This window comes from Cucumis melo, chromosome 7, assembly GCF_025177605.1.
Source record: "Cucumis melo cultivar AY chromosome 7, USDA_Cmelo_AY_1.0, whole genome shotgun sequence".
Lineage (NCBI taxonomy): Eukaryota > Viridiplantae > Streptophyta > Magnoliopsida > Cucurbitales > Cucurbitaceae > Cucumis > Cucumis melo.
Genome location: NC_066863.1, coordinates 10,070,909 through 10,142,997, shown reverse-complemented (window position 1 = coordinate 10,142,997; position 72,089 = coordinate 10,070,909). Strand labels below are relative to the sequence as shown.

Sequence of the window (72,089 nt, the reverse complement as noted above, 5' to 3'; positions counted from 1 at the left end):
CATCTCATGTAAAAGGTTTATATAAGACTGAACCACGAAATAGTCACTTTTACGTAATAACACCGTTTACTATTTAAAACTGACTATCTCGTTTATTAATGACCTAGGTAACTTAATCTTAATCCTGAGCTAACTGAGAACTCCTATTCACACGAGGTTATCCTTAGATCTGCATAGGTGAAGGAAACTCTTTAGCGTTGGCCCAATAAGCCTCCCATTTCAGGGATAAGATCGGGTGAATAGTTGGGAACATAGGGTGCAAGACGGAATTCATTCCTACCCTTATTAGATAGGTTGTTCCCTTAAGAACTGAATCCAAGTCTTGAACATAGGGACCCCAACCTCTCATTGGCCTGAGAGGGATTCGGTTTATAAGTTGGACCTTAAACCAAATGTTCAATCACTAGAAGAAATCTAGTCTTTAATGTCGGGTGGAAAAAATGAAAAATGGGCTTTAATGTCGTTTTTCAAAAGGCGGATGTTTAATGTCGGTTTTAAACCGACATTAAAGATAGAGCTTTAATGTCGGTTTAAAACCGACATTAAACACCCTACTTTTTTAGAACTGACATTAAAGCTCATTTTTATTTTATTTTTATTTTTTAATTTTGTAAAAATTCAATTTTCTCTCTCTTACTTTACTCTTTTCTCAAACCCTCCAACACACTATTTTTCATCTTTCTCAAATTTTTTTCATCAAGCAGCAGTTCTTCGCCTTGCAACTTGTCTTCGATCATTTCTCCAGTCAAAACAAGGGAAGACACCTTCATCCCTAGGAGTTTAGTGAGCATCTTTCAGCTTTCCGAACTCATACTCAACTTCAAGCCTCAACCACCGCTACCGGAACTGAAACTCCTCCGCGCGGTCTCACAGCTATTGTTTCCTCTCTGGGCCGATTCAAAGGCGGAAACTGAGATGTCAACAGGGATCACCTTGCTTCTCATACGAAGGCTTAGTCTCTTTTGCTCTGCTTACTTTGTCCCACTCCTCTTCTCTCTCCTTAAGAATCGAGTTCCTTCGCACCTGGGCTGGTTGGTTAACCTATTCTCAACGGTCTCGACTTCTAACCTCTGAGCGACTAGGTTCAACGGTAGCAAATTTACTGGATTCTTTTCATTTATGCCGATTTTTTTTCTAAAATTTTGCTTCTATTTCTCAAATTACCTTGGTTTTTGCTGCGCAGGAGGATATTTTCCCCTCTGAAATCCGGAGCTTGATATGGCCGGAAGAGAAGAGTACCGAATATTTGTCGGTGGTTTGTCGTGGGACATCACGGAGCGTCAGCTTGAGAACGCCTTCAATCGTTTCGACAAATGGTAAAATTTCAGCAGGATTAACTTTTACCATCTGAAGCCATGATTTTTTTTTATCAGTATTGTTTTATGGTACTTTATTTTTTTTTTCTCAGTATTGTTAAAATTAAAATGAAGTACTCAAATCACAGGTTGAGTTTTTAATTAAAGCCATTAATGGATAAGGTGAGCTTGGTGATGATTTCAAGCTTCAATATTCTGATCAAACCTTGAAGATACTCATACATAAGCAACTTATTAAAGAATGCAATAAAGCTGCCCTTGTTGTTTTACCATCACAAGAGACTCAAAGCTAAATTATAAGTATCATTATTAGCTAACCTTATATTCACGATCATCACCATCACAACATCTTCATATGTTCTTTTAAGTATATATATTAAACATTGTTGATGTGCCTTATTTCTCTCATTCTAGAAATGTTATTTCATTTCTTAATACTCTAACTAAACAAGTGGATAGTTTCTTGTGAACATAGAACTTTGAGTATGCTTTTTATGACTTTGGGACACGTTTGACTAGGGTCATTTTCTTTTGTATTTTGTTTTTGAAAATTGAATATGTTTGTTTGCATCGATGATCTGATTCGGAATTTTGTTTATTGTTGCTAGTGGAATTTAGATTTCACCTTGCGCTATGTGAAAAGATGAGGAAGATGCATTCTTGAGTTATTAGTTTATGCTCATAAGATGTTTGATGAAATGTCTCGTAAAAGTCTCTTTTTCTTATGCATTGAGTGAGCATTTTGTTTGGTTTTTTAGTATTATTTTTGTGAATGTAGGTTGTTCAAAAGATGCAAACTCCTAAGGAATGTTGGTTTTAACATAGGAAACATATTGTATCATTGTATTATTTATTTCTTTTGTCATTAAACTAAAAGGTTTTGGTTAATATTTATATTCTTCATCTAAGACTTGCTACTATTCTGGTATATAGGTGATTAAGGGGGTTTCCCATGTACAAAGTAGAAGAATGGGCAGTAAACTGAAGTTTGAACTTGAGAGATTTCTCAGTTTTGATTTGTGTTCTTCTCCCTATACTCAAACAAATAAACACAAAGAAGGACGCTGAGCTAGAAACAGAGGCCATGGTAAAAGATAATATTAGATTCATCAACTTTTGGTGTTATATTATTAATTCTGATTTAAATATGAATTTGTTATTTGTTTGCAATTGGTATATGTTGCTAAAAAAATCAACATCTTTTAGTCCTTTTTGCTTACTTCTCTTACGCTGTTTGGTACTATCCTGCTTGGACAATATCACAGGGATACTTGCTGTAGCTTACTATAGAATGAGTCATTTTATATGTAGCAGTTGAACATAAAGTTCCTTTACAGTGAACATTGCTTACTCCTCTTGGACTTATATGTGCATTGTTTCCTGCTGCAAGAAGTTGAATCTGTTTCGTTATTTTGTGTGTTTTTTTTTTGTTGGTTTGTTCTATCTTTCTTGTTTTCGATGCTTAGAGAAGTAGGTTTTAGCTCATCTGGTTAGAGGAGAGGTTAGTTTAATATGTTAGGGGAAGTTGTCACTGCAAAAGTTGTATTTCAAAGATGGCTTTTTGTGTGTGTGTGTGTGTGTGTATTTGCTATATGAGGGGAAGTTCATTCTGAAGTGCTTAGTTCACTAGGTTGGCTGCAAATGCACCAGCATTTGTGGTGTTACATTATGTAATAGGACCTGAATGTAAAAATATATGAATACCCTTAGCATGCACACAACTAAGTATATCTTTTTGATTGCTATTTTCATGAGACACCTCTGATGAAATTTGTTTCTTGTTAAAAATAGATAGCTTTTTTTCCTTCATTTTACTCTGTGGCAATGATAAGTTTTCTAGTTTCTAAGTTTCTGACCAAATTTTTTTACACCCAAGAAGATATTTGGTATTTCTTAGGCTAGGTTTGGTTTAGGCTTGGGATGGTTTTGACATCTTATCATCACTTATGGAGAAATATTCCACTAGTTGCTTCTTTCTGACAAGGTTACTATAGTCGATATTTCTTCATGTTTATATCAACTTTCCTTATAATTCAGATTTACAAAATAGTTTTTCTCTTTCTTGCTTAAGCTTTGTATTGTTCATCTAAGGCCTTTCAAAGTTCTATTGACTATATTTGATGTGTTTCTTGTGCAAATACTTTAAGAGTGAGGAATTTGTAGAGGCATCCTGATAAGGAGTAGCCAGTAGGTCATTTGCTATCCACTTCTTGAACTAATACTTATTACAAATATGACATTTTGTGAGCGTCAAGCTTGCTTCCCTTGATGGTAGGAGAGGCTTTAGTGTGCTCTAAAAGATAGTTTATGTTATCAAATATGAGGGAAGAATAATTTTACTTTTTAGTATAGGTGTTGCCAGGAGGTGGGTGAGTTGAAAGTTTCTATCTATGTGCAAATATAGAGTTGCTTACAACACACGGGACATGTCTAAAGTTATAGTGTTTGTTTCCTATGATTAATTTCTAAAAAAATATACTTAGTAGGCTGGTTAATGTTGTTAAACAGAAACCAAATAGCAGTGAACCTAGGAGAACTTAATGACTTGCTTTAGCTGTAGGAAGATGCTAAAATTTTGTTCTTTTCATTCAAGGTTCTTGTTGATTATGGGTTAAAGAGTTAGTTATATTATGGGTTAATTTGTATGAGGCAGTTTCTTGTGAAAAGTATGAGGCAGTTGAAGAAGTTAAATGACTTGTGGTGGTAGTATTCAGTGTCAAACTCGTGTGGTTTTTAACTTGAAAAGAAAGAGGAAAAATATGAGACTTAGTCCGATGCAGATTAGTGTTTTGAGTCTTTTAACTAATTGTTAGTGGGATAAATGCAGTTACTTTATCAAAAACAAAGAAGAAAGGAAGGGACCACAAGAAATCAATGGTGGAATCGATCAGGCAGGCTGTGGAAAATTACAACTCAGTTTTTGTTTTCACTGTTGAGAACATGAGAAACCTCAAATTCAAGGAACTCAAGGAGCAGCTGAAGTCAACTAGCAGGCGAGTTGTACTCCCTGACTTCTTTATTATTAATTTGCTTCATCATTTCAAATATTGATTAGTGATATGAATGTACTTTCTCTATGTTGTTTGGTTAGCTTCTCGATTGCACAAGAAAAGATATAAATAATAAATAGCACATTTTAAAACTCAAAAGAAAAAATCATAATGTATGCATGCCTTAGGAGAAAGGACGAGAACACGTTGTTGCCATAACAACTGAAAAAAACAATTTTAGCAGGTTATGGTAACAACAATTGTTTCCATGCTTACACAGCAACCTTTCTCTCCTTGCTTTAAAAAGCTTCACTTAAAAAGGGGTTTACAACCTTTGGCTGCTGCATGTGTACCTATGTCTTAACATATCCTCTGTTCTTTTTCTTCTTGAAGGCATCAATGATTTGGAAATTATATTACTTGACTTTGAAACATATTTTAGCTATACATTATGTATCATGCTTCTGATACTCGTTCACATTTTTAAAGTGTATAAATGTTTAATGAGGCTAACTGGTTGAAAATCAGGATATTCTGTTTGTGAACTCATTTATTGCAATTTTTGAACTGCTGCTGGCTGAGTGGCATTTTGAGATGTCATGCATGGCCTCTCTCACTTCAAGTGTTCTTTCTCTGTAGTCTTTAGGAAGTAACATTCACTCTTCTATTTTCAGCTTTTGCATGGAAATACTGGACTTTGCTTCACAAACTTACCAAAAGAAGAGGTTGAGAGGTAAATAAGCATGCACTGTTTAAAAATCGACAAGCTCTGCCATAAAGTAGTAATTTTGACAAGTTGCTATTTCATTTTAAATTTATATACCTTGGTATTTAGATTTCATGAATTATGCATTCTGTTTTTGTTTAGCAGTTGAAGGATCAGATAAATTGTGCTCAATAAATTTCCATATCTATGAATACAGAAGTGTGAAATTTTCATTTGAGAAAGACACCTTAAAAATGAGATTTTGGCCCAAAAAAAAATCCCAACTTTGTATCACATGGTTAGCATTTCAATTTTGTGGGAAGGGACTTCTAGAATAAATTGCTTAGAGGAAAATGCTCGTGTATTTGTTATGTTTTACGATAATGCTTGATTTAATTTTTAATGTTTGAGGTCTGGAATGGTTTTATTTGTAACCTTTTATTGATCATTAAATCGTTTCTGGTGTGGCCTTAGTTGTGTGCTTTTTTTGCTTCATAGGTTACTGATGGAGAGAGATTGCCTTTAGCTGTTAAGGAGATGGGAACTTGTGATCTTTATCCTCAAGTAAGTTATTTTACATCTGCGTTTGAATTCTCTGTATATTTTGTCATGAATTGGCTGGAGCTATTCCTTTATCTTATAAAAAACCTTTGATTTTAGCCTCCAGTGATATTTTAATATTTTCAATATATATAATGTTTATAGATGTGTATGTCAATATTTTTAATATACACGAGCACTTTCCATGAACACCGCTTTTGCCCGTGTTTGCTGAGTTTTAGTTCAGAACCTCTCAAGAACTTTTCTTAGGTTCTTGGCCCCATTTTTCTGCTACTGTTATGTTTTATTCTAAGTCAATGAAGTTGTTGAGTCTGAGTTCAATTCCCAATTATAGTTTCTTGTAGAGTTGTAGTTACTTGATAGTTACATTAATTCATATACCACGGGTAGAATATGTTTGGCTACCAATTCAAGTTACATATCAAAGAAGGGGCAAAAAGGTCAATGGAGGTGAAACCGGTGCTGCTGGGGAGGGAAGTGTTGAGTGAGATGAGAGAGTATTTGTGGGGACCATTTGGGAGAGGGAGTTGGGGGCTGTTTTCCAGTTAGTGTGTACATAAATAATTGTTTGTTAGAGTGAGAGGCTAACTTGTTTTTGAAGTAAATTCTCCGTGGAGGAGAGGATTGTGTATTTGCCTTTGGGCACTTTTGGTTATCTAAGTATCAATATCATCGAGAGGAGACATCTTAGAGAATATTTATTTTAAGTTTGCATGGTCGTGGTGGGACCTTTTGATTGCAGTCTTTGCAGAAATTTATAACTTATAACTATTGTTGCACCTTGCATGGCTGACCAACCTTTTTCATTTAAATAGTATAGCTAGAGTCTCATTTCTTTTGTTTGGCAATGAAAAGACTATTATGGTGGTGACTATTTCTCAAAATTTGACTTGGTTTTTCAAAAACATGAATAGAAAGTTGATAACAATTTGTTCATGGGAAGTTAACAAAATCTTGCCTTTGTTTGGAACTATCATATCATCCTCATTTTGATATTTTAATATTTCTACTAACAACTAGGTCTTAACATTGTTAGTTATCAATTCAACCATCTTGATGTCTTTTACAGGGAGTTATCACTAAACAAATGACTGCAATAGAAGAAATGGTTGCAAGTGAGTACAATTAGCCAGACCCTCATCTTTGTGACAAGATCTTGAAGTTAGTCATTTGTGAAGCGTTCTAGTTTGCTATTAGTTGCAGTTTTAGTTATTGCTCTCTCAATATATTCTTTTTCTTTCTTTTTTTTTTTTCAAAGGATGATCAGTGTAATAATTAAGCTTCATAATTTCTGTGTTTGGATCCAAGTTGTATATAAATGTACACATTATTAAGATTTCATTTTGTATATGTACAAGTAAAAGATTTCATTTTTAACTATTTGGTGTCATACAAAATGGACAATAATGCAAGGATTTAATAAAAATAAATTTGAAAAAACGACATTAAAGACATCGTTAATGTCGGTTTCAAAACGACATTAAAGACAGCTTTAATGTCGGTTAAAAAAAATTAAAGACATCTTTAATGTCGGTGGAAAAACAACATTAAAGATGTATCATAAGCGACATTAAAGATATATTTAATGTCGGTTATCCACCGACATTAAAGATGAACCGACATTAAAGGCCTTTAATAACACCTTCAAAGATGTCGGTTTATAACCGACATTGAAAGCCTTTAATGTCGGTTTATAACCGACATTAAAGCCCAACCGACATTAAAGCCCTTTAATAACGCTCGCAAAGATGTCGGTCGCCAAGTGACATTAAAGGCCTTTAATGTCGGTTTTAAACCGACATTAAAGGCCAGATTTCTTGTAGTGAATAGTGGATCAGTGGGACTTAAGGAACAAGATGTAGTCTCATGGGTAAAAACGGTATTTTGACCCAGCGAGGTTACGAACAACTTGTGAAAGATTAACTTACTGATATGGTTATATCAGATGGACAGAAATATATCTATAGTGAGGGAAGTGCAGCTACGAAACTTTAATGGAATGACTCATTAGTTAACGAAAGTTGATTAGCTTAGCCTAAAATGGTTTAGCCAGTTAATCTCAGATCGTTGGAGCCCATGATCTATAGGTCCCTTAGGTTCCTTTGCTAGCTCATATGGAATCAACTTAGAACAACATGTTGGAATGATTCGAATTTTTTGAATTAGGTGAAGAGAGAAAAACTGACGAATATATATGTGATATAATCGCCGGTTATAAGACTTTATATTCAAATGCGATTTGAAAATCAAGAAAATGAATGCGGATTCATACTCGAGAGGTCGAAAGTAGTCAAAATAGACAAAATGGTAAAAAGTCAAAATGTTGATTTTTTGACTTAAAAAGTCAGTTTGACTTTGACTAAAATGGTCAAATGACCATTTTGCCCTTGACTAAAATTATTTGCAATATACAAAAATCCCACTAAATGGAATGGTGAGTAATTCCACTAAATGTTAGTGGAATACAAAGTGTTGAAAAATTAGCTAACTAATTACATGCAATTATTCATGTAATTAGGTTATAAATAGTTCATTTTCTTCAAGCGGTAAAAGGATGGTTTTTTTTGGCTAATTTTATAAAAAAAACTTCATTCCATATCTCTCTCAAAAATCCTTCATTCGATGGATACCACAACTCAGTTCTTAGTCCTGAGTATAGCAAGTGAATTTTAGTGGTGGTTTTAGGTGTGTGGTCGTGAAAAGATTTGAAGCATAAGGGAGCTTCAAAGGTAAAGAATTTCTTTTAATCTTAATCTTTGTAATTAGGGTTGTCTTAAGCATGTTAATTACTAAAATGTGTAGTTGCATATAGAGTAATTTTTTATCCTGTTTCCACTGCATTTCTATGTTATCCTTCAAATGGCAAGGTGTACCATAATGTTGAAAAAGACAAGTGGAAATATTATTTCCAACTTAAAAAGTATGATTATGATATCTGCTTGCAATCTGTTCAAATCACTTGCTCTTATCGTTCTGGTGCACATGTCACAAACAAAACTACATAGTTTAGTAATAGCAGTATACACGTTTTTGGTAAGAATGCTCGTATACAAATAGGCAGCAGTCGATATAATAAAACATGACAATCGTGTGTTTTGAGACATATAATAAAGCAGTCGATATTTTCTCCTCTCTTTCATTCACACATCGTGAAATATTATAAACAAATCCTTCAAGAAACTTAACTAATTTCAGGAACTTGCAAAACTCAACTCATTTGCTGCTAGTCAACGTGTAGCTCACATATGGCTTGACCAATGGATTACCAACTTCTATAAGGTGTAAATCCTTTCTTATCTTCAAATCTTATAGGTTCAACCAAGCATTCGTGGTATCCTTGGTTTTTCCTTCGATATTCAATAAGGTACCAACCAAATTATCAAAAACATTCTTCTTAATATGCATTACAGAAGGATGTTTACTCATAACTGGAAACTTCAACTGATCTAGTTGTTTCAATATTTCATGCTCATTCATCACCATTAGATGAGCCCTACGCTATACCTTTCCATCGTGTAGCCTACTTCTATGCCACACGTGGTTCTTTGGAAAGTAACATCGATATCCCATGAAGGATATTCTACCTCGTATTCCAAACGACGATCTATGACCCATGCATATGGAACATGCCTGATACTCCTTCGTACTCTATCCTAATAGGTCACCATACACCGAAAAGTCATTAATCGCCCACAACAAGGCTGCATGTAGCTGAAAGAACTGATCGATAAGAGAATCATACGTACGTTCTCTGAAAGTTTATAACTCTTTCAGTTCCTCAATCAATAGTTGGAGATACACATCAATTTTCCTATTAGGAGATCTAGGATTGGGTATAAGTAATGACATGAAGAAATTTGTCTTCTTCATGCATTTCCAAGGTGGCAAATTGTAAGGAATTAACATAATAGACCACATACTATACGAGGTACTTATATGACCAAATGGATTAAACCTATCTGAAGCTAACCCCAAATGCACATTACATGGATCAGAAGCAAAATCAGGAAATTCACAATCAAAGTGCTTCCATCCCTCCGCATCACTTGGATGTCTCAATACATCATCTGTTTCAACACGTTTATCCATATATCATCTCATGTTAGAGGACCCTTCTTGCGAGACAAACAAGCGCTGTAATCTCAATACCAACAGAAAGTGACACAATACCTTATACGAATTTTTTCCTCTGTTATAATTAACCTTGTACCAAGCCTCGCCATATGTATGACAATGTTACAAATCAACAAACTCTTTCCAGTACAATACAGAGTCGTACTTGTACACGTGAATAGTCTCGTATGCCAAGCCCAAGTCATGAAGTTTTCATTTAGCTTCATAAAATGAACTAGAGATAATACTACTACACATTGGAAACGTTGCTTTTAAGAGTCCTAACAATATGTCGAAGGACTTGTTACTCCAATCGTTGAAAATCTTGATGTGCATCAACATAACAAAAAATTTAAGGAGGAAAATTCAGAACAACTGGGGTACAGCTCATTACGTGCTTCATTCAATAAGTCCTGAAATATGTTTGTTGTATCTTATTCTATATCTACCCCAATATTCTTTGTCATTTCATCCTTCAAACGACCTTTCTTTATTTCCTCTTCCTATTTAATCGGAGCTTGTAAATCATTTAGCATACCAAACATATCATCTTCTTCATGAAAATGGCTAAACATCGTTCACATCCTCAACCACACGCCTCTAAAACATCGTTCCTTTGTTTGATCATCTCTTCTCTTCAGCCATCTTCAAGTTCGTCATCTCAATTTTCTCCAAGTTCGTCTTCTCAGTTCTCTTCAAGTTCACCTCTTCGAAATCTCTTCTCAGTTCTCTTCAAGTCCTAAAAGGTTAGCACTCGAAATCTTTGAAATAAAGATTGTTACTGAAATTCTTGATTGAAATATAGTTGGATTTTGATTCTTCGAATAGCATATTAGAGGCTGACATTATTCATTGGCGTCCTTTTGTGTTTCAATTTGCAATATTTGGTTTTGGCACAAGAATTGTAAAAAATGGTTTGAAGCTTCGATTTTTGGGTCTCAATTCCAAGCTTTGATATTCCACCAACCAAGATTGGAAAACTTTTGTTGATAGTCGATTGCAAAGGGGGATTTATGAGTTGTGCATATTGATTCCTTTTAGTTTTTTACCAAATAATTTTGTATCTTGATGGCTTAGAGAGGGTGGACTATAATTTAGTTTATTCCTAGTCATGAAGTCTACTGGATAAAAAAGAAAGCAAAAAAAAAAAAAATATCTCGACAATACAATCCAACCCAATTCATATTTTACGGGTTGGGTTGGGTTGGAAACTAAATTTGGATTATTCAGGTTGCCAACCTAACCAACTCGAAAATATGGGTTGGGTTGAGAATGTCTCCCAACCCAATCCGATTACACCTCTACTCTATATACTCAATAAAAAACTTATTCCCAAGTTTCATCCAACCTTTGTCTATCATTAAATAGGTTTCATTAAAAGTATATTCCTCTTCTCACATCCTAAACTTACTCCCCTGAATAAACAATCTTTCAAACTTTTCACTAAAGGTAACTTTAAACTGCAGAGGCTATAATCGTCAAATAGGTTTCTGTAACGACCCAACTCCTTACTAAGCCGAAGTCATTACTAATTTAAAAGATAAGTAAAATTTCTTAAATTTAAAAATAGAAAATAAAAAAAAAACTTAAATATTCATTAAAAATCACAAACAAATGTATATGAAGGAAAAATTGAATAAAATCCTAGCTCGGGCCCTATCTAGTTTTAAGAAAAAAATAAATGAAATAAAATAAAATAAAGTAAAAAAAATGCATATAATCAATGTCATAAAGCGGAAGCAAAAAGAGATCCCTATGGCTCGCCACGGTCACTTCTTGTCACTTGCCGACTTCTCTCTGCCCTTACCTCTATCTCTGCTTAAAAAATTAACCAAGAAAGAGTGAGTATAAAAATATACTCAATAAGGGACCCACTACTAGTCCCGCTAGGTGTCTGTTAACTTCTTATTAGAGTTCTGTAAAGTGGTACCCTTAAACTGGCATGTTCCCGAACATGTGCAATCTATGATCCCTTAGGAACATATCTGGTCTTCGATGAACCCAAAGGAACATCGAGGACAACTGGTCTTTAGTGTACCCAAAGGGAACACTAAGACAATCGGGTTGTGAGTGACCCCGTCGAATCACTCATAATCATGTCTAAGTCTATGTAATACTAGATTGGTGATCCCGAAGTACACCTATGTGGCACAACTCTAATAGCTAAAGCTAACAGCACAACCTAACCATAGCATGTAACATAACATACATTATCAAAAGCATGGCAGAAGTATCTATCATGTCATTTCAATCAAACATTGTCATCAAGGACATAACGTTGTCGTCATCATCAATATACTAACAGTAATAAACATAGTAACAGTTATCATCATCAAACACCCATATAATGGTAGTCATTATCAATAGCATCCAGTTATACATTTCACCTATCACTAATGCATAACCATAAGTACATGCGGTTTCTTACATTTTGTTTGAGGGTCTAGTAGTAGAATCTTTTACCTGTAGATTAGTTAAAACTGAGATTTTCCTAACGATCGTGGTCAAGCTTCTCAAGGAAAAAAAATCCTAAGCAACAAGGGTAAATAACTAAGTTTAAATAATTTAACTCGCAGTTGATTAAGGATCCTAAAATCCAGTTGATTTAACTTACCCAAAATCGAGGCCGAAATCGATTTACACTTAGTTGGACACATTCCCAGCTCAGCTTCCAATTAAAAATCTAACCAATTTAATCCAAAATTAAATTAGTTAGGGTCAAAGAATAAACCTTAGTTGGGTATGCTAAAAACCCAATCAAATTTACCAAGACTTACCAAAATTAGAGGAAAAAGCCAAAAATAAACTAAATGGCTTGAAAAATGGCTTGGCGGCTTAAGGCTAAAGAGAAAGGTGGCTCGGGTAGAAGGTAGAACGGCTGACGGTTGGCTTGAGACTGCGGCCGAAGGAAGCGCAGCTACGAGCGACTCGACGTGAAGACACGCACGTGACTAAAGATAGACAGCTGAGCGCGTTTGTTGATGACGAGGAACCGTGACGGCAAGCGGACGATCGGCGACTCGCGACGGAGACGCTGACGGCTACAAAGGGGCAACGGAGGCGGATGACTAGCGAAACGCGAACGGCGAGGATGATTGGCTGGACTTGGCAACTACGACGGAAACCACGGCGGCGACAGCGGTCAGCTTGCCTTGCGACGGAGGAGTTGCGACAGACGGAGGTAGAGGCAGTGATGGCAGCGGTGAACTTGGAAGGCTATGGTTTTCTGGAGGAAGATGAAGATGAATAGGGTTTTCACACATCCCAAAGCCCTATTTAATAAAAATAACTCTTTTTATTTTTATTTTTCCTTTTTCTCTTCCCCAAAAATCTTCACACTCTCTCTCTTCATTTAAAACCCACAAAATCTTTTCTTTAAACTCAAATTTCACTCTCTCTTCAAACCAATCACCTTTTTCTTCCAAAAATAAATATCCTTACCTAATTATATTATCTACATAATATAATTATTTTCTCAAATGCAAACAATTAGATATTTTCCCAAAATATCTAATATATTCCAATAAAATTCAACAATTAAATAACACCCGAAAATAAAAAATTTAAACTCAAGATAATTAAAAATAAATTACCTTAAATTTTGGGGCGTTATAGTTTCATCAGAAGTATATTTCTCTTCTCACATCCTAAACTTACTCACCTGAATAAACAATCTTCCAAACTTTTCACTAAAACTAACTTTAAACTGCAGAGGCTACCATAACTATAGGATAGCCACCACAACCTAATTAACCACAAACACCTTCAATCTTTGCATACTACCCACCCCTTCCAACAATGCTATTTTACAAGTTTTCCTACCATATCTTCAAACGCTCAGATATACTAACAAATTCAAAACGAAGTTGGCATAAAGAAATGCTACCATAACTACAGGATAGTCGTCCAAAATCAACAACAAATGATTTTACAACTACTATGAAATAAACAACTAAAATCAAACTAAAGACTACCATAACTGTAGGATAGCCAAAACAAATCTCAACCACAAATTAAAAATTTTTTAAAACAATAATAACCCTTGCCCCCTCCCCCCTCAAATTTTCAATCCACATTTAAAATTTCAATTCAATCTAAATTTATTCACCCCCCCAAACCCCTCAAATTTTCTATTCAACCCCCCCCCCCCCCACCCCACCCTACCCCACCCCCTTCAAAAGTTCAATATAATCCATCCTTCAAAATTCCAATTCAACCCCCTCTCCTCCACCCCCTTCAAAAGTTCAATTCAATCCTTCCTTCAAAATTCCAATTTAACCCCCCTCCCCTTCAAAATTTCATCCTCAACCCCCCTCTAATTCTCAACCCATCCCCTTCAAATATTCAATTAAACCCCCCTCCCCCTCAAACTTTCATATGTTCAACCAACACATTCAAATTTTCAATTCCCTAACTAAATTTCTCAAATAACCCCCCTCGTCCATCTTCAAATTTTCAACCCACATTTAAAATTTAACGTTCAAAAGCTAAAATATATTTCTAAACAATATCCTAAAACTTATTGATCACCATTAAAATCTTAAACTAACTTTAAAAAAAAAAAAAAAAACTCTAAGCATACTAACCTAAGTAAAACTAACGTTAAAGGGTTTGAAACTTACTAAATAAGGATGAGCGATGACACGACGACAATGAGGGGCACAACGCGGTTCTCTTATTTTTCTTCTCTTCCCTTTCCTCTCGTTTCCTCTTCGTTTTCAATTATATGAATTACAGAACTGAAACGAGTATATATAAGAAAACTCCAGACTCACCACAAAAATGTCAGGAGTTTCCCTGTGTTCTTGACACCATTAGTGATTCATCGAAAATCACTAATATATAACGTCTTCCGACACCCTATGCACAGTGTCAGAAATGGACACCCATGTTCCTGACGGTACTCATCATGCGTCAAAAATAGTTAAAACAATTCCTAACATACTTGGTCGTCGAAAAATATCTTAAATGTCAAACGTCAGATCAAAATATTCGAACATTAATTATATTAGATCAAGATTCCCGACGAATCACTAATGGCATCGAAAATAGTTAAACGCATTCTCAATGTCATGCATGTGGCATTGGAAATCTTGATCTGACATAATTAATGTTCGAACATTTTTTGACGATCATGCAAGGCGTTAAGAATGGTTTAAACTATTTTCGACGCATGATGGGAACAGAGGTGTCCATTTTTATGCCCATTTTCGACGCCATGCATGAAACGTCGGGAATCTTGATCTGAAATAATTAATGTTCGAATATTTTTCGATGGCCCATGTAAGGCGTCAGAAATGGTTTTAACAATTTTTGACGCATGACGAGTACTATCAGAAACATAGGTGTCCATTACCGACACTGTGCATGGGACGTCAGAAGATGCTATATATTTTATTTAATTGCAAACTATTTTTGACGCCATACACCCAGACGTTAGGAATGGCTTCTTGTTTCCCAACGTCCCATGCATGGTGGAGAAAAGGTAATATTAAAATAATGTGTTCGTCGTTTCTCGACATGTGCAAAACAGCATCGAGGAAAGGTGTTTGTCCCAACGTTCTGTTTTCTTATGTCATTTTGTACGTCGAAAACCTCCTGATTTCTTGTAGTGTATGAACATTTAATCTAACAATATCCATGAAAATATTAAATACTAGCCTAAATCCATAAATAAATCAGCCAACACTTCTAAATAAAAATAGTTTATAACCCTCTCATGACTCTCAAATACATAGCTTCATAGAAATGTGACAACATAAAGTTAAAGGAAAGAACCAGAAAAGAACAGTATCATACACCTCCTTAGATAGAATTCTATTGATATAGCAAACTTTGTCACTTAAGTTGGATAGGAAAATTTAACTGAAACAGTCCACAAGAATTAGTCTTAGTGGTATGTTTGAGGTAGAAACTAGGAAGCACGAATAATTTCTCAAGAAAATAGTTTTTTGTAACAACCCAACTTCGATCCTTGTACTAAACTGAGGTCATTACTTTAAAATAAATAATAATTTTCATTTGAAAAAAAAAAGAAGAAAAACTAAATCTTTCAAAAATAAATTCAAAAACACGTTCTTAAATCATAATTTAGCAAAAACAAGAAAAAAATATGTGTAACAAAATTCTAGTTCGCACTCTATCAAAATTTTAAATAACATAAAAATATTTAACGAGTTCCAATAAATTTCAATAAAATAATTAAAACAAAATACTGTAAATAGCAAAAGTGCAAGCAAATGTAATTTCCCTATGGACAAGTTATGGACCCTTCTTGTCATTCATCAGCTTTCCTCAACCTCTACCTTTGCCTGTATATTAAACATATGAAAGAGTGAGTATAAACAATAAGGGACTCACTACTAGTTCATCTAGTATCCATTGACTTTCCATTAGGATTTCGTTCGGAGGTACCTAAAACTATCGTGTGCCAAAGGAACACGCATAATCTAGTGATCCCGAAGGAATACTCTCATTAGTCGGTGAGCCCGAAGGAACACACATGATATCAGCTCTTAGTGACCCCATCAGCTCACTCATAAACATGGCATGGCAAACTGGTGGTCTCGTTGAACACATAGAGTCATAAATATATGAAAAGTGGTGATCTCGAGGGACATCGTACATGTAGTTACAATTCTAACAGTCTCAGTTAACAGAACATCACAGTCCATAGAATGTAACAACATCATAAACATGGCATGAATTGTAACACCCCATAAGTTTAAGGAATTTATTATGGGTATTACATTAAATGGACTTCGAAGTTAAGGAATGTATTCGACTGTTTTGTGTTGGATTAATTGAATATATATACATGGGTGTGTGTCTTTGATTAAAGATTTTGAAATTTGGTAGAATTTATTTTTAATTAAGACATGAGAGCCAAGTATCCCAAGTTGTTAAAAGATTAGAACTTTCGAGAACGAAAGTTTCATAAAGGAGGGAAGATTGTAATGCCCCAAAAATTAAGATAATTTTGGAGTTAATTATCTTAATTTTGTTTAATTAGGTTTAATTTAATGGGCGTTATTTTGAACTCATTTAATGAGAATTATGTGATTTATGTGGGAATTGAAATTAATTAAATATTTCTTGGATGAATATTTAATTAATTTGAAGTTTTGACATGTGGTGTTTGTTGAGTTTTTGATTAAATGGTAAGTTAAGAGAATTAAGTAAAGTTGTGGATTTTTAGTGTTGTTGAAGTTGAATTTAATTAAATAATTATGGACGTTATTTAATTAAATTGTGGGGTGGAAAGTTTGTTGGAGATTTGATAATTATATGTCTATGTGGAAATATATATATATATATAACTATTATGTGAAAGGGAAAGATAATTATATTTGTTGAAAATATAATTATTTAAGGAAAAGATAATTGTATTTTGGAGAAAGGATATTTAGTAGGGGAGAAAAAGTAAAATAATTATATTTTGGGAAAATATAATTATTTGTAAAAGCATAATTACTTTGGAGAAAGATAAACAATAATTAATTATTGTGGAAGATAATTAATTATTTTGGAGAAAGATAAATAATAATTAAACCCTAAACCCTAAACCCTAAACCCTAAACCCTAAACCCTAAACCCTAAACCCTAAACCCAACTCTTTATACTAAGCTGAGGTCATTATTAAAAAGAAACAATGACAAGAGACACTTTCTTTAAACGAGGGAAGACCAAATTTTCATTAAAAACGGAATATTAAAACACTGAAACATAAACGCGGAAGCAAAACTGAGTTCCCATATGGCATGTCACGAATCCTTCTTTGTCGCTCGCCAGCTTTCCTCTACCTTTACCTTCGCCTGAAATGTTAAACATAGAAGGAGTGAGTATAAACAAATACTCAGTAAGAGACCTACTACTAGTCCCGCTAGGTGTCTGTTAACTTCCCATTAGAGTCCTGAAAAGTGGTACCCAAGAACTGGCACGTTCCCGAACATGTGCAATCTGTGATCCCGTAGGAACATATCTGGTCTTCAGTGAACCCAAAGGAACACCTAGGACAATCTGGTCTTTAGTGTACTCGAATGAAACACTAAGACAATCGGGCTGCGAGTGATCCCGTCGAATCACTCGAATCATGTCTATGTCAATGCCAGACTGGCGGTCTCGTCGGACTACGCAGTCCTAAAAAGGTGGTGATCCCGAAGGACACCCATGCAAGTACGACTCTATTAGACAAAGTTAACAGAACACTATATTCATAGCATGTAGCATAACGTAACATTATAACATGACATGAATATTAATCTTAACGTCCTTAATCATGTGATTAATATATCATGCATCAACATCAACAGTCATCAACAACATACTACCGGTCATTAACATAACATCAGTCGTCATCATCAATCATCAACATCAATCTACTATAAATATATATTTATTTAAACTATTATTCTCTCTTATAAATAAATATATATCTTTTTCGTCCAATCAAACCAACCATCTCTCTTCTCATGGATTATCTTCTTTTCCAAACAAATATAATTATATTCCATAATATAATTATCTACACTTTTCCCAATTATTAATTAAATATATATATATCCATATATATATACTCAATTAAATCCAATTCCACCGAAACCAACTTTTTCCTCCAAAATCTCAAATTAACTTAAATCCTCAATTAATTTAATCAATCAAATCTTTTTCAATAAATTACTTATAACTTCCAACATGAATTATCTTAACCCAACCATAACAACTTCACTTCAGAATCAAGATTATCTTTCTGCAAAATAATTAATTATCTTCCACAATAATTAATTATTATTTATCTTTCTCCAAATAATTAATTATCTTGCACAATAATTTATTATTATTTATCTTTCTCCAAAATAATTAATTATCTTCCACAATAATTAATTATTGTTTATCTTTCTCCAAAGTAATTATCCTTTTACAAATAATTATATTTCCCAAAATATAATTATTTCACTTTTTCTCCCCTACTAAATATCCTTTCTCCAAAATACAATTATATTTTCCTTAAATAATTATATTTTCAACAAATATAATTATCTTTCCCTTTCACATAATAGTTATATATATATTTCCACATATACATATAATTATCAAATCTCCAACAAACTTTCCACCCCACAATTTAATTAAATAACGTCCATAATTATTTAATTAAATTCAACTTCAACAACACTAAAAAACCACAACTTTACTTAATTCTCTTAATTTACCATTTAATCAAAAACTCAACAAACACCACGTGTCAAAACCTCAAATTAATTAAATATTCATCCAAGAAATATTTAATTAATTTCAATTCCCACATAAATCAAATAATTCTCATTAAATGAGTTTAAAATAACGCCCAATAAATTAAATCTAATTAAACAAAATTAAGATAATTAACTCCAAAATTATCTTAATTTTTGGGGCGTTACATGAATATCAATCATAAAGTTCTTAATCATGTCATTAATATATCACATATCATAAATATATTAGTCATTAACTACAATACATTATGCATCTTAGCTACATTAATGCATAACAGAAAATATATGAAAGCTCTTAAGTTCATCTTCATTCAAAGTCTAGTAGTAGAATCTTTTACCTTCAGATTAGCTAAACAATTATTTTCTAGCTGATAGTCAAGAGTTTTCCAATTCACTCAATCCTAAACAATAAGAGAGATTTTAGTAAATTTAATAAATAATATAATGGTCAACCTCTAAATTTTTCCCAAGTCGACTTATCAAAAATTGAGATTGAAACCAATTCAACCATAGGGAAAATTCTACAAAGTAATTGTTCCACAATTTGCCAATTACACCTTTAAATAAGCAAAAATTCGATCTTTAATCCAAAATTAAATTATTCTAAACCAATAACTATTAGTCGATGGGTAAAACTAAAACCCACATCAACAAAAACTCACCCAAGAGTTGGCTTGAATTAGTTGGGAAGATTGACTCGTGCATTGCTTAGATTGGCTTGAGGGAAATTCACACCCAATTGAAAGAGAAGAGGGAGACCTCACTAGTAGAAAAAGAACCTATGATGATAGTTAAATGTTGTCATAAAAAGATTTTGTGACAGTTATTTGCAATCATTAATGCAGTAGTCATAGAAAGTATTTTACGACATTTTCACAAAATTGTCATGAAATGTGTTTTTCATGACAGAGAATAAATGTCACGAATTGTTTATTTTACGACAGATTATAAATGTCATTATTTAGATTTTATGACAGTTAACAACTGTTATTGTTTATACTTTATGACAGAGAATAATTGTCATTGTTTACATTTTATGATAGAGAATAAATGTCATTATTAATCTTGTTTGGCAGATATTAACTGTCATTATTTATCAATTATGACTTTTATTAACTGTCATCATTTCACCTACCATGACTTTAATTAACTATCAAGAAAATGTTTTCAATGACAATTTTTTTTTTTAGATTCAAATGTCATAATTGTATTTTCAGTCCCTATTTGTCTTGCCTTATTTTTAATTAAATCCATGTTTTTCTTACCGTCCTGCCACCAATACAATCACAAAGTACTATACAATACACCCATGTGAAAAGAAATGGTGAATGCTTTAATATATATACTTAAATATCAATTGTTTGTAAAGTGTTCCTACAATGAAGCAATGAACATGCTATTTAAATAAGTACATTTGAACTAAAATTTGGCTACTAAACCTACAAAAAGGCCTATAAATCAAACAATTGCCGCAAATATGGCTTTACTGCTCAAATGGATTCTTGCAAAATCTAGTAAGAAAATAAAATGAAATTTTAGAGTATGACTCTACACATTAAGATAAGAATATGAGAAAGGTTTACATTCAGTTCATTTAATTGCAACACATTTGCATACACAACACATTCACATACACAACACATTTACTTCAACAACACAGCACATTCACTTCAACAACACAACACAAAACACACATAGAACATACACAATACACAACACATCACATTCACATACACACCACCAATCAGGAGGATATATTGCATAATTTTTTTAAAACAAAAGGGAAATCGATGAACTAAATAAATGTAACATAAAATTTTAGTGGTAGTTAACAAGAAAACTACCCACAAAACTATGTACCCCCTCCCTCTCACACAAACTTTTAAATTCAAACTTAAATTTACCCCTCAATATTAATAATCTCTTGGAACGACTCTCTGTATGCAGTGAAACATAACAATGCAAAACTTAAAAAAAATAAAAACGAACTTAACATTGATGTTTAGAGATTTCACACCCAAAGGTCAGGGTTGGCCCAAGGATATTAGTACTAAATATGTCTAAAGTTCAATTTCAAAAGTGAATAGGCCTTACCACAAGGTTGGTGTACCAAATCTTCTCGGAAAGGATTGACATTATTTGCACAAACCTTGTAATGTAGATCACATTATGCATGTAGCTACAAAAAAACAAGACAAACCATTAAGATGTTTTGATTAATTATTGAAATGTCAATAAATTGTTGACAGATGGAAGGCTAACCATATTGGATTCCAACCTCTTTTTAAAGTCAATCCATAATTTTTTCAGTAAAAGAACAAGGAAGAACCACAAACAACAAATGCTTGTTACATAACAGATCACCAATTACTAACTAAAAAAGAAAGGTTGAAATGAGAGAAGGGATGCTTAGTTTTACACCAAAAAAAAAAAAAAAAAGCAGGTGACAGAACAAGATTCATAAAACGATTAAAAGAAGAAAAAAAGTCATTGAAAAGCCATATGTTTCTTTCAATTACTTCATTCATATTATAAACACCACATTTTCCACTGAATGGAAAAACCCCACACAAAACCACTCAATATTATGTAGGCCAAAAATATTACCATGAATTGTTCTGTCACATTGGTGATGGTAAACATATCAACTGATCAAAGCAACAAGTGGAGCAGAAGCATTTACCAGAAAACTTAAAAACCCAATAAGCCTGTTCCTCTTAAAGCAGCAAGCTTGCTTATGTATCACTATCTTGTAATATGTCCAAGAAAGAAAATTGAAAGTTTCAGAGCAATATATCGCTCACCTTAAACTTGGGTCACAGAAAAATTAAATATGCTAAGTTTATACTCAACAATTATTCTTTATGTAATGGAGATAAAAACATGCATGAAACTGACATGTAATGGTTATACATTAAGAAGAAAGAAGACATACCCACAAATTCCACCAGTACTCATATCAAATCCACCATCTAGAAGTTCACCATCATCACCATAGGTTGGCTTTGCCATTTTTTCAAGTTGGTTGTAAGGAATAAAATAAGCTGCAGACATGACAATCAGACCAATCCAATGTTTTCAAGTGAAACTTGAATGAAAAATTAGCATCCGAACCAATATATAGATAACCTAAATAAGCAATTTAAGTTACACAAAGTAAACAACATAAGCCACACTGCACTCATAGGCTTAATGAATCATGGTAAGAGCAAAAATGACGAAGTTTCTGGATATGCTTAGAACGGTGCAAGTTATACGGTTATACCTCAAACAAATATTAAGAAAAAAGCTAGAAAACCTAACCAAGACTTGACAAACAAAAAACAAACTCTGAACTTATTGCATGAAACATGAACAATCCAAATAATTCTCTACCTTCCAATTCTCAAGTCATCTCATACTGCTCTGAAGAAATCACAAAAAATCTCCCTCGATCTTACATTCCTACATTCTAGTCCACATTTGTTGATTCGAAGAACATGCATTTAGGGATTTTACAATTGGTATCTAACCTTCATTAAAAACAGAGCTATAAAGTATTTAATATAAATCAGTCATCTTTGGATATTAATAACCATGCAAGTGCTGTGCATTTTTATCTTACTGTCTTATCAAATATATATCACCGTTGATAAAATGTGATCCATCTAAATACTTAATTTAGAACCAATATCTCAAAAGGTTTCGATGAGATCCTTTTAGATATGGAGTGTAAGATACCATGACAATAACTCTCAACAAGTATATATACTGCTTTTCTCCAAGCTTTTAGACTATACCTTTCACTACTAACATTCCACTTCTCACTAAGCAGAGGATAAACTTAAGACACTAGACAAGTAGTAGAGTACCTCAAAGGATAAGCCCATAAACTCAGCTAAATTAATTACAGAACTTCACACAAAGTCTAAAACCAACAGCCAATAACAAAATTCAAAGCTAAAACACCTACAAGCATATCAATGGCTAAAAGCAAAAAAATTGATCAAACAATGCAGTAGCACAAAGTACAAAATGAGAGAAAAACAACCTTTTGAATGAAAATGGATTCTGAAGTACTAGGATTTGAAGTAGAAGGCTGAGAAGAAGAACTTTTAGTGCTTGGCAAGTAAAATAGAGTGTCTCATCTCAGCAAATACATAGAGGCAGAAAACCAAAAGAAAAAAATGGGAATAAAGAAAATCTAAGAGTCACATAGTAAGGACGGACGGAAGGGGTACTAAAAGTATGATGTTAAAGCAAGAAATAGAAAAGTAAAAAAGGAATTATAAAAGGATGATGTTGGCAAAAGTGAAAGGGGTCGTTTGTTCAATCTTTTAATCTGCTCTAACTAATGTATATATTTTATGAGATTTAAAAAACCAAGAATGTTGTGTAGTTGTGTTGAACTCCGACAAAAAATGTTGTCATTTCATGAGGTGGTTACAAAAAAGCCATCTTATTAATCAATACTAAGATGAATGGTGCAAAACAAAAGAAAAACATCGGCAAAATAAAGTTGGTTACAAAAAAGCAATCTTATTAATCATAAGGTGGTTACAAATAAAGTTTTAACCTTTGTTAAAGACATATCCTCGGGGACAATATATGGAGATGGGTAATCAATCACCTAAGGCAAGAAGCATAGCCTTGAGAATAGGTAAAGAGATGAAGAGAAAATGAGGCATTTAGCTTTACTCACAGGAAAACCGATATGTTTATTGCTCCGCAAAATACTAACAACATCAGCAACCTTAACAACATGGGGGAAAGAGACAACCCTACACATATACTTTATAGACTTTTCCTTTTCTTGATATAGTTTTTTTTTTTCTTTTTCGCATGGGCTCCAATGGAACATAAGCCTTGATAATACTCTGTAATCAAAATATTACAAAAGAAGTTTAAGGAATAAGCAAGATCACCATTTTTCCACATGCCTCCTTTGCTATAATTTTCTATATCTAGTACTTTGGTCTTCATTCCAGTAATGGAATACTCTTCAATTGGGCTTGTTCTTCATACAGGCCTTCATTAAAGGCATCACCAACAGCCCGAAGTGATTACATACATAACCCACTCTCATGTGGAAATAAACTTGCTGAACGGTTAAAAATTCAAATTTCAATTTGTTAACTTACCTTGGACATACGAAGTACGAGCATGGTGAGAGGTAAAGATTTTAAATTGTTTGAAATTTCAACCATGATGAAGCCTATACCTATTTGAAAGTTTTGCAAACAAACAAATCATTAATCATCCCAAACAATAAAAAACTAAAATTAAGTCTCAGACCCATTTCGTATCATCAAGCAAATTCAATTTGAAAGTACATGTCAATCAACTACATTTCGCTTAATCCATCCAGAAAGAGAATCAAAATCTATAATTGTCAAGACCACATTTCAGATAATCAAACACGTCAAATTTGAAAGTAAATATCAACAACTACATTTTACTCAATCTTGAAAGTTCAACAGTAAAATCCTCGAAAACGAGCAAACATACATAACTCACTAGCTTGCAGTAATTTCAACATCATGAACAGAAATCCTATAGTTTCTTTGTATCTTCAATTCTTCAACATTAGAATCTCAGCTACATAATAAAAATTCATGAAAACTAGAACATTTTCAACACATACACCAACACAAGACGTCCTCCATGTTTCTAGTTAAAAGTTTCTCCAAGATAACGAATATTGATCATAAAATAACATTTTAAAAAGATAAATTCATGCAAACTCAAGTTCACAATGGGCAATATCATATATGTACGAAGAGCCTCATTGGTGATTTCCTTGAATTTCTGAATCTAGAGGCGAAAGGGGAAAAGAAATTCCATCTAACCTTGAATTTTATTGGTGATTTCCTTTGCCAAACAAGAGTTAAAAGGATAAAGAGTGTCATCTAGATCTGAAAGTAAATAAATAATTCTTCGTTATAAAAACTTTCCAATCCAACTTTGAACTTGAAAATAGGTAAGAAGTCCAAAATGTTATACCAAAGAGAAGACATTCACCTGAAGAAGAGAAACCAATGAAAATACACAAAAAGTTGTTGAAAAATGAAAAAGAAATGGGAAGATGCAATGCTATATCGTGGGCTTATAAGATATAGACACAATCTCAGTTCTTTCATGCCTTTTCATGAACAGTCATCAAGGAAATGAGTGAAATTGAAGTCTTTTTAATTACGTTAAAAAAGTCGAAAATTTTCCTTTTTTGGTTGATTGAATTTTCAAATTGAAGGTCATCCTTGAGAGTGTCTTTGGCAACAGTCTTCTAAAAATTTTCATGTATTAAAAAAACATGTAAGCACCTTAAAGTGCTATGTAAGAAACCATAGCAGAATATAGAACTAAATTTCTAAATAATTTTCCATCCATTCCAAAATTCATTACTTGAAAAACAATCCTAAATACATCCTAAGACTAAATATTCTTTTCAATAAGAGAGGAGATTGAAATTCCTGCACTACTATAAATAAAACCTAACACTAAACATGTATGACCATAACAACTAAACTCTAGAAAATACTTAAAGGCTCTACACATCATCAATGTTTAAAATCTAACCATTCATTTTCATTCTCTTTTTCTCAAAGCTTCCTCTCATAGCCAAGAAATCTCCCTTGGCCTTGATTTCTTAATTCAAACAAACAAAAATCAATTAAAAATCTACCAAAAGCTTCATTGAGACATTTCATCAAACATATTATAAGCTACCAAAATTCTTCATCACATAGCCAACAATATATTTCACAAAACCATCAATATACCTTTAAAGAATCACAAAATAGTTAAAATGCATTTTTTAGTTACGGTACCTTTGGAAATGGACAAAGGCGTTGTTGAGTTAGGGAGAGAAAGGGATAGACAAAGAAGATAAGAAATCAGTGCTCTTTATATGTCTTTAAGAATCCTACTTCCTCTTGAATTTATCAAGGTAATTTGTAGGACTATGCACAAGGAAAGAGATAAACGGAGGGAGAGGAAACGAAAAAAGAAAGATCAAGGACTCACCGATGACGACATGGGTCTGCTCGCCATGGGTCTTCATTGCTATGGGTCTCCTTGTTGTAGGTCTCTGTCGTCGAGAAGAAAGGACTTGGAGATGAGAAGAATGGGGTTAAGTTTCGTGAGGGGAGGAATTTTGTGAGGGGAGGAATTTTGAAGAAGGAAAGTGAAGGATTTTTGCCTTTTCTTTATTTTTTATTTTAATAAAAAATATTTAATTAATTTTTTTAATGCCCTTACATATTATGACAGCAAATAACTGTCATGTATTTGGGCATTCCAAAATCACCGTCTTTTCCCACCAAAAACTCACTTTTTGACATTTGATGACAATTATTTGTTTCATCCTTTCAATTTGGGATGGAACCAACAATCTTAATAGGAGTTTTTCTTGTAGTGCCTCGGCTCAATTTCTGGTGTTGGTGACGACTTGGGACATAAAAGGAACGACTGGGTGAAGGAGAGCTTGAATAAGACACTCAACTTGAAGGGAACTAGTTTGGAGCTCGGCTAACAATGCTCTACGTGTGAAGGGCTGGACATAATCGAAGAAGAAGACCGAAAGCCACAACTTGACCCTTCTTTTTGTGTGACTCGACGAATAGAGACCAATTAGACATTTAGTTGGGCTTGGGGTTCCTCTTGTCTAACAGCTCGAAATCATGGAGAGAAGTGACTGACGTCGTTCGCTTGGTCTGACGGACAACATGATTGTTAGAGAAATAGTGGCAGTGACAAGCGAATAGTTAGGGTTTAGTGAGGAAAAAGAAAAGTGAAGAAGATGAATAGCGTTGCATGCTACTCAATAGTCTATAATAATAATAATAATAATAATAATAATAATAATAATAATAATAATAATAATAATAATAATAATAATAATAATAATAATAATAATAATAATAATAATAATAATAATAATAATAATAATAAATTATTATTATTACTATTATTATTATTATTATTATTATTATTATTATTATTATTATTTATTTTACCTTTTTCAAATAGCCAAATCTCTTCTATTTGATCCATTAATTAATTCTCACCATATCTTACTAAATATACATATTTAATTAACTTTTCTCTCTTCATTTACTCTCTTCCATCACATCATTTTTCTCTTCCCAAAATACATTTATCTTTTCCTTTTCCATAATATATATATCCACATATACATATAATTATCAAATCTCTTATAAAATTTCCACTCTTCAAATTTAATTAAATAAACACCCAAAATTGTTTAATTAAATTCAATTTAAACAACACCAAAAATCCAATTCTACTATTTAATAAAATATCCATCCAACAAATATTTAATTAATCCTAATTTCCACAAAGTCAAAAAATTCTCATTCAATTAATTAAAATTTTTCACTAATAATTACAACATAACTAAATAAAATTAAGATAATTAAATTCAAAATTACCTTAATTTTTAGGACATTACAATCTTCCCTATATTGAGAAACTTTTGTCCTCGAAAGTTCTAATCCTCGAAAAGTTTGGGATACTAGGCTCTCATGTCATTCTCTCGTTTTCATGTGGCCTCTTCAACTTTGTGGTTTTCCCAAAGGACTTTAACCAGTGCAATTCCTATATTAAGGGGTAGCTTGACCTCTCTTGCAAAAATCTCAACAGGTTGCTCCTTATAGCTCAAATTCTCATTAATTTGCAATGATTCAGACAACTATATGTGTTAGATCTGCTACATATTTCCCCAGCACAGAGACATGGAATACATCATGAATTGTGGAAAATGACGGAGGCAATGCCAAACAGTAAGTTACAAGACTAATCAGCTCAAGTATCTTAAATAGCTCTACAAAACTAGGACCCATCTTTTCTCTCTTCTCAAATCTTAGGACACCTTTTATAGGTGCTACCTTCTGCAAAACCATGTCTTTATGTCAAACTCAAGATCCTTACATCATACATTAGCGTAACTTTTTTGTCTGCTCCGTGCTGTTAACATACGGGCTTTAATCTTCTATATGGCTTCATTGGTGGACTGAACAAGCTTAAAGTCTAACATCCTTTGCTCACCTACCTCGTCCTAACAAATATGGGACCTACAATACTTACCATATAGAGCTTCAAATGGTGCCATTCTAATGGTAGCCTAATAGTTGTTACTATAGACGAATGTCATCAGATGCAAATGGGAGTCCCAACTCCCTAAAAACTCTAGCACACAAGCTGTGAGCATATCTTCCAAATTTTGGTTCAAACGCTCTGTTTGACCATCAGTTTAAGGGTGAAAGGTTGTACTGAAATCTAATCTTATGGCCAAAGCGACCTAAAGTTCTTTCCATAACTTAGAAGTGAAACGAACATCTCTATCAGAAACAATCGATAAAGACACTCCATGCAGTCTCACTATCTTACTTAAATACAATTGTGCCTACTCACTCACAGTATAAGTGGATTTCCTTAGGATGAAATGTGTTGATTTCATGAGTTTGTCGACAACAATCCAAATCACTATATAACCCATCACGGTCTTAGGAATCCATGCAATAAAGTCCATAGACACATTCTCTCCCTTTCACTTTGGCACACTCAAAGGTTGCAACAAACCCATTGGCTTCTGCTTTCACTTGCTAGCACACCAAACATTTACTAACGAAGTCAGCCACTTTCCTCTTTATGTTACGCCACTAGTAAACTCGTTTCAGGTTCTGATGCATCTTTGTACAGCCTGGATGCATACGAAATGGAGAACTATGAACTTAGTCAACAAATCTATCTTAACTGCATTGTCTGTTGGCACACATAATCGCCTCTCAATCATAAGCCCATCGTCAAAGGATATGGGCAACTTATTATTTTCCCTACTTCTGCTAGACGATGCTTCTCAACAAAATAATGATCATTACACTGAGCAACAATAATTATCTACCTCAAAGTTAGTTGAATTAATGACTAAGCCAACTGTGAGGTGACTTCTCCAACTAAAACTACAATTTCAGCTCTCTCAAAGTCTCGGTGCTATGGAGTCTACCTGGTAATAAGTGCTGCTAAATGTGATACCTTCCTATTAAGAGCATTAGCTACCACATTCGTCTTACCAAGGTGGTATAGGATCTCACAGTCATAGTCCTTAACTAACTCAAGCCACCTTCAATGTCTCATTTTTAACTCATTCTAAGTGAAGAAGTATTTCGAGCTCTTATGGTCCGTGTAGATCTATATCTTCTCACCATACAATTAGTGCTTCTAAATCTTTAGTGCAAAAATCATTGCTGCCAACTCTAAATCATGTGTAGGACCTTACCTTACCTTACCTTGTTGCATCAAGACATAACCCAGTCCCTTCTGAGAGGCATTACTATAAATCACAAAAGTCCCAGATCCATCTGACACTATAAGGACTAGTGTAGTAACAAGCATCTATTTATCATCTTGGAAACTGTTCTCACATGCTTAGCTCCAAATAAAAGGAGTTCCTTTCTTGGTCAACTAAGTCAATGGGCTAGCTAAAAGAGAAAAACCTTCCACGAATAACCTTCTATAATAACCTACTAAACCTAGAAAATTACAAACTTGACTGTTTGTAGAAGGTTGAGGTCAATTGGTAACAACATCAATCTTTGTTGGATCCATAAAAACTCCTTCACTAGACACTACATAATTAAAAAAAAAAACACTTGCTTCAACCAGAACTCGCACTTTAAAAACTAGGCATACAACTTATTGGCTCGAAGAGTCTCTAAAACCTGATGTAAATGTTTCTCATGCTAAGCCTTTATCTTGGAGTAAACCAAATGTCATCAATAAAAACTATCATAAAAGTGTCTGAAAAATCTTTAAACTCCTTGTTCATCAAATCCATGAATACAATAGAAGCATTTGTCAATCCAAAAGACATCACTATGAACTCATAATGTTCATATCTGGAACAAAAGATAGTCTTAGGAATGTCACTATCTTTAATCCTCAACTGGTGGTAATTGAAACTTAAATTAATCTTAGAGAATACAGTTGTTCCTTGTAGTTGGTCAAACAAATCATCAATTCTAGATAGTGGATACTTTTTCTTGACCATCACCTTGTTCAACTATCTATAGTCAATGCACAAACGCATTGACCCATCTTTCTTCATGAAAAACAATACTAGTGCTCCCCTAAGGTGACACACTAGGTCGGATGAAACCTTTGTCTAAAAATTCCTGCAACTAAATCTTCATCTTTTTCAGCTTAGTTGAGGCCATTTTGTATAGAGCTCTCAATATGAGAACGGTGTTTGGCTCTAACTCAATGGCAATTTCAATTTCTCTGGGAGACGGTAGTCTTGAAAGCTCTTTTAGAAAAGCATCGGGATATTCCCTCACTACTGGTTCAGATGACAAAGAAACCCTGGCCTTCCTGGTGTCTACAACACTAGCCAAAATACTCTAGGTACCCTGGTTGAGCAGTTTACTAGCCTTCACGGCTGAGATAACTTTGAGTAGGACCACAATCCCAACCCCTTTATACTTGAAACTAGCCTTTACATAAAGATTAGAAAATACCTCCTTGTGGGAACAATATATGCTTGTATGGTTAGCAGATAACAAATCCATGCCTAGAATTACATCAAAATCTGGCCTTCATGGCATGACACACTGGTGATCTCATCGAATGCACACAGTCCTAAATCTATGAAAAGTGGTGATCCCAAGGGACACCATACATGTAGGTACAATTATAATGGCTAAAGTTAACAGAACATTACAGTCCATAGCATGTAGCAACATCATAAGCATCATAAACATGGAATGAATATCAATCATAAAGTTTTTAATTATGTGATTAATATACCATGCATCATATACATATTAGTCATCAACTACAGTATATTATGCATCTTGGCTACATCAATGCATAACAAAAAACTACATGAAACCTCTTAATTTCATCTTCATTTGAGGTCTAGTAGTAGAATCTCTTACCATGAGTTTAGCTACACAATTATTTTCTAGTTGACAGTCGATAGTTTTTCAATTAACTCGATCATAAACAATAAGGAAGATTTTAGTAACTTAATTAACAATATAATGGTCAACCTTTAAATTTTTTCCAAGTCGACTTACCAACAATTGAGGTTAAAACCAATTTAACATTGGAGAAAAATGAACAGAGAAATTGTTCAAAAATTGCCAATTACACCTTCAAAGAAGCAAAAATTTGATCTTTAATCCAAAATTAAATTAGTTTAGACAAAAAATTATCAGCTGATGGGTAACACCAAAACCCACATCAAAATTATCGTTTAGACTTGCTATGAGATTGTTTAGACTTGCGATGAGATCGTTTAGACTAGGTACAAGGGTACAAGGGTACAAGATCGTTTAGACTTGCTACGAGATCGTTTAAACTTCCTAAAAGATTGTTAGATTTGTTACGAGATTATTTAAACTAGGCACAAAACTATTTTTTCACGGGTGTGTGACCGATTAATTGTAAGGTATTTTTGTTATTTCACGTTATGGGCCAGTAGATTATTTTTCTTTTTTAAAATTGTTCTATACAATATAAATATTTTCGCGCTTTGTTCAATTTTTAAAAAACCCCCCTTATTTTTATTTACTTATCCTTTTTCAAATAACCAAATCTCTTCTCTTTCCTACATTAATTAATTCCCACCATATCTTATTAAATATATTTATCGAATATACATATCTAATCAATTTTTCTCTCTCTTCATTTACTCTCTTCAATCACATCACTTTTCTTTTGCCAAAATACAATTATCTTTTTCTTAAATTATATTTCAACAAATATGATTATCTTTTTCTTTTCCATAATATATATATATATATATATATATATATATATATCCACGTATATATATAGTTATCAAATCTTTAACAAAATTTACACTCTTCAAATTTAATTAATAAACACCCAAAATTATTTAATTACATTCAATTTTAACAACACTAAAATTCTAATTTTACTAATTAATTAAATATCAATCCAACAAATATTTAATTAATGAGGTTTTTCCAAAAATATAACAAAGTGGCAAAATATTTACATTGTATAGAACAATTTTGAAAATGGAAAAAGCCAACGGGCCCACAATGAAAAATACAAAAATATCTCAAGATTAATTGGCACCCAACACGCATAATATATTTGGTAAATGATCATTTAGATTTGGTTATTCTTTCCTATACGATCATTTAGATTTGATTGTTTAGATTTGCGTAGCCAAATCTAAACGATTTTTTTAAAGATTCTTTGGTACACGATCTTTTAGATTTGACTATTTATTTTTCACACAATCATTTATATTTAATCGTTTAAATTTGGGTAGCCAAATATAAAAAAAAATTTCAAGATTTTTTGGTGCACAATCATTTAGATTTGATACATGATCGTTTAAATTTGGGTAACCAAATCTATATGATTTTTTTCAAAAAAATTTGTACACGATTATTTAGATTTGATCATTTAAATTTGGCTATCCAAATCTAAACGATTATTTTTTAGATTCTTCGGTACACGATCGTTTAGATTTGGCTATTTTTGGTACATGATCTTTTTTCACAATCTTTTATATTTGGTAAATGATCTTAAACAATCAAATAACACTTTTTAAAAAATAAAAAATAGAAAATAGATATTTTATATTTGGTACATGATTTTGAACCAAATAGCAGTTTAAAAAAATAAAAGAAAATTTACAAAAAAATAGAAAAAAGACGATGGAAAGGAAAAGAAAAATCGTAGAAGAAAGAAGATGGAAAGAAAGGACAAACTGAAATATTTAAAAAAACTATAGAAGAAGAAGAGAAAAGGACGATGAAAAGAAAAAAAAATCGCAGGGAGGAAGAGAAGAAAGATGATAGAAAGGAAAGGTAAACCTGAAATATTTTTAAACAAAATGGCCAGCTTCATAGGTTTTTCATTTTATTACACGGGCCGTAAATATTTTGACGGTTTGTTATATTTATGAAAAGTAACCTTAATTAATCTTAATCTCAACAAAATCAAACAATTTTCACCCAATAATTCCAACATAATTAAATAAAGGGGTCTTTTTAAAAATATAACAAAATCACATGGTATTTACAACTGTATAGAACAATTTCAAAAACAGAAAAAGCCTAGAGGCCCACCGTGTAAAATGCCAAAAATGTCCCATCAACCATGCCGTCAACAACGCGCGCGTAATATATTTGCGATTGTTTAGATTTAGTTATTGTTTGGTACGCGATCATTTAGATATGACTATAATTTAGCCTTTCAATTCTATCGTTTAATTTTGTTACACGATCGTTTAATTTGGTTATGTTTAAATTTAGTTACACAATCGTTTATATTTAATCATTTAGACTTGGGGACCCAAATCTAAACGATTTTTTTTTCAAAATTTGGTAAACAGTTTTTTTTTTAATTCTTTTGCTACACGATCATTTAGATTTCTCTAAACGATAATTTATTTTTTCTTACATGATTTTTTACTTTTTTACACGTTCGTTTACATTTGGCTACTCCAATCTAAATGATTTTTTTAACATTCTTTATGCACAATCTTTTATCTTTCAACACGATCGTTTTCTGTTTTTTTACACGATCATTTACATTTGGCTACTCCAATCTAAATGGTTTTTTTCAAGATTCTTTATACACGATCTTTTTTTTTTTTACACGATCGTTTACAATTTGGCTACTTCAATCTAAATAATTTTTTTCAAAATTCTTTATACACACTCTTTTATTTTTTTTTACACAATCGTTTACTTTTTTTTTACACGATCGTTTACATTTGGCTACTCCAATCTAAATGATTTTTTTTTTCAAAATTCTTTAATTTATACACAATCTTTTAGATTTTACTATTTTTTGTATACAGTCGTTTAGATTTGGTTACCCAAATTTAAACGACGTAAAAAAAAAGAAAAAATAGAATGGAAAGTTTAAACAATGTAAAAAAAGAATCAGGAAAGAAGAAAGATGATGGAAAGAAACCGTAGCAGAAAAAAGAAAAGGAAAAGAAATACAATGGAATGAAATCGCAGCAAAAAAAAAGAAGAGAAAGAAGAAAGACGATGAAAGAAATCACGAGGAAGAGAAGAAAGATGGAAGGACAAACCTGGAATATTTAAAAAATGACTAACTTTATGGGCTTTGTTACAAGGGCCGTAAATAGTTTGGTGTTTTGTTACATTTATGAAAGTTTCCCTTAAATAAAATTAATTTTTTGGTGTTACATTTTTAGTCCGAGCGTAACCGCTGAGGGGAGTTTAGATAAAAAGAACAACTTATTGCATAGAATAAAGAGCAGAAAATAAATAGATGTAAATCAATGCAAGAAAGTTTAGCTTTGAGTCATGCCAATTTTCCCTATTTAAAGTATTTGTTCATCGAATTTTCATCACCAAACTTAGTTTATTGCTTACACGCCTAACCAATTTAGTTAGAAAATCTAAACTAAATTGTTCTAAATAATATACTAGTCCAAATCGACTTAATAAAGCATGCATAATCGAATTATTCTAATCGCATTAATATCAAGGACATGTTAAGAAGAATAATTAACTTACAAGCACCTAACTAACTATTTGATTGATTCAATCCTAAGTTGGTTGGATCAAAACTCATCTAATTTGATTTGCAAGCCAACCTAACTTATCCCTTCATGTGATTAACAAACAATCAATCACAAATCTTATGTTAATCATAGCGATAATCATAAAATCTTCAAGCGTTTGGTAACATAATCAAAATCTATTAAAAACATAATTGAATCAGTAACACAAATAAAGTCAGAGTTTGAAATATATAGGAAAAGAAGGCTAAATACTCAAGTTAAGAGATAATATACCTTAGCCCATAATTGAAAAATCTGGTGCCATTTGTTTAATTACAAAAAGTAGATATAAATGACTCTCAAATCAAATGTTGTAGATGGATGGGACCTAAAGAAACGAAGAAACGATGATCATATGCTTAAAGTGGTCACCCAAATAAAAAGTTATGACCTAAAAATCAAAGTTGCACGTTATAACAGTACATATGCTGCAAAGGTGTAAAAAAATTGCCATTTTTGCATTTTAGAGCCCTTCTTCAGTGGCAGTTTTGTAATTGTTTACTCTTTTTGCCTAATTGTTTCGTGTAGAGCTCCAAATTAGTCTGTTTTAACTCTCTAATGCTTGATTCTACCTCTATGTTGCTTGAAACCTATAAAATAATCAAATAAACACATAAAGTATAAAAACAACCTTAAATTAGATAGAGTAAGATAGCACATTTTCAATGTTATCACTTTCTGGGCATCTCAAGGTCTTGAACGGTCTCCAAAGTATTTTTTACACTCACTAACCTTTCTGGGGCAAGAACTCTCTCTTTCTTAAGACTAAATTTTGTGCTAAGTTTTATGTTTTGAATGTGTTGAAGAGCTTTCAATAGTGGATCAAAACTTTGACACCATGAAATTTGCAAAGTTAACCACTTTTTATAAAAAAGGAGCCTTGCGAAGTTCTAGACATATCAAGCGTAGTGCAACTTCGCTTTAGGTATGGATTTGTAGTGCAACGTCGTGCTTAAGACAATGCAACTGCACTACAACAGATGCAATCTTTATTAGCTCTTATACTACACTACAAGATCAATTTTTGGCGATTTCGAGACTTTTTATCCAGACACATCATTTAAGGTGGGCAAAAACGTCTTTCTCTCGACGAAAATCTAATTCGCTGGCAATATTTTAGACATCCATATATTTTTTTATACATATTTATGCCGAGGCAAGATTTGTACATATGATGACGCAAACAATGTCGTTATAAGTTTTAAAAACAAAAACTGATACATTTTGATACATATTTATGCTGACACAAGATTTATACATATGATGACGCAAAATTTATATATATGGTGATGTCAAAAAGAAATTGTCGGCATAATTTTTAAAAATAAAAAACTCATACATTTTTTTACATATTTATGCCAAAAAACATATTTATACATATGCCGACGCAAAAACATCCGCATAGGTTTAAAAAATAGAAAAAAGATCCATACATTGTTTTTACATATTTATGCCGATCGACGCAAGATTAATATAGTGATAACCAATATTAATTTTATTTTCGTACATCAGTATGTTTTGTTCTTGTTTGATATTGTGGACTTTTGGACAAATGAATGTCATTTTGGTTATCGCAATAGATTTAAACCAAAGTCCTTCATTGGCCCTTTTAAGTCACGCGATCTTTCCTTTAATATTGCTTTTGTTAAAGCCATATATTCAACCTGAGTTGTAGATAATGTCATTATAGATTGTAGAGGTATTTTCCAACTAAGTAGGTTATGACCATAGAGAAATGTGTATCTTGATATATAGAGATCTTCTCTCGTCAAAATTCCCTATACATAGTCTGCATCTACATACTTATATAGTTCAAAATTTGATTTTGGTGATCTATGATAGGTTAGTTTAAAGTTTCTGGACCAAATCATATATCTTAGGATCTATTTAGTGGCTTAACATTGTCTCTTAACTGGGTTTGATATATATCTACTAACTATGCTAGCTAAATAAGAAAGATCATGTCTAATGGAAAATCAATAAATACACTAGGCTGCCAATAGCTTGAATATCGGGTACTGCTGACATTTGATTTAAATGTTCTAAGTCAGATTCTTTGGGAGATCAATTGGCTTTGTATAGTTAAAGTGTGAAACCTAAATGTAGGGTCACATGTTTAGCATCACTTGGATTAAACCTTTTGACTATTTTCTCCCAATAACTTGACTACTTATGCTCGTAGATGATTCTTCTTTGTTCGTTAAGATCTCAATCCCTAAAATCTTGCTTGTCCAACTCCTATCATGTTAAACTCTCTCTTTAAGCATTTTTTTACGTAAGTCAAATCTTGTTTGGACTTTTTGCTGGTAACTTATCATCCACGTAAATGAGTACATACACTTTATCCTTATAGGAAGATGTGTTTGCATACATATGTCAGAGGAACTTCTCTTAAACCCAATGCAGAAACGTAGTAATAAAACAGGTATTAATTGTATCCAATACAACTAATATTTACCCTCATAAATTTGAACATTTCAAATTTACTTAGACATATTTTATTCTTGATGAAGCGTTGTGAGCAAGCGATGAAACTTGATGAGTCTACAAATTATAAGCTCTGAAGATCCAAGATTATTTGACTAAAAATTTCAATTAGTCAACCACCGCTATATACATATACTCATAGTTGAATTCTTAAGCATATAATAAGAAAAGTTATGTTAATCGGTATAATCACTAAAAAGAAGTTGATCCTCCGTGAGTTGTTTAATTATAATTTAAATTGAGTTAAATGTTTGTTTGTTTACCCCTCCAGTTAGCTCTTTTCTGTAAGTACCATTAATTCTTCTAACAAAATTACCTTTTTAGAATTTTTTAAAATAAGTTTAAAATGTTTAGAAATATTTTTAAAAATTCTTTGTTTTTTTTTCTCCAAAAGCAAGAAAAAAAATGGAATGATTTTATATGTTGACGTTCCAGTGGGCAGGGGTAGGAAGTATAAATGTGGCAACAACACAATTAAGAAGATGGTGCGGTGGCAGCCTACGTGTCGGCCGGTTGAACCATTTGGGAATAAATTAAAAGAGGTTAAAAAATAGATATATAGTATATTCCACGGCGCCGGCAGCTCTCAATTAGCACAAGAACAAGGATCTGGATTGAACCGAATTGAGAAATATGGGAGAGGGGGAAGAAGAATTGAAGACGAAAGCCGAAGATCATGAAGTTGAAATTCAGGTGTGTGTGTGTGTTTTGTTGTTATAAGTTAATAATGATAATCAAGTTGATATAATTAATAGCATGTATGTAAGTTCATAATAATTAGTTTTGAGTTATGGGAATTAATTTTCAGGAGAGGGGAGAAATATTCTTCTTGTATAGGCCTAAAGTCGAAAAACAAGAAGTGCATAGCCCCGATGAGGTGCAACGCTTGTACATTATTCTGCGGCCACTGTCCGGTGAGAAGACGGTCGAGGAGAAACAATGTAAGGATGGTGGACAGAGTACCCACACCCAGGTTAATTAATTAATTCTACCCAATACCTGCATTAACTTTTTAACCATTTTATTTAAGAGATGTCCAACTTATTTTTGTCTGAATTAAAAGTAGATGAGTTAAACATGACCGTAAACCCTCACTTTGGCTCTCATACAATACTTGAACACAGGAAGTTAACATCAAAAAGCAACCGCTGTTACGGTTCATCATTATGGGTCGAAAAAGCCTTCCACACCCATCCCACAGGTCTCGACCATACTGGGGATTTGTGGATATGGTCACTACCAACGTTCAAGAGATCAAGATTGCGCTTCAAGGAGGTACATCCCACTGAATCTACATACCCCATGTATTTTTTGTAATCAGTTGCAAGATAAAATGAGTTTCTAATGGCAAAAGCAGAGGAATACGACACTTCAACTCGAGGACATCGCCATATTTCTGCGGCAAGAGCATTGGGGGAAGGCATTTACCGTATTCTAAGGCATAATCCAAAAAACAAAAACAATAATCACACTCATTTGATCTACAAGCTAGAGTTTCCAGCGGCAGACGAGAAGAACGAGCCTCAGAAATCCTTTAATATTGAAAGGGAAGGGTCATTTGTGATACAAATAAAGAACCCAGAGCAAGGAGGTGCAGGTGGTTCGTCTTCTCAACACAAACGCAGGGCTCAGTTTCCAGCGCATTTGCAAGGTCAATTTGGGCATAAACGGTATTGCCCGGCCGACCCGCCTGAGTTCTTAAATTTTGAAGGGTGTGAGTTCTTGTTGATATCGGCTTCCGATGATATAGAACAGGAATTGGGGTTGGAGTTATTTACTGAAGGAGAAGAATGTGATTTGGTGAAGACTTTTGGAGATGCTGTTTCCACGAAGCCTCTTTTCGAAGGTACTTGGGTGTAGTGTGTGGTTTAGAGACATGGGGTAATGGAGTGGCTTCTTGTACTTAGTTAATTATTAGTATTAGTCTTTTTTATGTTCAACTACTAATGTTTTAAGTAGATGTGTACTTGCCGTTGAAATCAATATTAGGAGGAAATTATTAGAGTATGGATTCTAGAGTCCTTGCTGTAGGAGTCAATGTCGAAAATGACTTCTTATATCAAGTATATGGTTAGCATTTTGTGATTTTCCTTCATTGGAGTTGTTAAGAGTGGAAGGGGTGGAGAAGGCCTCCAACGAGGATAGAGATTTCTAGTTAACCAAATAGTTCACTTTCATTGAAAACGATAAGTTTGCACCTCTTAAGAGTTTCTTTCCCTTCTTACCAAGACTCGTTTTTACTCGGAGTGCACTATCATATAACATATATTTTATAACCTATTGCATGTACATTCACAATGAGAATATGTGCATTTAAAGCTACGATCTATTATGTTAGAGATAATCATGTCCCAAGCTACGTACACATTCTATAATCTGCTATGTTAGAAATGATCAGGTCCTAGGGAATATGTATACTACGGAATTTTTTGTATCACGTCTCTCCTAACGTTAGAGCTAGGGATAGACATGACCATCTTGCAAGGAAATTCTACAATGAAGCAGTAAAACGTCTCAAATCTTGAGATAAATGGAGAGGAATTAGCTTCTGTAGATGTTATCTTTAGTACGGAGAGGCATCGTGGTTAAAATTTTGTGTGTCTTCTTCTTTGTCCGTTTTTGTTGACGTTACTTTGAGGGAAATCTCCATACAAGTAAACGAGTGGGAGGAAATGACATTTCCCTGTCCGCGTTTTTTTCGTAAATGTTTCCAAAGAATTCATCGCCAAAATCACTCTAAATTGGTGACAGAAATGAATATCTACGCATATATTGAAAACCTTCTTGGATAGAAATTGCATTTTGGCAATGCAGATGTTGGCATTTTTATCCATGCGCTATATATGTAACATTATATAGCATCATCACCAGTGCTATATATGTAACATTATATTTTTGCAGCAAAAAACATTATATTTCTTGCGGCAGAAAAAAAAATGTTTTTCTCTTCCATATTCATTATATTATTACATGCTTTCATGTAACAAAAAATATCCCAACAATAAATTTAAAAAGAAAATATTTTCAGCTATTGGTATTTAATTCTTCAGTGCAAATACACAGAAAAATGACTGCAAATCGAGTTACTTGATATTGAGCAAGTAATCGTGTGGAAATTGAGTTACTTGATATTGAGCAACTAATCGTGTACTTGACATTTTAATGTACACTTTGGATTGTTAAGTATATTCTAATCATTTGATAGCCAAAAAAAGAAAATGTCAGCTTATATATTTTTTAACTAGATTTTCTAACTTAACTAGTCAAGTAAGTTAGTATATATGTCAAGTAAGATAATATTTTCTTACTTTTCTACGTGTCAATGGATTATTCTTGACATTAATGTCCTATCATATTTGGTTACTCTTCAGATTTCATTTCTATCAAATATATGGATGCTTGACACGAGAGAATGAATATTCAACTCTTTACATATTTTTGATGTCATATATATTTTTTGTTAACATGTTAAATATATTGAATTTTTCATCTTTCATTTCTTCCAATGATTTCGTTTAGACAGATTCATCAGCAAAATTAAATAGTTGCACAAGTCTATATATCAGGTCAATACATCCAAATAGAAATTCCATTCTTCTTTACCTTTCATATATATACATATGAACAATGTCAAAATTTTGCAATAATATATCTATCAACTCCGACGATCCAATATCAAAATTTCAAAATTACAAGACCAAACCAACTGTGCTATTTCAAAAATTATAAGACTACAATTCTAGTTCAAGAGACACAAATTTAATTAACGAAGCTTGAAACTCAATGACTTTGGATGATCTTGGCTTCAAATACAAACTTGGAAGATTCTACAACCTAAATCAAAATACAACAATATCAAGTTAAAATGGGTTCACATTACAAAATTTTATCACATAGTTTTATTTCTAAAGCCACAAAAGAATAAGAATAACCTTACGTTGAAAATTTCCAACAATATTTACTAAGAGCACATATAAACCATGTAACCAATATAAGTTTAAGAACCCATTAAAAACAGTTTTTTCCTCAGCACATATCTTTGAAGGTTTCTGATCTTTGTAATGTCCTCATGAACATAAATTCGAGACCATCATTAGTGTTGATCCACTATTCTCCAAACTTAGAACTGGGAGATGGGAGATGGGACCCGATAAGTGAAGTCAATTTAGAGAGAGATGGAAATTAAAGGTGGAAATTTAATTAGGATTGAGATTTGAAAAAGAAAATTGATATAGGTTTAATTTGTAATTCAAAATTACAAAAAATACCAAAAGTTTTTAAAACAAATAAAAGGAAGTGTAACGCTCCAAAATTTGAGGAATTTTAATTTTATTATCTTAAGTGTAATTTTGAAATTTTGGGTGTTATTTAAATGTGGAAGTATTTTACTTTATGGAGATCTTATTCTATTGGATATTTGAAAAATATCTAATTGTTGTTAAGTTGGAATTTATGTTTGTTTTGGTTGGTTAATTAGTGAAGCTTAATTACTTTGATTATATAATTAATTGCTAAGAGAAGGATGAGATGATTATATTATGGGTAATATAATTATTTAAGATTTGTTTATTTCATTTTGAAAAAAAAAAGAAGAAAATAAAAAGGAGATTTGATGGGTTTTAGATGAAGAGAGAGAAGATTTTATTGTTTTGAACCGCGCCTCCAGTCGTTCTGCGCTGCGAACCGTACCCGACCTGCAAGCTTCCAGCCGAGCCGCGCCTGGTGCCTATCTGAGCCGGTCTCCCTATTTTAGCCGAGCCAGTCCCTGTCTTCCAAGCCATTGAGCCACCTAGCCTATTTTGGTCTTTTTTACCCATTTTTTGTAAGTTTGATTGGGTTTTTGGCATACTCATCAAAGATTAATTTTGGATTAAATTAAGTTATTTTTCTTAAAAGACCGGTTGGACCAATTGGAATTTGGAGTGTGGGATTTCTCCAGTTAAGCCAAATTTGTTGAGACCTTGATCTTGGGTAAGTTACTTAGACTGAAATTGTGGACTTTAATTCTGTGAAGGATAAGTTATTAAATTGGTGTTTTCTAACTATTTAAGACGTTGCTGCTTGGAAAGCGTGATTTTACTGTTAGAATTTGATTGAGCAAATCTCTAAGTAAGAGATCCTACTACTAGACCTTCGAGTTACATTAAAGAGACTGCATGTATGAATATATGGTTATGTATCAATGGTAACTAAGTACATAACTCGAGGTTATTGAGAGAGAGGCTGATATGGTAATTGTGTCTGCTGGTTGACTTTATGGTTAGCGTTGATAGTATGTCGATGCTATCGCTTGAAAGGAATGGAATTCCTAAAGCGGAAGCATATGAACGCCGTGCAAGTGAATTTCAATTTATAAAACCAATAAATTCAAAGAAAAATAATAAACATGCTTCTCATGGAGAAAAAGGTGAAAATAAACTAACCTTTGTAAAACCAATTCTTCTTCCAAGCTTCAAGACACCACAAAATCTTCCTTGTTATTCTCCAAGTAAAAAATCATAGAGAGTTGTGGGCTTCTGTAATTTTGGTGAGGGAAGAAGTTTTTGGGAGAATTTTGTTTCCTTTTGAAAATACAGAGAGATTGTAAGATTGTCCTTAAAAAAAATTTCCTTTTTTTTCCTTTTAAAACAAATCTTAACAATAGAGGGGGAAGTATAACTTCCCCTTCTTTCCCACGTAGGGAGTTATTCATTTTATTTAAAATATATATATATATTAAATAAAATAAAATCAATATAAATTTAATTAATATATATTTATATCTCATATAATATAAAATCAATATAAGTTTAATTAAAATATATTATATCTCATATAATATAAACTTTATATTATATCATATATAATATAACCAATGGTTTAGATCTCTCATATAATCTATAGTTCTAATATGAATCGAATTCAATTTTAACCTATAGCTTATTTATGAATCTTATTCATATTGTTATTATTATTTGAATCATATTCAAATATTAACTTTTCTCATAAAAACTTTACATTATAATGTATCGAATACATTATATTAATTGTATCATATACAAGTTATTTCCTTTAATCAATTTGAACAATTCAAATTAAACCAAAATTTGATTCTCATATATCCTTATTGAGCTAACAAGGGGACCTTATGGACCTACAGATTGAAACTCCAATGAAATGAGATTAATTAATTAAACTCTTTAATTAAATTAATCTCTATTCATTAACTATTAGTCATTCCACTAAAGACTAATAGTTGCACTCTTCTTACTGTAGATATATTTTTGTGTCCATTAGATATAACCAATCAACAGTGCAATGACCGTTCACAAATTGCTCGTAAGTACAGCTAGGCCAAAAATTACTGTTTTGCCCCTATAGTTACATCTAACTCCTTCAGTACCACTGATTCCTCTAATGAACAATAATTATAGTCCTACTATAACTGAACTCCTCTCAGACCAAGAGAGGGTGTGGCGCCACATTGTTCAAGCCCTGGAATCAACCTTTAAGAGAGCAATTTCTCTACTTACTCTATCTATAAAGAATGAGTGAATTCCTTGTGTAGCTGTGTTCCCAGCTCCCCAATAAGACGAATCCCCAAAATGGTAGGCATATTGAGTCAGCTACATAGGCCACTCTCACCCATACAAATCAAAGGATCACCTTCATAGGCAGGAGTTCACAACTCACTCAGGATTCAGGTCAAGTCACCTATAGTCATCCTGGTGAAATGTAGTCTCAACTAGTAACGGTGTTAATAAGAGAGACTATTCATTTCATGGTCTGGTCTTATACAAACTCTTTGTATAGAATACCCCCGCGCTAATGTCTCGACATGAATGATTAGGATCAAATCATTTATAGCACTTTAGAACAATTGTAACAACTACAAAGCAGGTCGTATTCGTAGTGTCACCAGGATAAGGTATCTAGCCTTATCCATTTACTACAGACCTTTTGGGTTATCACTTAAACATGATCCACTTGTATGTCTCCACATACATGTTTAGGTTACAGAAGATAACCTTGGATGTTAGTTTATTGGTTTTGTTAGTTAATGCAACTAAATGTCAACTAAAATAAAACACTTTATTTTATTAGATAAATAAAAAGTTTGTATAATATATACAATTACAAACTACAAGACCACGAGATTTAGGGCATCAACCCCAACATCGCCTACGTTCTAATGACATAGTTTTGTGGTTGAGGATGACATGATATGATATGTTATGGTATGATATGTTATGACATGATTTGTTGGAGTATCATATGTTATGATGATGATATGTTATGTGCATGTTATGGATAGGGTGTATGTTAGCTTTACCTATTAGAGTCGTACCCACATGAGTGTCTTTCGGGATCACCACTCTTTGGACGACTGTGTAGTCCGACGGGATCACCAGTCTGACATTGACATTGACACAGACATGATTTGAGAGATCCGACGGGATTGCTCACACTTATGATTGCGTAGTCCGACAGGACCACCAGTCTGACATTGACATTGACATAGACATGATTTGAGTGATTCGACGGGATCACTCACAGCCCAATCGTCTTAGGTGTTCCCTTGGGTTCACCAAAGACTAGCTTGTTCCTACGGAATCACAGATTGCACGTGTTCGGGAACGTGTTAGTTCAGAGGTACCACTTTTCAAGACTCTAATAAGAAGTTAACAGGCACCTAGCGGGACTAGTAGTGGGTCCTTACTGAGTATATTTTTATACCCACTCTTTCTATTTCTTTTTTTCAGGCAGAGGCAGAGGTAAAAGCAAAGGCAAGCTGGCGAATGACCAGAAGTGACCGTGGCGAGCCATAGGGACCCGTTTGCTTCCGCTTCATATTATAATTCGGATTTAAGTATTTGCATTTTTATTTTATTCTTTATTTGTTATTTTATTTCTTTAAAATTAGATAGGACCCGAGTTAGGATTTTATTTTTAGATTTATTTCTAAATACATTTGTTTATGCTTTTAATGAGAAATTCGAGGTTTTATTTTATTTTTCTATTTTAATTTTTCAAATTTTATTTATCTTTTAAATTAGTAATGATTTCGGGTTAGTATAAGGAGTTGAGTCATTACAAGAAGCCTATTTATAACTAAATTACATGAAAAAATACATGTAATTTGTTCATAAAATCTCAACACCTAACATTCCACTAACCATTAGTGGAACTTAGTGAGCTAGGTTTTTACATCTAATGTGGTCACTTACATCTAAGTATTAATGGAATTATACAACAAAATATTAAATTTTCCTACTATCTTTAGTCAAAGGGCAATATGGTCATTTGACCTTGCAAGACAAAATTTGACTTTGTAAGTCAAAAGTCAACATTTTGGCATTTTACCATTTTGTCAATCTTGACTAATTTTGACCTCCCAAGCATGAATTTTCATTCATTTTTCTGAAATTCAAATCATATTTGAATATAAAGTTCGTCAAAGTTTGACTTTTCAAAGTAAAAAATCAACATTTTGACTTTTTACAACTTTGACCATTTCCACCAATTTTGAGCTTCCGAATATGAAACCACATTCATATTTTAATATTTAAATCAAATTTAAACATAAAGCTCTATTTCAAACTGATAATCGAAGAGTATATCGCATATATTTGTCAACTTCTCCCTCTTTACCTAATTCGAACAATTTGAATTATTCAAACATATTCTTCTAAGTTAATTTCATATGAACTAGCAAGAAAATCTAATGGACCTATAAATCATGGGCTCCAATGATCTAAGATTAACTGTCTAAACCCTTTTAGACTAAAGTCTACATCTTTAGTCTAAAAGGCATTCAACTAAAGTCTCGTAGTTGCACTCCTCTCGCTCTAAATATAATTGTATCCATCTAATATAACCATAATTAGTAGTTAATCATTCGCAGATTGTTCATAACCTCGGCTGGGTCAAAATATCATTTTACCCCTAAGACTACATCTTGCTTCTTAAGTCCCACTGATCCAGTATTGAATAAATGATTTAAGGTCCAACCTATAAATTGAATCTCTCTCACACCAATGAAAGGGTAGGGCCCCTTGTTCAAGACTTGGATTCAGTCCTTAAGGGAACAACCTATCTACCAACCCTAAAGCAGGAGGAGTGAGTTTCGTCTTACACCCTATGTCTCTAGCCATCCATCCAATCTTACCCCTGAAATGGGAGGCTTATTGGGCCAACGTTGTTGAGCTGCCCTCACCTATGTAAATTTAAGGATAATTTCGTTTGATCAAAAGTTTATAGTTAGCTCTGGATTAAGATTAAGTTACCCTAGGTCATCAATAATCAAAATAGTTAATTTTATACCGTCAACGGTGTTATAACTTAAAAGTGATTATTTTATGGTTCTCATCACACCACGTCCCAGACACGTCCTTGCTTAGCATGCGAGATGTGGTGTGACTTGAGCATCCTTGACGCGTTTAAACACCAAAGACACTTAGTCTTGAATTCCTTAAGCTTTGCTTACTAGCCTAAAGACTTTCCTTTATCTTAAGTTTCAAATATTACAAATACTTTTAGGCAATATAAAAAAAAAAAAAAAAAAAAACTTTACACATAAAAGTAAACAAAACTAAAGCTTTCTTAAACTTCGTTAAGTGTTTTACAATAACTTTAGAACAAATACATAACACTACTCTTACAACTTATATTAGAAGAAAACTGAGATTTAATGCCGGTTGGAAAAAATGAACACAAATGTTTAATGTTGGTTTTAAAAAAACAGATCTTTAATGTCAGTTTTAAACCGACATCAAAGATGAAGGATTAATGTTGATTTTAAACCGACATTAAAGATAATAATTTTAAATTTTGTAGGGTTCCATATATATAAGGTTTCATTTGTTGTAGGTTTCCAACCCCAAAATCAGGCCTCTTCATTACCCTTGTTCTTTAACTTTCCCTTTCACTTTTCCTTTCCTTCAACTTCTTCCAACCGCAAGCACATCCAGCACCAGATCTGACCATTTTTCTTTTATCTTCTATCTTGTATCTTCATTCTTTTTCCCTTTTGTTCAAACTTTAACATTGTTCTTCCTTCCTTTTCAACTTTTTCCTCAATGTCTCTCTGTTCCATCAGACCTTTTCCACTAACTTACACGCATTCTCTCCAACCACCATCATGACCGACACTTCTTCATCTCACCCCTCCACCGTATGCTGTCATTGGCTTCATTGCCTCTTGGATTGTCAAACTCCTCCTCTATAAAGGCTATTTCATATGAGCTAGGAACACCCTCAGAAATCCAAGTTAGATCTTCTTATTTATATTTAACCTAATTCGTCATGTATTTTTAGTGTGAAATGTCAATGAAATCTTCAGAAATTCTTTTTGATTTTGAGCAGGATTATTACTAGGTTCTTTTTTTTTTTTTTTTTTTTTTGATTTTGATTATTTGTTGTTATAAAGGATCCAAAGAATGAGCATTTTAGAGAAGAGAATCGATTTTTGTTTATCTGCTGGAAAGGTAAGCCTCTTCTTTTAGTTGCAGCTTGGGGGTTTCAAAAGCAAAGCTAATGATAATAAATGATACAGTTTCACTGTAAAGAAGTATTGAAATGCCTTTTTAACTTTCTTCTTCTTCTTCTTCTTCTTCTTTTTTATGTAATCAATTTTTGTTGGCATAAATGGTGCTCAAGACCTCACTTCCTCGGCAAATGCATATTGTAACAAGGTTCCCAAGTTTATTTGTTTTTTGTTTTGTTTTGTTTTTTTTTTTTTTAAGTTTCTAAGTTGATTGTTGTACATACAGTACTAATAGTCCTGAGGTTCAGTTTTTTGTTATCTAAATATTTATTTTCCTTAAAGAGAAGATGTTCGAGGCCATCAAATTTAATTTTTATTTGCAATAAAAACAAAAAACAAAAAAATTATTTTCTTAGATGACGAAAAAAAAAGTCTCAACTTGGAAATAGCAGAGTGAGGTGTTTTTAACTGTTATAGATGCAAAACTTCTTTTATATCTCTCAAGATCTTTTGAAGTCGAAAGAGGAAAATCGGTCTACCACAGCATGCCCAAGTACCCATACTGAATGAGAATGCACCCAAACCTCTCTTTTCCGCCCTTTCCCACGGTTTTGAAGTGACTTACTCAACTCTGAATCACTTGACTCATAGGTCAAATCCCCAATTTCATGACTTTTGGGCCTAGGTTATGAAATAGCTCGACTGAAAGGAGAGGGGGGTGGAAGATTGAAGGTAAATTCAGTGGTTTTTGCTTGTATTTTCTTTCTATTTTATATATTTTTTTCCTTATTTAGCAAAAATCAGACTTTATGAAGAAATAAAGGGTTTGAATAAAGAAAGGATTTCTCCTTTTAAGTCTGAGGCTATAAGCCTTGGCAAAGAGATCTAGATATGAAACTCCTTCTCCTGCAACCGGAAGAGCTAGAGCAAGCGGTCCGTGGTAGTTTAATTTAAGAGCCACTGCCGAAAGAACTCAATCCGGTCGAGCTGAGTCTTGAAGTTAGCCCTTTCTTCCTCGCGCGAGGGAGCCTTTTCTTTATTATGGAGGTTCTGCTCTTTCTTATTCCGATTCTTCTTCCCGTCCGGCAAACAAAGCGAGCTCCGTGTAGTGGGTTGCCCTCAGGGCTTATCTGGAACTCATTGGTAGCGGCTGAGTTTGCTTGGAAGTAGAGCTAGAACTTCAGCTATCACTGACTCTGAGGAAAAGCTGCCGAACTTCCGACCCTGTTGAAGGGAGGAGAGGTCTCGGGCTGCTAACTTGAGAAAGAGACTGATTGAAAGGCGAAAGATCAACCTATTCCCCGACGAGCTACTTTCTTCTGGATAACTGCTTGATGTAGGCTAGTCCTAATTTCTAGTTCTAGCTTGGGTCGACTTTCTGTCGGTGCCCCTCCCTGTTGTCGAGAGGCTTTCCCCTTGAGATCTTTTGTTCATGCTTTCTTTTCTCGTTCGATTCCTATTTCCTAGCTGGATGAGGCTTTTTCTTTCAGTTGCCTTTCTTTCACGATCAATCCTTGGATTGTAATTTACATTAAGATGTGAATGTCCCAATTCTTCTCTTATCTGAAAGAAATCCTTTTTGATTAATGATTCCACCTTCTTTCATTTAAGGTAAGGGGAAGAAAGGTCAGGACGGAGAAGTCAGAACCTACGGCAAGGTTTTGATGATTTACAAGACTATTATTTAAAAGGAGCAAAGAATTTCCGTATATACTTTAACCAATTTTGAGTGAATTACATAAAAAGGTTCGTTTCTTTTAGTCTAAGAAAAAAGAGTATGTTCATGGTCTAAGAAATAAGTGCTTGAACTTCTTTGCTTATTTTATTATTGTTGTTGTTTTTGTGATTGAGAAATACGTGCAATCTGGTTTAATGGAATTACAATATTACTCTCTTTGTGCTATATTTCATTCGAAAAAGTCATGAGATAATCAATAAAACTTTTAGTTAATTCTAAAGTAATTAACTATTGTAATAGCTAGAAGGACAGCAGAAGAAAACAACACAACACTACTACAAAAATAGACTCTCTTGACAGTTTTAAACTATCAAGAATTATTATTCTGATGGTTTTAAAATCGTCATTGAAGCTAGTGTCAAGAAAGTCAAAAAAATTTACAGTTGGTAAAAACGTCAAGAATAGTGAACATTGACAGTTTATAACCGTCAAGTATACAAATTTTCATGACAGTTTAAAACCATCAAGAGTATAAGTGTTCATGACAGTTTAAAACCGTCATGAATATGAATATTTATGACCTTTAATAACTGTTAAGAGTATGCTTTTTCATGACATTTAATAACCGTCAAGAAAATGATTGTTTATGACATTTAAAAACCGTCAAGAATGCAATTGTTTATGACATTTTAAAACTGTCAAGCATTTTTTAATTTTTTTAATTGTAATTCAATTATATTTTTGTTCATTTATTATGCTCTCGTTGGTCATGTATAGGGGTCTAACAGTTGTTCCATAAATACATATAAACGAAAATGTTCATCAAATATAAAACCTTTCACCATATCATTTCCAAAACTTTGCAAATATTCATATCATTTACAAAACTAATATAAACAATTCCATCAAATTTCCAAGAATTCAACTCAACGTCCTCTAATTAACTAACTTAGCCCAAAAGTATACCATCTATATATATAAAGTTTCACATCTATATACATAAATTTTCAGAATGGCAACCACAACAAAGTTTCAGAACAATGGTAAACGGCATCCAAACGTGTTCTCTCTACTATATGTAACATAGAGAAACTCATCCTCATCCTTCCTCTCATCATAGATTGCAGACATCAGTGATCCTGAAGAAATAAAGTTAATAATTAAATGATTTTATTATCTCACTTGACTCATTGGTGCAAAAACACCGTATGAAACCGAATCTCCATTCCTTTTCCATTTTTTAACATCTAAAACAACCACATAATGAAACTCATGTTACAACTCTTAGAACAATTGATCGAGTATTTTCAGCTTATACATAGTTTATCATTTCTTTTGAGAATATTACATGCGCTCGTTTGTCAATCCCTATGTAGGATTGTTGGCCTTTGCTCACTGTTTGGCCATGGTATTCTCTCCCTTAAGTCTTTTCTGCTTATTTTACCCTTTACAACAACTAATCGACTATGTACAAATTTTAAAAAATAAATAAAAGATATTTAGTAAAAAATAGTTAAGGGTTGCCCCTTAGTGTAAACAGAATAATCATCATTTTGCTTTCCTCACAGATCTAAACCCAAGAAGAGAAATGGGTGTTTAACCTATTGGCGGTAGCACTGTAACGCCCAACATTTTCGGTTTCCTTTGTTATTTTGGACCACTAATAATATTAATCCTAAGTGTGTTTATTATTGGTATTAAACTAAAGTTTTATGGTTTAATTATGAAGTTAGGGGGGTGAAATAAATTATTGGCTTAACAAATAAATGGCCTTGGAAAGGGTCAAAAGTGGTTATTGGAGGAGAGAGGAAAGAGGGTTTTAAAGATTCTTTTATTATTTTTATTATTTTTATTTCTTTTAAAAAGAAGCCTTGGGACTCGTGCGTAAAGAGGAAGAGGAAAATTTTCAAAGAAAGAAAAAGGGAGAAAAAAAAAAAAAAAATTTTCCTTTTGAAACCCTAGCCGCCGCACGCCGCCGCCGCCGCCGCCGCCGCCGCCGCCGCGAACCCGAGCCGCCAAGTACCCTTCTCTGTTCAGCAGCGCAGCCGAGCCGCAGTCGCAACCGAGCCGTCGCCGAGCTCCCAGCCGCGCCGGGAGAATCGTCCAAGCCGATCTGCGCAGCCGAGCGTCCGTCGGAGCAGCCGTCTCTCGCACGCCGAAGCCGAGTCGAAGCCGCCTCCGTGCGTCCGCAGCCAACCCGTCAGCCAGCCGAGGCGCGCCGCTCCGATCCGACGCAAGCGCAGCCGAAACGCCAGTCGTAGCCGTCGCCGAGCGAAGCCGCGGTAGCCGGACCACCAGCAGCCGCCGCACCACCCGAGATCCGGAAGCCGAAGCCTCGCGCGCAAAGGTCCGACCGAAGACCCGCCCCGCGACCCGAACCGACGCGCGCCACCCTCCGGAAACCCGACCCGCGCCCGCGTGCACCCGTGCGTGAGCCGCGCCCGCGTGTGAAGCCGCGCCCGCGTGTGAAGCCGCGCCGCGCGCTTTTGTGTAGCCGAGCCGCGTCTCCCTGTTGCAAGCCGAGCCGCGTCTCCCCCTGTTGCAAGCCGAGCCGCACGCGAAATCCCTGTACCGAGCCGAGCCGCGTCTGCCCAAGCCGAGCCGGTCCTGTCTTCTTCCAGCCGAGCCGCCAGGACTAAATTGGCTCCATCCACCTATATTTTGGTAAGCTAATTAATTATTGTGGTTTTTCCGGTAAGACTCCATGCTCGGACGTTAGTTAAATTAATTTGGATCTAAATTATATTATTTTCCTCAAGGGACGTCTTGGACCAAGAAATTACTGCAGCGCGGGATTTCTTCAGTAGGGGCTCGAGCACTGCAACCTCCTTCTAGGGTAAGTTAAATTCAATTGAGTCTCGAACCGTTGGTCGTTGGCGACCTATTTATGAATTTTGACTTATTAAACAGTTAGGACTTCGTCGCTTGGAAAGCGTACTGCCTCGCGGTTAGGACTCGACAAGTAGATCTCCAGGTAAGAGATTCTACTACTAGTTTCATGTTTGAAGTATGAGACTGTGTATGCTCTATGTTGCATATTGAGAGTTTGACAGTATGATGCCTGAAATAAATGTTAGTATGATGCAAATGACGATCTAGTTGTGCTATAGCCTGTTATGCGTGGCAAGATTTATTATGGTTACGACGAATGTCGGGGCGGAGAGTGTAGAAATGATTTATGTGACATGTTATATGCTGATGCCATGTGTATGTATACTGCAAATTAGGGTACCTGTTAGCTTGATTCTGTTAGAGTCGTACCTGCATGGGTGTCCTTCGGGATCACCACCTATTGAGGACTGTGTGGTCCGACGGGACGCCAGTCTAGCATGATATAGACATGACTCGAGTGACTCGACGGGGTCCTCGCATCCCGACTGTCCTAGGTGTCCCCGGGCACCGAAGACCAGAGTTACGTTCCTACGGGAGCGCATGATTGCACGTGTTCGGGAACGTGCCAGAGATTGGGTACCAGTTATCAGGACTCTAACAGGAAGTTAACAGGCACCTAGTGGGACTAGTAGTGGGTCCCTTACTGAGTATTTTTATACTCATTCTCTCCACTTTATGTTTTCAGGTAGAGGACGAGGCAAAGGCAAGGGCAAGCTGGCGAGCGACCCGAAGTGAGACCGAGGAGGGCCATAGGGACTACCGCTTCCGCTTATTTCTTATTTCAGATTTTAGCATTTGAGTTTGAGTACTTTTTATTTTTCACTATCTTTTATGTAGATAGGGCCCGAGTAGGATTTCAGAACGTTTTTACATTTTTGCATGACTACCTTGTTTATGTTTTTATAAATGAATTTCTTGAACCGTATGCTTTTAATAAAATTTTTAGACTTAAACCACTTGTTCTATATTTAGTAATGACTTCGATTCAGCATAAGGAGTTGGGTCGTTACAGTTGGTATCAGAGCACAGTGTTTTAGGTTCTGTAGACTGACCTACAATGTAAGTCATTTTTGTTTTTGGTTTTTACTTCACCCTATGGCAATACGGTCCTTCGGCACTCGCCAGGTATGTCTAAAGCCTTGCTAATGTTAAGATTACAATTTTGCCTGAATAGTCTAAGACCTAGATATAGGGTGATAAGTTCTTGTGGTGAAAAGTTTGTTGGTGAATTTTAGGGAGAATGCCGCCACGTAGAGGTACACGCCGAGGAGGTGGTAGGGGAGGCAGAGGAGCCGGTCGTGGCCAGCCGGAGGCGCCACCTGTTGCACCGGCAGTCGACCCAAACGCACCGGTCACCCAGGCGGATCTCGCCGCGATGGAGCAGCGTTATCAGGACATGCTGCAAGCTGCTTTGGCGCCTTTCCTTGCCGCCCAGCAGAACCAGGCCGCCCCTGTTCAGGCCGAGGCCGCCCCTGCTCAGGCCCAGGCCGCCCCTGTTCAGGCTCAGGCCGTCGCTCCTCCAGCCCCTGAGGAAGCTCAACCAGTACCAGTTCAACTGTCGGCCGAGGCGAAACACTTACGGGATTTCAGGAAGTATAATCCCAAGACCTTTGACGGATCCATGGACAACCCCACAAAGGCCCAAATGTGGTTGACGTCCATAGAGACCATTTTCCGGTACATGAAGTGCCCAGAAGACCAGAAGGTGCAGTGTGCAGTCTTCTTCTTGGAGGACAGGGGCACCGCCTGGTGGGAGACCGCGGAGAGAATGCTAGGGGGCGATGTAAGCAAAATAACATGGGAGCAGTTCAAGGAGAACTTCTATGCTAAGTTTTTCTCCGCCAATGTGAAGCACGCCAAGCTGCAAGAGTTCCTAAACTTGGAGCAAGGCGACATGACGGTGGAGCAGTACGACGCCGAGTTCGATATGTTGTCCCGCTTTGCTCCCGATATGGTAAGGGACGAGGCTGCCAGGACGGAGAAATTTGTTAGAGGACTCAGGCTAGACCTTCAGGGCATTGTCAGAGCCCTCCGCCCAGCCACGCATGCTGATGCACTACGTATAGCACTGGATTTGAGCCTGCCTGAGAGAGCCGATGCGTCTAAGGCTGCCGGCAGAGGGTCAGCCTTGGGACAGAAGAGAAAGGTTGAGACGCAGCCTGACGTAGCACCGCAGCGAACACTGAGGTCAGGAGGTGTCTTCCAGAGACACCGACGGGAGCTTGCAGCAGCCGGGAGGACTCTGAGAGAGCTACCTGCTTGTACTACCTGCGGGAGAGTCCACGGAGGTCGTTGCTTGGCTGGGAGTGGAGTCTGCTTCAGGTGCAGACAGCCGGGGCACACTGCTGATATGTGTCCTCGGAAACCCTTTGAGGCGACACCGCCCCAGCCTTCTGCGGCCCAGCAGGGGAGAGTTTTCGCCACTACCCGGCAGGAGGCCGAGCGAGCTGGCACTGTGGTGACAGGTACGCTCCCAATTTTGGGGCACTATGCTTTTGTGCTATTTGACTCTGGGTCATCCCACTCGTTTGTATCCTCCGTTTTCGTTCAGCATGTGGGTTTAGAGGTAGAGACTTTGGGTAGTGTTTTGTCGGTTTCTACTCCATCTGGGGAGGTCCTGTTATCCAAAGAACAAATAAAGGCATGTCGGGTAGAGATAGCGAATCGTATGTTAGACGTGACCTTGCTAGTGTTAGACATGCAGGATTTTGATGTGATACTAGGCATGGATTGGCTATCAGCCAACCATGCAAATATAGACTGTTATGGCAAGGAAGTTGTCTTCAACCCTCCCTCCGAGGCTAGTTTCAAATTCAGGGGGGCAGGCATGGTATGTATACCCAAGGTCATCTCAGCCATGAAGGCTAGTAAACTACTCAGCCAGGGTACTTGGGGTATTTTGGCAAGCGTAGTGGATGTGAGAGAGCCGGAAGTTTCCCTATCTTCCGAACCAGTGGTAAGAGAGTACCCCGACGTTTTTCCAGACGAACTTCCAGGACTTCCGCCTCCCAGAGAAGTAGACTTCGCTATCGAGTTAGAGCCGGGCACTGCCCCAATCTCGAGGGCCCCTTACAGAATGGCTCCAGCCGAACTAAAGGAGTTGAAGGTCCAGTTACAGGAGTTGCTGGACAAAGGCTTCATCCGGCCCAGTGTGTCGCCTTGGGGAGCCCCAGTATTGTTCGTGAAGAAGAAGGATGGGTCAATGCGCCTTTGTATTGACTACCGAGAGCTGAACAAGGTGACAGTCAAAAACCGCTACCCCTTGCCCAGGATTGATGACCTGTTCGATCAGTTGCAGGGAGCCACCGTCTTCTCCAAGATCGACCTGCGATCAGGCTATCACCAGTTGAGGATTAGGGACGGTGACATCCCCAAGACGGCCTTTCGATCGAGGTACGGACATTACGAATTCGTTGTGATGTCTTTCGGCTTGACTAACGCTCCTGCAGTATTCATGGATCTGATGAACAGGGTGTTTAAGGAGTTTCTAGACTCGTTCGTCATAGTCTTCATTGACGACATCCTCATTTACTCAAAAACTGAGGCTGAGCACGAGGAGCACTTACACCAAGTTTTGGAGACCCTTCGAGCCAACAAGTTGTATGCCAAGTTCTCCAAGTGTGAATTCTGGTTAAGGAAGGTGACGTTTCTTGGCCACGTGGTTTCCAGTGAGGGAGTTTCAGTAGATCCCGCAAAGATTGAAGCGGTGACCAACTGGACCCGACCGTCCACGGTTAGTGAAATTCGAAGTTTTCTGGGCTTGGCAGGTTACTACAGGAGGTTCGTGGAAGACTTCTCACGTATAGCCAGCCCGTTGACCCAGTTGACCAAGAAGGGAACCCCTTTTGTCTGGAGCCCAGCTTGCGAGAGGAGCTTTCAGGAGCTCAAACAGAAGCTAGTGACTGCACCGGTCCTGACAGTGCCCGATGGTTCGGGAAACTTTGTAATCTATAGTGACGCCTCCAAGAAGGGACTAGGTTGTGTCCTGATGCAGCAGGGTAAGGTAGTTGCTTATGCCTCCCGCCAGTTGAAGATCCATGAGCAGAACTACCCTACCCATGACTTGGAGTTGGCAGCTGTAGTCTTTGCACTGAAGATATGGAGGCACTATCTGTACGGTGAGAAGATTCAGATTTACACCGATCATAAGAGCCTGAAGTACTTCTTCACCCAGAAGGAGTTGAACATGAGGCAGAGGAGGTGGCTTGAGTTGGTGAAAGACTACGACTGCGAGATCCTATACCACCCAGGTAAAGCGAATGTAGTGGCTGATGCGCTAAGCAGGAAAGTTGCACATTCAGCAGCGCTAATCACCAAGCAGACCCCCTTACTCAGGGACTTTGAGAGGGCAGAGATTGCAGTCTCAGTAGGTGAGGTTACCGCACAGTTGGCTCAGTTGACAGTTCAGCCAACCTTGAGGCAAAAGATCATTGCTGCTCAGCTGAATGATCCTTATTTGGCAGAGAAGCGTCGCGTGGTAGAGACAGAGCAAGGTGAAGGCTTCTCCATATCCTCTGACGATGGCCTTATGTTTGAAGGACGCCTGTGTGTGCCGGAAGACAGCGCAGTTAAGACGGAGCTTTTGACTGAGGCTCACAGTTCCCCGTTTACCATGCACCCTGGGAGTACGAAGATGTACCAGGACTTAAGGAGTGTCTATTGGTGGAGGGGCATGAAGAGGGATGTGGCAGACTTTGTCAGTAGATGCTTGGTGTGCCAGCAGGTGAAGGCACCTAGGCAGCATCCAGCAGGATTGTTGCAACCCTTGAGTGTGCCAGGGTGGAAGTGGGAGAGTGTGTCGATGGATTTTATTACGGGACTGCCCAAGACCCTAAGGGGCTACACGGTGATCTGGGTCGTGGTCGACAGACTCACGAAGTCGGCCCATTTCGTGCCAGGGAAATCCACTTACACTGCCAGTAAGTGGGGGCAGCTATATATGACAGAGATTGTGAGACTACATGGAGTACCCGTATCCATCATTTCAGACAGAGACGCCCGTTTCACATCGAAGTTCTGGAAAGGACTTCAACTTGCATTAGGTACAAGGTTGGACTTCAGCACGGCATTCCACCCTCAGACTGATGGTCAGACAGAGAGATTGAACCAGATTTTAGAAGACATGCTGCGAGCCTGCGTACTAGAGTTTTCAGGAAGTTGGGACTCCCATCTGCATCTGATGGAGTTTGCCTATAACAACAGCTACCAGGCTACTATCGGTATGGCACCGTTCGAGGCTCTGTATGGCAAGTGCTGTAGATCCCCTGTCTGCTGGGGCGAGGTTGGAGAGCAGAGGATGCTAGGCCCCGAGTTAGTGCAGACGACCAACGCAGCCATACAGAAGATCCGAGCTCGTATGCTGACAGCCCAGAGCAGACAGAAGAGTTACGCTGATGTACGACGTAAGGACCTCGAGTTTAAAGTGGGAGATATGGTCTTTCTGAAGGTAGCGCCTATGAAGGGTGTTCTGAGGTTCGCGAAGAAGGGGAAGCTGAGCCCACGCTTCGTAGGGCCGTTCGAGGTATTGGAGCGGATTGGCCCCGTGGCTTACCGCTTGGCGCTACCCCCATCGTTTGCTGCAGTGCACGACGTATTCCATATCTCCATGCTGAGGAAATATGTCGCAGACCCAACACATGTGGTGGACTTCGAGCCACTGCAGGTTAGCGAGAATCTGAGCTACGAGGAGCAGCCTGTCGAGGTCCTGGCAAGGGAGGTCAAGAAGCTTCGCAGTCGAGAAATCCCACTGGTCAAAATCCTTTGGCAAAACCATGGAGTGGAAGAGGCAACGTGGGAGAAAGAAGAGGACATGAGAGCCCAGCACCCCGAGCTGTTCGAGGATTAGAACTTTCGAGGACGAAAGTTTTTTAGGAGGGAAGATTGTAACGCCCAACATTTTCGGTTTCCTTTGTTATTTTGGACCACTAATAATATTAATCCTAAGTGTGTTTATTATTGGTATTAAACTAAAGTTTTATGGTTTAATTATGAAGTTAGGGGGGTGAAATAAATTATTGGCTTAACAAATAAATGGCCTTGGAAAGGGTCAAAAGTGGTTATTGGAGGAGAGAGGAAAGAGGGTTTTAAAGATTCTTTTATTATTTTTATTATTTTTATTTCTTTTAAAAAGAAGCCTTGGGACTCGTGCGTAAAGAGGAAGAGGAAAATTTTCAAAGAAAGAAAAAGGGAGAAAAAAAAAAAAAAAAAATTTTCCTTTTGAAACCCTAGCCGCCGCACGCCGCCGCCGCCGCCGCCGCCGCCGCCGCCGCGAACCCGAGCCGCCAAGTACCCTTCTCTGTTCAGCAGCGCAGCCGAGCCGCAGTCGCAACCGAGCCGTCGCCGAGCTCCCAGCCGCGCCGGGAGAATCGTCCAAGCCGATCTGCGCAGCCGAGCGTCCGTCGGAGCAGCCGTCTCTCGCACGCCGAAGCCGAGTCGAAGCCGCCTCCGTGCGTCCGCAGCCAACCCGTCAGCCAGCCGAGGCGCGCCGCTCCGATCCGACGCAAGCGCAGCCGAAACGCCAGTCGTAGCCGTCGCCGAGCGAAGCCGCGGTAGCCGGACCACCAGCAGCCGCCGCACCACCCGAGATCCGGAAGCCGAAGCCTCGCGCGCAAAGGTCCGACCGAAGACCCGCCCCGCGACCCGAACCGACGCGCGCCACCCTCCGGAAACCCGACCCGCGCCCGCGTGCACCCGTGCGTGAGCCGCGCCCGCGTGTGAAGCCGCGCCCGCGTGTGAAGCCGCGCCGCGCGCTTTTGTGTAGCCGAGCCGCGTCTCCCTGTTGCAAGCCGAGCCGCGTCTCCCCCTGTTGCAAGCCGAGCCGCACGCGAAATCCCTGTACCGAGCCGAGCCGCGTCTGCCCAAGCCGAGCCGGTCCTGTCTTCTTCCAGCCGAGCCGCCAGGACTAAATTGGCTCCATCCACCTATATTTTGGTAAGCTAATTAATTATTGTGGTTTTTCCGGTAAGACTCCATGCTCGGACGTTAGTTAAATTAATTTGGATCTAAATTATATTATTTTCCTCAAGGGACGTCTTGGACCAAGAAATTACTGCAGCGCGGGATTTCTTCAGTAGGGGCTCGAGCACTGCAACCTCCTTCTAGGGTAAGTTAAATTCAATTGAGTCTCGAACCGTTGGTCGTTGGCGACCTATTTATGAATTTTGACTTATTAAACAGTTAGGACTTCGTCGCTTGGAAAGCGTACTGCCTCGCGGTTAGGACTCGACAAGTAGATCTCCAGGTAAGAGATTCTACTACTAGTTTCATGTTTGAAGTATGAGACTGTGTATGCTCTATGTTGCATATTGAGAGTTTGACAGTATGATGCCTGAAATAAATGTTAGTATGATGCAAATGACGATCTAGTTGTGCTATAGCCTGTTATGCGTGGCAAGATTTATTATGGTTACGACGAATGTCGGGGCGGAGAGTGTAGAAATGATTTATGTGACATGTTATATGCTGATGCCATGTGTATGTATACTGCAAATTAGGGTACCTGTTAGCTTGATTCTGTTAGAGTCGTACCTGCATGGGTGTCCTTCGGGATCACCACCTATTGAGGACTGTGTGGTCCGACGGGACGCCAGTCTAGCATGATATAGACATGACTCGAGTGACTCGACGGGGTCCTCGCATCCCGACTGTCCTAGGTGTCCCCGGGCACCGAAGACCAGAGTTACGTTCCTACGGGAGCGCATGATTGCACGTGTTCGGGAACGTGCCAGAGATTGGGTACCAGTTATCAGGACTCTAACAGGAAGTTAACAGGCACCTAGTGGGACTAGTAGTGGGTCCCTTACTGAGTATTTTTATACTCATTCTCTCCACTTTATGTTTTCAGGTAGAGGACGAGGCAAAGGCAAGGGCAAGCTGGCGAGCGACCCGAAGTGAGACCGAGGAGGGCCATAGGGACTACCGCTTCCGCTTATTTCTTATTTCAGATTTTAGCATTTGAGTTTGAGTACTTTTTATTTTTCACTATCTTTTATGTAGATAGGGCCCGAGTAGGATTTCAGAACGTTTTTACATTTTTGCATGACTACCTTGTTTATGTTTTTATAAATGAATTTCTTGAACCGTATGCTTTTAATAAAATTTTTAGACTTAAACCACTTGTTCTATATTTAGTAATGACTTCGATTCAGCATAAGGAGTTGGGTCGTTACAAGCACATTGTCCAAGAATATGAAAATTGCCTTTTCTACACTTAATTTTATTCTTTTATGGATAACATAAACAAATTGACCAATAGTCAGGTCAGCAGGCACTAGATACCTGCAAAATATTCGTAATCAGGTCAAGAAACTGAAACCCTATCTTCTTGAACATCAAGGAATTTAAGTAGGCCAAGATACAACCAAATCTTGTTGCAATTACACAGCAAGAAAATGAGAAGAATTAAGAAACTAATGTAAGACTGCTAAAAGAAACTCTTCTGTTGGGAATATCACTTCTCTCTACCTTCTCCACAATTACCTAATCCACACAAAAGAGAATGATAATAACAAGAAAAATACATGAACCATAAAGACAAAAGAAAGATTTGAAAATCAAAAAATGGATCCATAACAGCATAGAAAGTGTACTAGTATTGTTTATATGATGAACATTTTGATAGGCATTGACACATAATGAAAATCAAAGAATGGCTCACTTTTCTATCTTCCTGACTTAAAAATCATTTTTAGTCCCTAACTTGGCTTAAAAATAAAAAACTGAACATTATGGTTAAGTGCTGAAGTTGCATTTATGTCCACAATAACGAAGGTGATTCTTCTATGACTATGTTCTTTGTGGATTGTAGCGTTTTAGATATGTTTTTAGCCCATTACCATTTTTTAGTATGATTTTAATAATAACTACAAGTTTAAATATTTAAATACAAAATATGAAAATTAAGAGTATAATATATTGCCATTTAGTGTAAGACAAAATATATTGTCGTTATATGTATATATCCCAGTTTTTAAAACTTTTATGTTTTCCTTGAAGAAAAACCATTCATTCGATCAACAAGTCATTGAACTTTGTGTTAATGTTTTTCTTTTCATTATTTAGCTACTATTCTGTAATTTCAAAAACTTATACAATCAAATTATAAATTTAGTCATTCAACTTTGTGTTAATTTTGGTCTTTAAATAAGATCAATGCATCAAAATTACAAATTTAATACCTTCTCCCCCTCCATAAGAATATACCCTCAAGCAAAGAAAGAAGAGAGGAACCTTCGTCGCTTCCCTATTGTCAAATTACAAACATGAAATTCCCATATACACATGCATGTACATTATCATAAGTACAAACATGACATTACCTACAGATGAAAAACATCAGCTAAGGGCTTCTTCCTCAAATGAGGCACAGTCAGAAGTTGAGATGGAGTTTGACCAAAGTAGGCAATTTGATCTTGTGTGGCACGTTGTTGTACCTGTTTCCAAAAATTAGGGGAAGCAAACAATTAAACAGAGACCCTGAAATTTGAAGGAATCAATTCTAACAAAGGTGAACATACTGGGTCAGATATTTTGTCAATATCAACTATGCCCTCATAAAGAATGTAAAAGAAGACATTATTAGCCAATATTTCATCTTTGATTAAGATTAAGAAATTGAAGAGAGAAGAAAGATCAAAAAAAAAAATTAAGAAATTATACCAACTTACAAACACTGAAAATCTAATAATACCAACTTATAAACATTGAAAATCCAGTAAACAAGATTAAGGAAAACCCTCAATGAAGTAAATAGCCTACCCAAATATGAGATTAATCCACTCATGCAGATATGCTTATACATGTGCTCGCTCTCAATAGCCATTCGATGTTTGTGAATAAAGTTAATTGGATTTTTAGCCCACAGAGGGAGTTTGATGAAATCTTGAATGTTAAATAACATCTAAATGAGAAACTTACTGGCATACGAATAATCAATAGTAAGTATTTCCCTTAAGGATTACCAAGGTTCTACTCTAATTGGGTGGTGCCAAAATCAATCGAGTTTTCATTTATTAAGATCTCAGAAAGGTAAAAAAGGTCTGGAACCTATAAGAAATAAAGGGTATCATTTTACTGGATAATGACATCATTACTTAATCAAGTCGTCCTTGTAAATGATGAAAGTAGATGAGTTCTTTAAACAAATTAATAACAACATAATATGCAATAAGATAAAACCTCAGAATCAACAAACTCACTAATTCCTTCAAATCACTCATATCTTCTAGAACTTGATTCCAAGCACCAGAAATATCCAAAAACATCCAATGATCAGTGTGATCAAATTTACCACCTTGCAACTGCATTGAGAGAGTTGTAAATAGTTCAACTCTAAAAGATAATACAACACCTGCAGAAGTAATAAGAAAATTTTAGAAAGATATATTATGATCCAATTGAATTGATAGAGATGTACAAATTTCAAGGTCAGGAAGGATAAAGTGATTGGCTTCGGAGTATAGCAAAATTGAGGGGAAAAGACTTTGTACATTACCATACAGAATAACAAATAAGAACAGAGCAGAATACCATATAATAGGTTGGGTTCTCAACATAAACAAGATTACGCATTAAATATAAATTACCACTACAAAAGGAACGAAAAGATAAAGCTATAATTGAATTACATGTTCAGAATTACCAGAGGCAATTTTTTCTGGATCCCCCACAACACCAACTAAATCTAAGAAACAAGGTGAGGTGATTAAATTAGATGTTGAAAGTGTTTTTGAAACTGTTGATTGGGACTTACATTAGTAGTAAAAACTAGAACAAAGAAATTTTCAATAAAGAAAGAAACATAATAAAGAAAATTAATTCCCCAAAGTGTAGAAACTGAAAGATTCAATAATAAAAAAATGAAAACAGAAAACACTTACACCAGTTGATAACTAAGAAGAGCAAGTTGAATTCCTTGAACAGACGAGAAAGAAGAACTCTTTAGGTTGTAATGTGACAAACCACAAGCTACGATTAAAACCCTAGAAAAATTTAGGCAAAAATCATATTAAGAACAAAGAAATTAAAGGAACATTACAAACTAATCGATTGAAGCCTAGAGAAATGAAAGCCCCAAGGAGAAGAACAAGAACTAACAAAATGTAGATTGAGAGGAAGACGAGAGAGATAAAAATAGGGCGACAGGGAGAGAGTCGAAGACGGCGGCAGGCAGATAATCGGAGAGGGCAATGTCAGGGAGAGAGTTGGACGGACGAACAGAATGTAAAGAATCTGGTACGCGTTTTTGGAGAGGTGGAACACGATGGTGAACGGGGACGGACGAACGGTGAACACAGCAAAAGTGAGGGATTTGGTGGAACTTGCAATTTCAAAAGGGGCAGAGACACATCTAGGGCTTTGAATAAATTAACCCAATATTTTCCTTTATATATTTAATAACACTTGACGTTTTTTAAACATCAAGGAAAATGATCTTACTTGACGTTTAAAAAAATGTCAAGAAATTCAGAAAATGACTCCCCTCTGCCTTTTTATAATAATTCTTAACGTTTTAAACGTCAAGAATTTTTAAGATATTCCTTGACATTTTAAAAACATCAAGGAAAAGTACATACTACTTGACGTTTAAAAGACGTCAAGAATGTCGGATTTATAAATATTCTTGACGTTTTTAAAACGTCAAGAAAAATGCATATTACTTGACGTTTAAAAAACGTCAAGAAAACTAAAAATTGACCTTCCATAAAAATTCTTGACGGTTTCTCCTTCCAATCACCCCTTTCTTGACGGTTTTTTCAAAAAAGTCAAGAAATAAAAACTAGAACCGTAAAAAAAATGTCTTTTTTCTAGTAGTGGCAGAGAGTTTTAGTAACCTAATTTGGCGAATACCACCTACGTCTAGGAAGCTGCACATAGCTCAAATGAGTAATATTGTTAAGATTCAAAATAGTCAATATATATCAATATAGCAAGTGATATTCAACTCAAGTATATGACTATCTTAATGTGTTTAATAACTTAAGAGTTCAGGCTCTCCCTGAACATATGAGTGAATCTTCTTGAAAAATTTCTTCGTACTCCCCTTGAGCTTAAGATGATCTTTTGATCATTGCTACTTCTTTCATATTACTCATCATTAAGTTCATCAGAGATCAACATGTTGAAACCATAGATAGTTAATTGCACTACCTTCTTCTACTCACAGCTTCTACAACAATAGTTTTGACTAACAGCACCAAAAGGTTTCTTGGTTCGTCAGTCGTATCGAACCTCACAAGTTTCGTAGAATATATATATTTCCTCAAGAATAATCTTCAAAAAGATATTGATACAAGATTTCTAAAATAAAGGAAGATCTTTTATTTTTTTGAAATTAAATAACTCATTAAATCTTTTTGACAAAATCCAAACACCATATCAACATACTTGGTTTCAATGCTCAACCACACGTGTGATTTAATAGATCTTAACCAATCTCAGAAATAACATGAAGAGTAGAAATACTACATGGGTATTATTTTTTAAATGATTGTAGTTCACTGTCACAGGCTATAGACGTTGCAGCATTAACGATCATGAAGGTAAGCGTGGCCTTGAGATGGAATTATTGAAGAACTCGTGGAGATTCAGAGTCAAGGAAGCTCTCGAAGGTTTTGAAAAACCAATAATGCAACAAGCCCTAGAGCTTTTTTATTGCTCTCTCAATGTACTTTTTTTTCTTTTCTTTTCTTTTCTTTTCTATCTTTCTCTTTTTTTTTTTTTTTTTTTTGTGTGTGTGTGTTTGGAGCCAAGTTATTTATATAAATAATCTACTCGATATTAAGATTTCATTTTGTATATATACAAGTAAAATATTTCATTTTTAACTATTTGGCGTCATAAAAAGTAGACAATAATGCAACAATTTAATAAAAATAAATTTGTAAAAATGGACCCAGAAGACAAGGCTTTAATGTCGATTTTAAATTGACATTATTGGGGATCTATGATGTTGATTTTAAACTGACATTGTTAGCCTTTTTCATGTCAATTTTAAACCGACATCAAAGCCCAACCGACATTAAAGGGTTTTAATAACACGATCATAGATGTCGTTTTAAAATCAACATCGTACCTCTTTAATGTCGGGTTAAAACCGACATCAAAGCCCAACCAACATTAAAAGACTTTAATAACACTATCATAGATACCGGTTGCGAACCGACATTAAAGTCCAATTTTGTACTAGAAAGTAAAACGCCTTGATAACCTTCTCACCTAGTAAGCCCTTCAAAATCCTCTTACTTGGCAACACATGATTCCTAGAAGATGAGATTTAAAAATGTAAGTTTAAAAGACTTAGTGAGGTTTTAAGAAATCCTTTTGCAAAATCATTGTAAATATCATTTCCTCACATAAACCAAAAATACATTTGTTTCACATATACATATCATTTTGCATAAGTGTTCCATCTCACATAAACACACTTTAGTTACCAAGCATTCCTTTCGTCAAGGATCCCGAATCATTCTCTACGCTAGGTCTCAGTACTTCATGTTTAGAGTACTGTAATAACAACATCCGAGAATATATAGATTCGTCCATGTTGTTCAGACTGCTAAGCTTAATACGCTCCGTTCAACATATTATAGCCAACTTCTCATCACAATGTAGCCCCTTTCACCTCATGGCTGCCTTGACTCATTATGTTCACATAATAATTAGCTCATTGACAGGAAGTAACTAATGGTTTGAACACCATTTCATAATCATTGAAACATAAAAACTGCTTTGAACATAAAATGGACTTTATTTAAAAATATCTTTAGAAACATTTGTATTGAAATCATCACTTCAAACCATCAAAGGGTTATAAGAATGCTTAAAATCATTCAAATACTTAAAGAAAACACTCACAAAACTTAGCCTTAAACCCAGATTGCTTCTACTTTCCTCTTCTCGCGTAAGCCCTTTGGCAGCACTTCAACTCCTTAAATCTCCTCTTGGATTGTGTAAAACGAAAACAACTAATGGTCTAGCTTCAACCCCTATTTATACTATTCTCTAAGCAAGCTTAGTCATATCCTTAAACCTTGTCTGATTTTCAACTCCTACTCTTAGTGGTGCACATGTAAGCTTAAGGTTTAGCCTAATCATGCTTAACTTAATCTTTACATGTGGACTATTAAGTAAACTTAGGAAATTTCTAAGAAGTTCCATTACTTTTTCTCACCTAGACTTTCTTCTCGCGTAACGCCTTAATCGCATAGTAGCACTTAGTCTCTAAAGTCTTACTACTTAACCTATCTCGCGAACTACCTTAAACATCAATTACTTTTCCCATAAACCTTGTTTCAAAATGCCTTCTTTTGTTCAAACCGTCTAATCCAAAACACTTAGCTAAATTTTAACCTCTTAGTTCTTAATTTAGGTGCGGTTCTTACAGTTCCAATCTTATGTAAACACTTTATATAGGATGCCCAACTTCCATGTCTCTACATTAACGATTCAAGATCACATTGTTTGTACTAACTACAAAGCAGGCCACATCCATAGTGTCCCAGAATAAGGTGTCCAACCTTATTCATATACTATAGATCATTTAGGCTATATACTTGAACTTGATCCACGTTTCTGCCTCTACATAAAGTTCAAGTCTACACTAGATAGCATCGACATCTTAGTTGATTAGATTTAAGATTGTAGAATTCAATTTTCACTAATAAGTCTTCAATAACCACTTTATTTTAAACTACAAACTACAAGTTTTATGATATAAATTCTAACAAAATCCCACTTGGACTAAAACTCCTAGTGGGATAAAATATGTTGAATTCAACCATGAGAGAAAAACTCATATGAGTACAATAAACTAGAGCATATACTCAAACATTCTCCCACTTGTCCTAGTGCACAAACTTCGTAGACCTAAACTATTTAGGTGACTTTCAAAGACTACATTATGCCCCCGAATAATGTTATGCTCCTCGTGTATGTATAGTAAGAAATGTCTATTGTGCACATAAGAGGACATATTTTGACGTGGTGTATCTTGGTACCAAAGAGGTAATAAGTACAAGGTTTGGTGTGGTTTTCTGGACAGGAATGGAACTTATGTGGACTTGATCTCTGTTTTGATTGAGGGAACTCGTGATCACGTTGTTTTATTGATTTCAATATATTTTTAAGGCTTTCTAGATTATGGTTTGGCTTAATATATTTTAAGAATTAGTTGATCATAAATTAAATGTTTTCCTAAGACCTTTCTAAATCTTATGTTGGTATACTCATTGGGCTTTCAGCTCATTCTTTCTTATTTTGTTTCCCCCCAGATGGTAGAGAAGTTTTATGGGGCCTTACTTAATGGAGTTAGTTTAGCACGACATCAGAGTTACTTTTAGGTTAAATATTCAAAGTTTTGCACATTTTAAATTTGGTATGGTTGGTATCATCAAATGATCTTAAATCAAGATCGTTATTTGTTATTAAGTTTGTATTTGAGAAATGTCTTAGTTGTTGGGTCGTATAATAATCAATGTTGTTAATTGTTATAGTGTTGTTGAAGGAATGTTTTTAAAATGTGCATAAGGTTCAAAAAGTTGTGTGATACAAAGTGTTGTAAGTAAGACGTGAAAATTTTGAACAATAGGTATATGTTGTATAGTAATGAAAAAGTGCCACATGGCTTTAGATACCAAGCAAATCTAATGAGCATCTATTCTTATAATATTTATAATAATATTGAGGGTTTTTTTTTTCAACATAAATTGATTTTTTAGTGTTTGTTATGTAAATTAAAATATATATATATATATATATATATATATATATATATATATATATATAACCGAAGACTAAATATTGAATATTGTAGACGTGTAGTGTAGATTTAGTTTTCTCCTCGTTTATCTGTTATCCTACCTTTTTCCCCATTAGCCATTATCTCAAAATTTGGGTGCAGCAATGGAAGATTCAGGTTCACCAGCGCCTCCAAATTCTCTCCCCCAAGCCCAACACAACATTTCTCCAGCAGTAAGAAGTAGAAGAAAGCCTCCTTCCCCACAGGAACTCATATCCCACTACGAATCCCAAGGCCATACTTCTCATGATGCTTCAATCAAGGTAATTGATGACCTTCAGAATGCTCTCTTCAAAATCATCTCCTCCGGCAGAGGCAAAAAGGACAAGCTTCTGCTTGAGACCTCCAGGAAAATCGATGCTACCAATAGTCGTCTTGCCGTTCTCGACCTCAAGTTGGATTCCAAGCCAGGTTATGCCGAGACTTTTGCCCTAGGTTTGGCTTCTGGGTCTGTTTTGAATGGACTTGGGACTGTGATGCCCCATGTTTTTGGGGCTCTCACCAATATTTGGAGTTCCGTTACTAATCTTACTAAGCATTCTTGAATTTTGATTGATACAAAACTAGTCTTCGCTTTTGTGGTTTTGTTTTTCTATTTAGTTAGTTCAGGTGGTTGATAGTTGCTGTTGTTGGTTAGATACTCGGGAACCCTAATATTTGAGTTTGAGCTATGCGTTTTCTTTTCCCCCCCTTTTTGGATTGGTCTTTCATGATTCACATTTCACTTCGAACAATGATTTTTCGGATTTCATGTAGGGTTCTTTCTCCTCCATAACAAGTCAATAAAGTTAATTAAAAATAAATGATAAAAATGTCCAAATCACTTGAAAAATGCTTTTGCTATTCATTTTACATGTTTGAAAATTGTGTTTAAATTTGTAAAATTAAGATGTGTTTCAGGGTGATTGTCGGGATGAGATTGACTGAATGGTATTGTATTGGGACGGAGGTTTAATCTCCAATAATCGTTGTACTAAAAAAAACATGGTAAAATGATTATAACTATATCTGAATCACTCCAAAACGTGCACGGAAGGTGATTCTAGAAAGGCGTATGAGAATAATAGTCGCTCTGCCTCGTGGGATTAAGTGGCAAATTAGGCTTCAGATTTTCAATTCCAACATTACCTCTTCCAGATGACACAGTTCTCTTTTACAGGGGAAGTAAAGGAGGCTGACTATCTTTACGATATCTTGAACAAGGGCTTCCAGCCAGGTTACCATCTCACTAAGAGTTGGTGTTATTTATAGTCCAGCTCAAAAATACTGCTTTGGATGGTGGCCATTCTATTTTCACTTTTGGCTGAATATTTCTGAAAGTACCCAAGTACAGAAGTTAATTTTTGAATTTATTAGATCCAAAGACATGGACTTGGGACTGGGTAAGAACTTCATTTCTTGTGCATTGTGAGTAGGTATCACCTTACTATGTTTTCTTAGGCATGCTGATATATGTGATGAGATGACTGCTTTGATTTGCATGTTGGTGTGTGCACATGAATAAATTAGTTTGATTAGGTGGGTTGAAATGAGGGATATTTGAGTTTTATTACAGGCGTTCTGGTCTGTCACAACCACGAGTGGTGTGTTTATATTGGTTGTTTTAGTATAAATTGAAGAGGGAGAATTTGAATCTGAGACCCCTTGTTCTTAGATACATATCGATACAAAGTATGAAAGAAAAAAATGTTTATAAAACACTTAAAAAGTCAATCCAAACGGAACTTTAAATGTTTTTGCTTGTTGAAGGGTAAATTGGAGCTAGTTTGAGCAGTTGGAAAAGTATTCTGGAAAGGAGAGAAGTGCTACTTGTTACGTTTAGGAGGAGATTGGGACAGGGGATGGGCATTAGCATCTAGAAAGAGTCTTGAATCGAGAGGCACGTTTCTTTTTCATGTAATTTCCATTCTTTCTAGCGTGGCTGGTATCACATCCTGTTGTTTCAATTTGACTGGATGTCTTAGAACATAGTTGGTATGATGTAGTGGTTGGAGAAATTAATCGATGAAGCCTCTGGGTACTATGTTTGTGAATTTATATCTAGTAGCTAGGTTATTAAGGATTGTGCATGTTTTTACATCCACATCCAATTGTTACTATGAAGCAGTGATTATGCAGTGGTTTGATTGAATAATTTGTTTAGTGCTTGACGTTTCTAGTAGTCACACAATGGACTGTGGAAGAAGTAGCCAGCATCTGTTTGTAAGAGGCTCTACATTCAACCTTGCCTACAATGTTGTGCTATAGCTTGAAAACTAAGAAACGAGGGAAGGGACTGAGCAAAGCCCATCTTCAGAAGGTGTGTGCGAAGATGAAAGATTTAGCTTGTTGATGTGACTTGTGTAAGAAATCTTTTGAACGTCATTTATTGGATTGCAATTAAGAATATGTTTGATTTAACTTTTGTAGTGTTTAGTTCTGAAAGTAAGGTCATTTTTTAAAAAGAAATTGAAGTGTTTAAAGTTTATTTCAATAAATTTTTAACAAGATTTTAAATAAAAATACCTTTTGAAAAACACATTTTCTTTAGTCAATTCAAACAACCCGAAAGTGTTTGGAGCAAGAAATGAGTTATTATAATTATAGGTTCTTATAGTTTGATTAAGATAATTTGTGTTTAAGGTGAAAGTTATTTTAGTTTGGATTATAATAGTATGTGTTTGGTGTGTAGATCATCTTAGTTTGATAAAAAAATAGTAAACAAAATAAAAAAATGATGAATGTCAAATAGTAAAAACTGTAGCAAACAGTAAATATTGTAGCAAATTGGAAGTTTCGAAATAGTGTTTGTAACTAATTGGAGACTTTAAATAGTATTTACATCAGCAAACGATGGTTATTATAGTTTTAGATAATTTTTGTCTCAAATGGCCTCTAATTGTATTTTATTGTCACACCCCGTTCTAGGTTTTTCCCTATGACCTAGATTGTCACTCTCAAAATGTGTCTTTATGTGACCAAGTGGAGGCATGCCACCTAAACACTCAATGCATAACTCTCATGAGATAAGATATTGAACGCCTAGTAAGCGGAAATAGATGCAAGTACCATTAAATACGGAATTTGAACGTGCATGAAACAAAGAAACTTCATTGACGATTAAATTGTAAGAGTACATTTAATTCTCTTAGTACTCAAGTATTTAAAAGGGGGCTAAGTAGAGACTTGAAAGAGCGACTTGAAGTCACTTGACTCTTGCGCACTCTACTGAATTGGGGCTTTGTTAATTCCAAAGCTATACATCTCTTTTCATTCTCCACATCCATGAATTTGTTGTTGATGATGTTATCATCACCGGCAATAATATTGGTATGATTTCTAAACTTATCCACCATCTTGATGCCTCATTTGCTCTTAAATTTAGGACATTTAAGCTATTTTCTGGACATTCAACGGCATAAGTTGGGTTCTGAAATTCTTTTAAATCAGTCAAAATATGTGGTTTACTATTTAAGCTTGAGTTAACCCATCTAAAGCATGCTTCGTCTCTCTGTGTTGTGGGCAAACAATCATCTACATCCCTTTCTTTGTGATTGCCATATAAGTCATTTCGTTTTTCACTATTTGCTTTCTTAAAATCCATACATATAGAGGTGGAACCCTTTCTTTTCTTGAATTGTGTGGTCCTTCCATTGATATGTTCCAAAAAAAGAAAAAAAAAAAAGGAGGGTCCTCCTTGGATTTTGTCACAAGTGTAATGGCTTTGAAGATTTATGGGCTTAGGCTCAATAATATATTTCTATAGCATATCAAATCTTCAATTGACATGAACAAGGGATCCTCATGTCAATATGATATACAGTCAACCTATCACACTCTGATGCTTCAACCTATCACACTCTGATGCTTAACTTACTATAGAGATGTATATAGTTCAACTAATTAAGTAGACGAGAAATAAGGTTTAGACTTTATTTTAGGGATTACTCGCTCTTTTACTTGAGGTTGTCTACTATAGTTATGTATACCTTTCTTTGATACTTGCCTCCAATTATGTTTAACGAACATCACATATGTAAAAGTTGTTTTCGTTGCTCTAGGCTACAAGATACCAAACTAGTGTAGCTAATTATTTTTCGATTAATCTATGTTTACCGACTCAACTAGTTAATGCACACGCCTTTAGGTACCAACTTTTGCTTATTGAAACATGTGTTCCTTATGCTTCCTGTTTGGTACCATATGGGCTTGAGTCCACCCATAAAACTTTGGACTTTACCTCAAATAACTCTCAACATTATATATGTA

At 35.4% G+C, this 72,089-nt stretch overlaps 2 protein-coding genes and 1 long non-coding RNA gene across 4 annotated transcripts; 2 read left to right on the top strand and 1 right to left on the bottom strand.

Moving 5' to 3' along the window:
* Positions 1-37,584: 37,584 nt before the first annotated feature.
* On the top strand, positions 37,585-39,105 carry LOC103487535 (uncharacterized). The gene is made up of 4 exons (XM_008445874.3): positions 37,585-37,703; positions 37,819-37,983; positions 38,135-38,285; positions 38,368-39,105. Exons 1-4 carry the CDS (start codon positions 37,644-37,646, stop codon positions 38,868-38,870), a joined length of 879 nt encoding a protein of 292 aa, XP_008444096.1. The 5' UTR covers positions 37,585-37,643; the 3' UTR covers positions 38,871-39,105.
* Positions 39,106-60,211: 21,106 nt separating this feature from the next.
* LOC103487536 (uncharacterized) lies at positions 60,212-63,402 on the bottom strand. Of its 2 annotated transcripts, XR_007822373.1 has the most exons (5): positions 63,140-63,385; positions 62,923-63,024; positions 62,242-62,393; positions 61,222-61,476; positions 60,212-60,523 (listed from the first exon to the last, which is right to left on the bottom strand). It is a non-coding gene; the product is annotated as an uncharacterized LOC103487536 (long non-coding RNA). The 2 variants fall into 2 exon arrangements; XR_007822372.1 differs by lacking the exon at positions 60,212-60,523 and having other exon boundaries at positions 61,130-61,476; positions 63,140-63,402.
* A 4,435-nt stretch (positions 63,403-67,837) lies between these two features.
* Positions 67,838-68,526, top strand: LOC103487537 (uncharacterized). The gene has a single exon (XM_017044354.2). It carries the CDS (start codon positions 67,946-67,948, stop codon positions 68,384-68,386), a length of 441 nt encoding a protein of 146 aa, XP_016899843.1. The 5' UTR covers positions 67,838-67,945; the 3' UTR covers positions 68,387-68,526.
* Positions 68,527-72,089: the final 3,563 nt, after the last annotated feature.

What these genes read in the sequence shown, in the direction of transcription:
- LOC103487535 (XM_008445874.3), top strand. Translation starts at nt 37,644, where the DNA reads ATGGGAGAGGGGGAAGAAGAATTGAAGACGAAAGCCGAAGATCATGAA. An exon ending in GACAGAGTACCCACACCCAG is followed by an intron (nt 37,984 to 38,134) that starts GTTAATTAATTA and finishes ACTTGAACACAG; the next exon opens with GAAGTTAACATCAAAAAGCA. An exon ending in CAAGATTGCGCTTCAAGGAG is followed by an intron (nt 38,286 to 38,367) that starts GTACATCCCACT and finishes TGGCAAAAGCAG; the next exon opens with AGGAATACGACACTTCAACT.
- LOC103487537 (XM_017044354.2), top strand. Translation starts at nt 67,946, where the DNA reads ATGGAAGATTCAGGTTCACCAGCGCCTCCAAATTCTCTCCCCCAAGCC.